General features: G+C 39.4%; 2 protein-coding genes across 2 annotated transcripts; both read left to right on the forward strand.

The window, feature by feature from the left end:
* Positions 1–27,102: 27,102 nt before the first annotated feature.
* TMC3 (transmembrane channel like 3) lies at positions 27,103–48,569 on the forward strand. Its single transcript, XM_053988763.1, has 23 exons — positions 27,103–27,212; positions 28,497–28,640; positions 29,938–30,013; positions 32,606–32,687; positions 33,073–33,179; positions 34,104–34,202; positions 34,295–34,437; positions 35,890–36,037; positions 37,320–37,363; positions 37,519–37,666; positions 38,433–38,542; positions 38,696–38,774; positions 39,294–39,521; positions 40,389–40,517; positions 41,185–41,252; positions 41,529–41,657; positions 42,482–42,592; positions 43,013–43,138; positions 44,473–44,551; positions 44,749–44,791; positions 45,400–45,697; positions 46,425–48,238; positions 48,525–48,569. The coding sequence occupies exons 1-22, from the start codon at positions 27,103–27,105 to the stop codon at positions 47,263–47,265; spliced, it is 3,342 nt and encodes a 1,113-aa protein (XP_053844738.1). The 3' UTR covers positions 47,266–48,238; positions 48,525–48,569.
* STARD5 (StAR related lipid transfer domain containing 5) lies at positions 48,280–53,387 on the forward strand. The gene is made up of 6 exons (XM_053988764.1): positions 48,280–48,411; positions 48,525–48,574; positions 48,676–48,808; positions 50,164–50,281; positions 51,294–51,387; positions 51,918–53,387. The coding sequence occupies exons 1-6, from the start codon at positions 48,322–48,324 to the stop codon at positions 52,063–52,065; spliced, it is 633 nt and encodes a 210-aa protein (XP_053844739.1). The 5' UTR covers positions 48,280–48,321; the 3' UTR covers positions 52,066–53,387.
* Positions 53,388–54,733: the final 1,346 nt, after the last annotated feature.

Below are 54,733 nucleotides of genomic sequence, written 5' to 3' on the forward strand. Positions count from 1 at the left end.
GTAAGGAGATCAATTTCAAAATTTTAAGAACTACAACAGTATAATTTTGACTGCAAGTATTACATATTTCCTTCCTTTAGTATTTTCTCCCTTTTCGTGGCTAGGGGAAATCCTTTGGATATTTCTGACAGTGTATGCCCCCTGGAATGTCTCTGCTAAAATATCCAGACATCCCAAGACGTTGGTGGCAAGATCCTGAATCATAACTGTAGTAAATTTCTGGTGGGTGCTGCTGCCTTTTTAGATCTCCGTGGGAGATCCTACCTTTAATCCATGCAATCAGACTCTGCTGTCCTGACTGTGACTGAGCATGTGAAGAGCCAGTTGTCCAGTAAGACAATTTATTTCAGTGATGTGTTCATATGAGCTGACTAATTCTGAGGTGAGAGCACTGACAACAAGGAGAATCTGGCTAGATATGGGCTCTTATTTTGGTCCTTAGATAAATATGGCAAGTGTGCTGTAAGCATGGGATGGACTAGATGAAAGGAAACACTGTTTGTGTTTCTCTGATAATCTGCATTTTCAGGCTCTTCACTCAACTGTTTGAGTTTGAAAAGCAAAGACAGCCAAAAGGAGATTGTTTTGGAAAGAAGTGATAGCCAATCTGAGACAGCAGTCAAGAAAACCTCAGTGGTGTCACAATTCAATTACAAGGAGGTAAAAAAAAGCTCTGACGAGGTCTTCCATGTGAACCAAATTGATATTTTAGAAATTCTGCACATTATGTTGTTGATTTGTAATTGATATTCAGCATCCACATATGTTTATACCAGGTGAAGAGCAGAGGCTGCCTAGGTCTCCTGGAAAGCCCCTTGCACAGCATGTACAGCACTTTTACCTCCCTGTAATCAGACTTTCCATCCCTTTCCTCTCAGGTCCATGTGGATTCTTCACGTGCTGATATTTGTGCTACAGCTGTGTATCTTTTTCCAAGGTTTGGGAAGAAGAGTGTTAGCACCTTCTCACTGGAACAGGAGAGATACTTGTCTGAGTTGGCAGGGTGATCTCAAAGGTGCAGAATAAGATTTAAAAGTCTTGGTCAAAGGGAGAGGCCAGAGCAATATCAAGTCATCTTAGATTTGACTTTAGTTACAGAGACCTGCTACCCTCAAACACATTGGGAAACCACACTGATAAGCTTTGTCAGGGTCAGTCTGTGGGGAGGTGCTGTAACATAGAAATCCTAATGCTTCAGAAATCCAAATGTTTTGTTCTCTGATTTTTAATTTTTTTTTCTGCGTTCCACCCAAATTAATAATTTCTTTGATAAAGTTGCTCCTGATTTACACACAAATGTGCCAGTCCCCTTCTGTTCCTGTCTATCTTAGAAGAAGCATGAGGAGTTCAGCTTTTCCTCACTCAATTTTTAGTAAAACACAATAATTATTTTTAAATAGAAAATAGACTCAGGCTAGGGATCTTGCATTTTGAAAGGCACCATTTAGAAAACCAAAGACAGATGGTCTCTTGTACCCATAATTTCTTCTTTTAAAATGCAATTTGAATTATTCTCGGTGGATTCAGAATGTCTTTTTTTCTAGGCATGAGCCAAATTTTTTTCCCTCCAGCCTACAGAGGAATAAACACTAGATAATAAATACTTGATGTATAATTTGTTGCTCACTGTGAGATGCCTCTTAAATATTTTGTTTACATTGTTTACATGTGAATATATTGCAAGCTAACAATAACACAAGCTATATTGAAAACTCATGTACATTATTCAGGTATTTCAGTGTATAGAATCCAATAATTCTTTTACAGAATTGACAGAAGAATTTTAAGGAGGCAAATTTCCTAACAAATGAATCCTTCAATATTTCAATATATGCAAGAGTTAAGGCCAGTAGGAAAGATAAAATGCCCTACAGTGGCCCTGTCCTGGTTTTAGGACAGCTGTTGTCTGTGCTCTGAATGCTGCTGCACATCCATATCTGTCCTCCCACTTTTACAAATTGTACAATCCCAATGTTGATGCTGTACTTGACTTTTCAATTTTAATAAGAGGTAAATGTATTTTTAAACAGTGATTGTATTCAAGGTTCTTCCATTTAAAGGTTTTTTTTTTTTCTCTTCTCTGAAAGGACTTTCTGGCCTCTGATTTCTCCAAGTCCTGGAAGCTTAAAGCTAAATGTTCCCACTGGGGTGGTTTAGGTGGATATGGACTTTCAGGAGGCACATTCAGATGTGTTTAATGTTCAGCAGTAAGGAAGGGACACAAAACTCATGTCTCTAAGCCAATAGAGCCAACAGGCTCCTCCTCAGGAGCCTCACATGGGCTGACTTCTGTGTGGGGTAAGGATGAATCCTGGGGCTGGTCTTTTTGGTGACAACAGAAACAAATGTTGGGGAAATTAATTTACTGTATTTCCTCCTGGGTCTTTCTTACGTCTCTAAAGGAAGCTGGAGGAAATCCATACATGAAAAATCTACCAAGGGATATTTAAAAAAGACAACATCTGACTTGAAGTCCCTGAGTCAGAAATTGCTGGGACTTGGGAGAGGACACCTGGGGAAGTGTTGATTACTCTCCTATTACAGTCATCTGTGTTTATCTTTTATCACACGAGATCATTTGTCTTCAACTAGTACAGCTGTCTGTATGTCTTGCAACTCAGGTTTACATGGATTTATTGATACATAGTGGACATTCACCTGTCCATTTTAAGGACTGTGTGGTGCAGTTCTTCCTAAATCCTCTTTAGAGTCAAAGGGGAGAAAAATATTCATGTGCTTCAGAGAACCCTTGGGTTCTCTTTGTCCAGGTAATCCTCTCTGCAATGATAGCAGAGGGAGATAAAACAGCTGAGCTGGCTGATATAAACTGCATGGTGTCGTGTGGTTTCCTCACCACCACTGAATGTACCCCCTTGACACAGGACATGCACAATCTGTGGCGAAGTCCTGTGTAATGAAAATTCATTTTGTGCTGCTTCAAAATACCACATCAGCTTTAACAGCTAGTAACAATCATAATGCAATTACTCTCTTTCATGGCTACCAGGAGAACAAGACAGAAAGGGGCTTTTTGTTGGGGGGTGTGTGGCTTTTTTATCACCGTTAAGCTGCAGTGTAAAATTTGCTGTATGAGGGGCATCTCCTGACCCTCCCTGGTGCTCAGCAGGGTGGATGGGCAGTTCTTTGTCCCTGTGAGCGGCTGCCATCCTGGTGGCTTTGCCTTTGCTGCCTGCACAGAGCCCAGCAGAGGAACAGCAGGCAAAGATTCACCCGAGCAGGGTGGGGTGGGGGAGCGAGGTCCCACAGTTTGGCAGTTCTGCTGTAAATGTTTGTGACAGAAATTGCCCCTTGAGCTGTGCTGGAGCTGCCACAGATCCTGGTCCCATGGGCCTTCAGCCCCGCCTGTTTTCTCACTTTATGAGAGAGAAGCAGTAGAATAACAAAAGAAAATTTCTGACACTTTTCACTGTTTTTTTCCCCCCCTCTCTCTTTGTCTGGGATTATGCAGAATATAACTTAAGCCCTAGTGCCCTCTTCTGATTTTGAAATAGGTGTCAGTTCTCAGCACACCTGTCCCTGCAGCTCCTGCTCAGCAGCCAATTGTTTGAAGTTAGGCAAGCATTTGGGGACACAGATATTTTAATTTGTAATCAGCTTTAAAACTTTAAAGCTTTCAACATTTGCTCTGATCAGAAACAGCAGCTTAAGCATAAATTAGCCTTTTCTAGTTAAAAAAATCTTTTTTTTTTTTTTTTTTTTTGTCTCCTGGCAGGGGCAGTAGGCTTGATGTGAAGTCCACAGAAATGAAGGGATAAACCCTTATCAGCTCTGGCCCAGCCCTTCACACAGCACGCAGAATCACTTAGGCTGAAAGAGGTAAACTGTTAAAAGATCTTCAAGGAACAAAGACTGATTAAGGATAATCTTGTAGGAAATGTTACCTTCTTTTGGATGCATTTAACATGGTAAATTACTGGTACGTGATAATTGTACAGTTCCTTGGCTTTTCAGTGCTAGTAACCCAAATTTAGTTTGTGTCCTTAAATCCAGACATATGTAATGTATATTAGGTATATCTCTGACACTCAGCTGCAGACTGTATGAATTAGTTCATTCATCATTTCCAGGCTGCCACCTCTGGGATGGAAGGCAGCAGCTGGCAGGGAGCACACAGCAGTTCTGCACAGCAGCCTCAAAGCCAAGCCCTGCATCCAGGTTGTGTTGTAGGGTGGTTCCACACACAGGGAACTAGAAACCTCCTTTTTACAAAAACACACGTTTGCTTTCTAAAATCATATTTTTTACTGATAGCCATTGGAAAAAAAATACAATATTTGCCCATAAAGTCATATGATATATCCAAAGTATGCTAAATGTTGCTAAATCTTCTAACACTAAATTTACTGCAAAATAAGGTTATGAATTAATTTTCACAGTCCTGGCTTTCCTAGACTGTGGCTGTTTGCTTATGTTTTAAGCAGATAATATTCTGCAAACTGAGAGCTGTGAAACTGCAAATAAACATTCTCTACTGACCAAACTACTTGTTGATAATTTTAGATGGGAATATCTGAGAGACTGATGGGCAGATTAACACTAAAGGCCTCTCTAGCAAGTGGTTTAATAACACATTAAGCAACAAAAGGGATATTTATAGCTCTTTGCTGGAATATGAGTTTTCCAGCTCTCTATTGCCATCTTGAGTCCCTGACTGCCTTACACAGAAAAAACAAATTGGGGCGTAACACCAACAGAGACAAAGGGAAAATACATTTCCAGTCCTGATGACCAGAGCCCTCTCCAGTTATCAGGTGAAAGTCATCAAGTATCAGAGAAACAACATTATTTACTTCAATTGAGATGATACACACTGTGGCACACACAGGGAGAGCTGAAGGGAAATGCCAGGGCAGTGTGATGTCAGTGCAAATTTGTTCTAAGGGCTTGCAGAATGAGGTTCTTGGAAAGCAGCTGAGCTTAGGACCCGTGGGGAATTCTTGGACATGTGCATCCAGCAGACACCTCTGGCTGTCAGAGGAGCTAGTAAGAGTTTAGAGTGTATTTGCAGGTGGATTGTAAAATTCTGAAAGGACTATTCTTCCTCCTATGCAGAAGTTTTGATACCATTCTCTTTGTCCTATAATTGTCCTTCACAAATTTCTCACCTTCTTCTGAGAATCACTAAGGTGGGAACTGCAGTACCTCATCCATCCTATGATATTTTAGTATGTAGTTACGACATACTAAAACCTATGGATTTCCAAGTTCTTTGGGATAGGTGCCATGAAAAGAAGCCTGAGGCCTTTCCTGTGTGGGCATTTCTCTAACTCCTGCTTTCTACCTCATAATGTTCAGACTCCTTTTTATTGGTTTATAACTTTTAGAAGTCCTTCTTTTTATTGTTATTATTCCCTATTCTCTCCCACTGCCCTATTTCATGTTTGGTAGCAATGTTTTCAGCCAGTGTTCAGAGCTCAGTATTTTATGAGTAATGAGTGTCCCAGGCAGAAGGAGACCATTGTTACTAATTGAATTCTTGGTTGGGGATCTCTTCCCCTCCACTGAGTGCTTGACATAGACTGAAAACAAGTTGCTAAAATTTCATTCTAATAAATCTACTGCCCATAGCCTGTTTTAGAGTCTTAAGTGTATTTGGGCATAATATCAGCAATCACAAGTACTTTCCTCTTCCAAACAAAGGATACTGTTTGAAGGCGCCATTAAAACTCCTTTTTAATAAATCTCAGAGTAGCAGCTGACACTAACACAGTTTGAATTGTACTAGCACAGGGGTAGATTAAACCCTGATGAAAACAGCCTGAGCTGGATTTTCCCCCTGCTTGCTGCTGCTGCTGTACTGCAGCAAATATTGGTCCTCCCTCTTGACTTGTTGTCCTGGGGGTTTCTGCAGTGCCAAGGTGGTCCAAAGGGCTCCTAGACCCCCCTGCCTGGGGCTGGGCTGAGATGCAGGTGCCATTCCTCAATGCCCAAATGCAAGTAAAACTCTGAAGGTGTCAGACCTCTGGGCTGTTACTCCATGGAATAATTGGCACAAGGGAAAACGGAATGTTTTGTGAGTGTTTTGTGCTGGCTGCATCTGAACAGATGGGTGTCTCCCCAGGCCTCTGGGAACCTCAGGTCATGTGGTTTTGTACTCATTTCAGGGCTTTGCCCTCCCAGGATCTGGATGGTGCCTCAGGTATTAAAAATGTATCAACCTTAGCATTTCTTCAAAAGAATGGCCTCATTTATTGGATTGTGCCTTCTGTACTCTGCTGGCAATGGCCTTCCAAAGAGGTACTTTGGCACACCCATCCTGGGCTCCCAGAATTCATAGAGCTGATTATTTTTAATAATGTTCTTGGAATAATCTCTGGATGGTGTATATTTGCATTTGTATTGATGTCATCACGCTGCTGCAGTTCTGTCTTCAATACTCCTTTTTATATATTTCCTGCAAGTGCCACATTAAATGATCATGGGATTCTTGGAAAAGCAACAGGAAATTATATAATGGTGCCCACAAGTCTGTGTATTGACTTTTCCACAGACTTGCTGGTCTCTGAGCCTAAAAATTGTTGGTAAAACAAAGATATTTGATCTTATTTTCTGTTCTTGATTCTTTTTACTGTCTGAGAAGTCCTGGTCTTTTACTGTTCTGTTATGAAAAAACAAAAAAAGATAAAAAGAGCTAATTATAGAGATTATTGTGGGTTTGATTATAGGGATACTTGTTTAATTTAGTTGCTTTATATTCTTAAGTAACTATCAGCAGGAATTCAGACGAACACACTTTGTCATCTGCAAGCAAGCTACAACTGGCACTGAGATGAGCAGAAATGTCTGTAATAGAATCATAGCTCTGGTACAAAACTTGTAGGACATTGAAAGAAATAATTGCTTTTTAAGCCTACTTCAGTACATTCAAAGCATAAAGCATAACCTATAAAAATGGAGAAAGCTACAGGGAAAACTGTTGTCTGTGGCATTGTTTCCCAGTAACTTAACACACATCATAAGCTGTGGAGGACAAGGCAAAGGTTTCTAGGGAAAATTGTAGAAAAACACCTAATGCCAGTGTCACAGAAACAAGAATAGCTGTAAGGCCTGGGCTTTTAGCCATGTCTAAAGTCCTTTGTAGAATATTTTGAATATTTATAGCTGAGAATTCAAAATCCTTCTGTTTGTTGGCCTGAAAATAGCTTTGCTTTTGAAGATACAGTGACTCTTTCTGGTTTGTGGTGATTTTACCAAATAACTTTACCCTCTTATGGGTTTAGTCTTTATCTGAGGGATACTATATCCCCTAGATGCTGGAAATAACCAATATATTACATTGCTTAGAGCCTTCCAGTCTCATTTGATAATTCCTTCAGTAAATTCCCTTCTCATCTGGGATGATTCCTTGATCAATTTCCCAGGCCAAGTTGGGTTTCCAGCAGATTCCTTTGAGTCTCATGCCTGGGTGAGTCCCCATCCATGTGTCAGTGTGGCACTGTGGGGTGGTGGCACTGCCCCCGGAGCTGGCTGTCCCCTGTGCCCTGCTGCTGGCAGTGCCCTGTCAGGAGCCCTCAGTGCTACAAATGAGGTGATAAACTGATAGCCACAAGCCCAAAGAAAGCCAAAGAGAAACCTGCAATGGAGCCTTTCTCTGTGTTGAAATATCTCTGGTACCAGGAACAGCCTAATCTTACCATGGTGAGGTCAAAAAGTGCTGGTTTACCCTGCAGCAGCACACTTGACTCCAGCAGCAGATGAAATTAATCTCTCCTGATCTCTCCATTGGGACTGCTGGATGGCTTCCAAGGCTTGGGCAGGCCTGTGGAGCATCAGCTCGAGTACTTCAGGGCTCCTGGGGTCTGAAGAAAGACACATCCTATAAATGCTGCTTCAGTTCTCCGCTCAGCGCTGGCAGCTCTGCAGAGAGAGAGCACAGGATGCAGGGCAGACATTGGAGATTTGCTTTTCTGAGCCTCCTCACAGGACTCAAACCAAGTGCAGCTGCCCTGGTTAGAGCTCATCAGTCCCATACTTCACCCTCTAGAACAGGCACTGATAGTTGTTCTAAAGCATTAAGCTCTTACATGGTAATTTAAGCAAACAAAACCCAAAGACATTTGGGGCGTGACTGCTGAGAGAATTTTAACTCCACAGCACGAGATTCTCACACCTACTGTAATTCCTGAAATTCCTACTTCACAGTTAATTGAAATTGGATATTAATTTGTATTTTCTGAATGAGAACAGCCTCTCTGGCATTTATTTTGTTAAGATACACAACTTTTGACACAAACTTGAAATAAAACTGACAGTGGATCGATGTAGTAATATACTGAACAGAAAGTTTACTGAAAAATTGTTAATTTTCTCCCCCTCCAGCACAGAACCACTGTTTTACTGTGCTACACAAGCTATTTGCTTCCTACTGCTTGGGAGTTTAGCCTGTTTGGAGAGACTGCAAGTGAAAACAAAAAGTATTGGAAACCTCTAGTGTATTTCCTGAAAAAGTAATCCTCTTTAGTTGTTTACCTAAATCTTTTCCCAAAGTAGATTTTTGTAGCCACATTATACTACTATCAAAAAAATTTGATTCAGCTGAGGAGGCAAATGAGACAAATGTGTTTTGTGATGATTGAGAATGAAGAAAAATTAAGTTTCTTTCCATTGTAAATATTTACATGTTGGGTAGTGTAAAAATTTACTTTGAGGTATTTGCAGTGGGAACACCGACTGTTTTTTAAATAGCCATAATGTTCTGAATGTTGTTGCTAAAGCTTAGTTACTCTTTCTTCTTTGTTTTCTGACAGATTGTATGATGAAATGTCAGGTAATACACTTTCAGAGCACAAACCATCATCCTGTTTTATTGGTTTAATCAGTGTGAAAGGAACGATTTAATTCACTATCTAATTACATTCCTGAGTATGTTCATTTTAATAGGCTCAGTATTTCCCTAATTTATCTGCTAATCATTAGAAATGCATTTGGCCTCAGCACAGACACTGCTGTGTCCTGGGTTTCAGGCTGGGATTAGCACAGTTCTAAGAAATCCAGAGCAAGTCTGAGTGATGGAATTAGAGTATTTTGCACACACTCAGGTGAGAGCAAGCGGGGCTGATGGTTTGTGTGCTGAAGGCTGTGTGTGCTCATCTCCACAGGCACCCACAAAGGTCAGGATTTTCCCTGGCTGATACAACTTCCTTAGCAGGGTTTAATTACCAGGAAAAGTGCATACAGTGACAGAAAATCAGTTTATCATGTAGTTAAACTGGCCTTGCACTTGTATGTTTTTGAGCTGGCTGAGTACTTGTAAGTACTTTGATTGTCGTGGCTGTACTGTAAATGGATCTCTGTGTCTTCTTGGAATAAAAAATGTTTTTCTGAAAATCTACCACCTGGTAGGTTTCAGGAAAGGGTGAGATTTACTTGCAGCACTGTCACAAACTTGTTCAGCACAAATCTGAAAATTGAATTTATAAATCAGGGATTAGTTTTGCTAGGATACTTTCCCCACAGCTAATTAAATGCCTTGAAAACATTGCTCATCCCTCTTAAATAACAGAAAATATCTTTATTATTTATTTATGGAATTATGGATAGTATTGATTTCTACAGTGTTATCTATAGAAATAGATGTTTATTAGAAATAGGCCAAGCCCAAGCAGTAAAATTAAAGAGATTTTTTTAGATGTATAAAATTTGATCATGCTGTTATTTGGACCATATACTGACACCATATACTGCCACCATATACTGCCATAAAAACAGTATCAAGAAGATTTCTAATTAAAGTCTCAGGGTATACTGCTATATATGAACTTCTCTCAAGAGTAACCTTTTTTAATTTATGATTAGGTGATTCCATAAAACCTTGAGTCTTTATTTCCCTACAAAATGCAGTGTTTGGACATGATATAATGTTCTGTTTCCTGTTTCCAGAGCTCTCCGGAAATAGGCTGATTTCCAAAAAGAAAAACTGACAACAAGAGTTATTAATGTCCCCAAAAGCAAACTCCTACTCTGCAAGACAAATAGAAATAGTTCAGTCTTCTGCAATGTGTCAGTAGAGTTAGATAAGTTGTATGAGTCAGATAAGATCTGGGGTCAAGAAAAATAAAGGTAAATAACTAGAAGTCACCCTATAGTCAAAATAATATTTTGTTACAGCTACAATATTTAGCAAAGTCCTTGTAGACACAACACAGTTTTGATACACCTATGAGAGAAATTATATAATTTTAACAGATCTCCTTTAAGTGAAATATCTGTTTTGATCCTCTCTTGGGGAAACACATTTTCATGTTCCAGGATGAAACACTTGTTGCTTTTAGCTTTTTATATTTCTAGTTCTGCAGTGAGAGTTGATTGACAAACAGCAAATGCCATATGCCTCCTCCTCACCCTGCAACCAGAAGGTTGGGGTTAAAACTGAGAGGGAAAAATGGGAAAAGAATAAATGAGAGCACAAGAAATTTGGCAGAATCAGAGATCTGTACGTACAATTGCTGAATGACACATTGAGGCAAGTCAGCTTAATTATAAATTATATGTGGTAAATTTCAGGATAAAAGCATTTAAGAAACTAAATCGCATACTGGTATGTTGCATTATCCTGAAATGACCCTGGGCAGCCAAATGTTCTTGCAGTCTGTCCTTGGCTCCTTTTTGCATTATACAGGTTCCTAAGCCAAATTTGCAAAGTTAAACATCTGAGCTGTAAATAAAGATCCCTAAAGCCTACTGTGCTTTCCTTGTTCTAAGAGTCCCTTCACAGTATGGCCTCAATTCAACTAAGTACTTAATATGTACTTAAATCCCACTTAAATCAATGGGATTTAAACATTTGCTTAAATGCTTTGCTAAATCATGGCCTATTAAACTGTCTGTGTTGGAGATCAGACTGTAATTTATATTGCTGTGATTTCTTCTCCTGGTGTTAAACATGAGACCCCAAACTACATTTCACTGCAGTCTTGCTTGACTGAAGCTGAACTGTTTAATGAGAATGTGTGCAAGACCTGTATTCCTCATGTGCAAGAAACAGGTTTTATTTATTTTGGTCATCAGCTGTTGTAAGCTTTTGCTCCTGATAAAGTGAAGTCAAATAAGCTCCATTAAGCAGCTGAATGTTTCTCACACACCATCATTTTGAAGATGAATGGCATGAAATTTTTCTTTTTCAGTAATGAATGCAACTCCTGGTTAAACATGGGAACATACAGTTATTTGTACAGAATGTAGATACATGAAAATATTTGTAGAGGAAGGGGGAAGATTTTTATTCTTTTGCTGAGTTGTTGGCAATCTCTTTCTGGCTTTTTTTTTTTTCCTGCAAATGTAACTAGGGTTGACAAGAAAAACAGCCTTTTGTAGCTGAGGAGGCAGCAAGAAAAGGAGTTGCCAAAAAAGCCATCAAGACTCTCCAAGTAATTTGATGTGTGGAGAAAATATGTCAAAATTATTTCAACTGCATGTAGTATAAGTTCTTTAGAAGGAAGTCAGATGTTCCACTATGCCTGGGATGCCCATAGAGATTACTCTGGCCTTATCAGTGTTTTTTTGGAAAAGAGTGAAGATGAATGGTGGGAAAGTGAGGACACTTCTTGACTTCTTCTCTTCTCTGCTTGTAGTGGAAATCAGCCAAAAATCCAGCTCATATGCCAAGAAAGCCCAAATGAAGAGATGAGTGGAAAATACCAGATGCTTAAATTTGTCTTGGATTTTCTCAAAACTGCTAAGACTGGTTTTCTCCTTAATTAGCCAAATAAGGGATGGAGTACATTTCTTTTTCATGTACAGATATTTCTTGGATCCTATGAGTTAACCACCTCTAGGACACTGCTGTCCCTGTCAGAGGAGGAGACAGATGTGGCATTCTTAGAAAACATTAACAGGAGATGAGGGCTGTAGAGGACATCCCATACTCCTCACCCATAACACTGCTGCCCTGCCAGGATTCCCCCAAGACTGAGACTCCTGAGACTGCTGTTGTCTGGAAGTCAGTTTGCATTTCTGTCCTGAGAAGGAATTGGTCTCAATGCATCATTTTTTTCAAACTAGACAAGATTTATTTTCAGTCCAAGAGTTGTCTTTTGTTCAGTGCTTAGTTTGTTGTGTCACTTTTAATGACTACAGCAATATCTGGAAAAAGAGATAACTAGAAAAGCCTACAGCACTTGATTAGTCTGCTCAGAATATCTGATACAGCCCTTTCACACAGCAGATATAAGTGGTATGAAAGCATACAATTTCATAGTAATCTTAATATTCCAGTTATTTCCATAATTTTAAATGATATGCAGATATATTAATATTAATGTCACACTTAGAAAAATGAAATATGTGCAGGATAGTTTATGGTTTAGAAGAAATGGATATAAAGGTAATGTTTGTATTCATAATATATTTTAATAATAATATACTACTAATATTGAAAATCCATGTGTCATTATTTGGGAAAGAAATCCTACTTCAGAATCTAAAATATTCCAAAACTTTCAGGGTTCATTGCTGATTTGAAAGTGCTTGTTATGTATTTTCTATATATATGTGTATATATATTGAAATTGTTTCTTAGCAAGTTTTTTTTTTGTTTTTTTTTTTACAGTCAAGCACAACAGAACTTCAGTGAAAGGGAGAAAACAGTAATTTTTTGAGCAGGGGAAGCAACTCTTTTCTTATCCATCATCTGCTGTCACAATGTCTTTATATCTGTCTGTTAATTGATAAATCTTTATTTTCCAGCTTCCTTTGTTCCCAAGCCTGGATAAAAAATTGTAACTACCTTTAAAAACCTTAGAATGTTGCAGTGCATTTTGTTTCACCTCAAAGGCTGATTTTTGAATTGCACATGAAAGTGTTCCATGTTTTCATGTTAGTTTTATAAGATTTAAAGTTTCCACAAATATTTACAACTACCCACTCTTTTCTCACAACTAAGAAGTATAGATATAAAAATCCACCCCCTCTGATTTTCACACTCTTTATCACATTGAATTAAATTAGAAAGGAAAATGGAAAAGAGATTAAATTGCAATTATATTACTTTCTTCAAATGATCTTAATTTGATTTAATTTCAAATAAAATATTAATAAAGTGCTAACTTTTCTTGGTGGGAAATGCCATTAATGGAACAGTTTCCCAGGGAAACAGAAGCAAAGTGATTAACTGTCCTTTCTGCTTCAGTAATGAGATCTTGCTAAAATAAACAGTTTTGCCTGGTTTAGCATTTGTCTCATGTATTCATGCCCAGTTCTAGAACCTCAACATACATGGCATGTTCTGGACCTTGTTTGAGGGTCTCTTAACTCTCTGTCTTAATTGTCACACTTTTTAGAGGTTGTAAATTGCAAACAGCTACAAGAGAATCCTTTTTAGATTCTGTAATTAGAAACAGGAAAAAAAAAATCATATACGTGTCTAATTTCAATGACACAATGACTGAAAGTATTTTTAAAAAATAAATGTGAAAGATGTCCATATGCAAGTTCTCATGAAAAGATTCAGCGGTTCAAAATTAGATAATTTTAATGTACTCTTATTGTTGGTTTTCAGTTAGAAAATTGAACTCCAGAAATGTCCCCGTGGCTAGATGAGGCTTTTGCAATGTTGAAATTAATCAATCAACTCTCCAATAAGAGCCAAGCCTCAAATCCACAAGCATGAAACAACAGCTAGTAATGGCCATGTGAATTGATTGATTTCAGAAGGTTAAATGTGCACATTCAGGGCTTAGAACAAAGTCTTTGTGGCCTTATCCAAAGGGGATATCTGTGGGACTCACAGACATTGCATACACTGTAATAATGAAAATTAAGGGACTGGGTTTAGATGAGGCCATGAAGGTTTATTCATGGTTGAAATTTAGACCAGAGCTTTTTTTTTTCCCTGATGAACAAGGTCCATGGAAGTCTGACACTGAATAATTTTATTCCCTCTTGGGGCAGAAAAAAAAGGATGTAAAAAACCCAAATGTACTAAATATATGTGTGATGGGGGAAGTTTTTGGTTGGTTTTTTTTTTTTTTTTTTTTTTAGATTGGTTAATGGTTGGGCACATTTAAAGGATAACATAGGTTGTTGGCTTCTATGCTGAGGTTGTGGCTGAGGCTGGCATCAATTGTTTGTTTAAACTTTAGAAGAATCAGTCTGAAAAATGGGTTCATGGTAAAAATGGGGATGTAAATCTGTAAGTAATCATGCCTAAAGCTGGGCTGGGTAGGCTTTAGTTTACTGTTTAGCCAAAGTTTGCTCCAATATAGGCATAATTAATGGATTTGAACAAGTGTAGCAATTCTGAACAGCAGAGAAACCTGACAAAGAGCCAGGGTTCAACCAAGAGTGGGATAGAGATGGATTTTGGAGAAATCATATGTAGGTTTTCTCTGTGGGACTTTCCAAACTAAGGCTGTTATTAGATATAGGCTAAGGAAGGGATTCTGGACTGTTTGACATTTAATACCCTTTACAAATGAGGTTTCCGGGCTAAAATCAGCACTGAAAATTACAATTATCATAAGGGCATGTAGCTGTCCCTGGACTAAAGTTTGTGTTACCCATGCTCAAACTGTTTCAGACAGATGAGGCAGAACTTGGATTTCAGCTGTTGACACTCAGAGGGAGTGGGAGTCCTTGGCTGAGGCTGCTGTTTAGGTGCTGTTGATCTTCCTTGTCAGGGCAACGTTTCCAGGGCTAGGTGACCAGCCAAGCTTTTCCTGCTCAAGCTTATGTTTAGAATTATGCATATGTTCCTTGGCTGAATTGGAGCTTAAGACCCACAGCTGGTGTCAAGCTAGGAAATGGCATGGCCAGTTCTCAAAAAATCCAAAATGAAAAGGAATGGGTGGTGTAGTGAACAGGCGCCGTGAGCAGTGAACGGCGTCCAAGCATGGGAAAGATGGAAGGTTTCACAATCAGTGTAATTAACACAAAAAGCCTAATTGCAGAAAACAGAGATGCAGAAGCTTCGAAAGGTCCTCCCAAAAAACGACTGATTTCAAAAAAGCAGAAAGAAAAATAATCTGATGCTGATTATTTGAATTGTGTGGAGTATATAACCAAAAAATGAGCAGAACAAAATGCCAAACAGGAAGGGGAAAAAAATCTTAAAAACAGGAGAATTATTAAATTCTGTTTTGTTTAAAAAATAATTTTTTAATGATGTTTTGACAAATGTCACAAGGATTTGCATTTTTGAAAGAAGGAACTTTGTGCAGTGGCCACATGCATTTGAGGTGCTTTGAGCCCTGGAGCTGAGGGCTCTGCGTGCTTGCTGCGATGCCACAGCCTCTGCAGCCATCTCGTGGGGACACTGTGCCTGGTCACCCAGGAGAGCCAGGCTGGGACACTGAGCTGGGTAGCAGCACAGCCTGCCTGGGAAATGCTCATCTCTAGGCTTTGCTTCCTTGTCACAATGAATTTTTTTTCTGGGGCAGAGTAGGCAGAGTCCTATAGCACATGCCAGTGAGTAGTTACTGCACATACTGGTAGGTGATTTCTCACCTACATTCAAATCCTGGGTGTTTTCCCCCTCTCCATCATCATAGACTTACTACAGGAGTAAGCATGCAGAGCCTGGGGCACTGGCTGCAAAGCAGGAAAGGTCCCTTTCATGCTGAAGCTCCATCTCTTGTGTCCTGGCAGAGCACACGACTTCCCAAAGGAGCCTTGGAAGGACTGGCTGTGTCTGACAGCAGCACCAAAAGGCTGCAAGGCTGAACAATCTATTTCTGTTTCTTCCTCCTGTCAACTCAGATGCATTCTATTATTCTGTTCTCTGTGATTATACCCTTACTGATCCCATCCTGCCAACTCAACCAGCCAAATTCAACTTGGGGACCGTATTTCCTTTTTCATAACTGTTTGACTGTCTTCCTCTCTATGTCTTCTTGGCAGTTTTTTGCTTTGCAAATCAGTGAAAGAAAAGCCGCACATTTCACTGGAAATAGCAACTGTTTTCCTGAGGGTTTTGTTTCTTCAGCTTACAGAAAGGCAGAGACCAAGCAAGCTGATTTGTCCTGACAGGATGAAGTGATGGAGGTACAGGCCATTCACTTCATGGATTCTTCTCTAAGGACTATTAATGCCTTTTGACTATGCTTATCCCACTGCCAGCAGTCAGCCTTTTGCTCCAGCAGGTGCTGTTAAATATTCCAGGAGAAGCTTCCCTTTCTGCTTCCAGTGATTCACCATCAGCTTGGGACACAAAGGTACCACAGGCTGTTCACCCAGCCAGGTAGAAATACATTCCCCACACTGAATACAATTTCTTTGAATCCTTAGGGGAAGTTCCTGCAGATCCCTAACAAGCTGGCCCACCACCACCATTCCCAGGTGAGCTGGCCATGTTTAACCATCCACTTGACAATGGGAGGATTCCAGTCTTCAGGTTTGGTTCTTAATGATCTTGTTTCCTTGGCCTGGTGGGCAGAGTGGAAATGATTTCTTAGTGATAAATGCCTGTGTTCTAAATGTATGGGAGGTCATGGCAAAAGGCTTTGTGAAGAGCAGAAGCTGTAGCCTTTGTTACTTTCTAAATTATCTGCCTTTGGTCCCCCACTGAAGTTTTTCTCTCAACTGTGCTTCAGTAGAAGCACAGAAAAGGATTTTTAAAATCTTTTTCTTGCAGTTTCATCAGGGAATTGCAGTTTATTGTAGCACTCATTTAAATGCTCAGAGACTATTATCCCCAACAGATGCATGAAAATGATTAAACAGTCAAACCACCTCTGTTCGTGTAAAAAGCATCATAAATTGACTAAGCAGCTGTCAACCAGATCTGAGATGTGATGAGATATGAGAGCTAAATAGAAATGTAATTTCCAGAGGTATAGTAATTATTGATGTGACTACCCAGGTTTTCAAAAATGTTTGTTACTACAAAAAAATCTTCAGACATCTCAACATTCCCCCTATAACTTCTTTTCCTAGGAATCTCTCAAGAATTTTTCTAACCTGATAATTTCGCTTTATGTGTCACTCATGTTATTTGCTGAAACACACATGGTCCATGAACAACCAGTGGAACTCATTGCTAAACGATCTTTCACATATTCTGAGATGTGGACATTTAGACAACACCTGTTTATCCCAGCAGAGTCTCAGAAGAACTCCTTTCAGACTGGTTTGGTCATGGTGTGACTCAGAGCATCCTGGGTTCCAGCACTAGGTCTGGTGAAACCTGTTCCCCTCAGTCCTTCCTGTTGCTGGCTGGTTGCTGCCCTGCTACATTTCCCACTTCTGTCAAGTTGTACTTTGCAGACACTTCCCCTCATCAGGGGACAAATGTTTAAGGCTTTGCTTTCATGCCTTGACTTTTCTTTCCACTACAGAATTTCCTGTGAGGTGCTGCACTGGCCACAGAGAGGATGTGACCTTCAGAAATGGGTGCTTGAGAATTTTTACCTTCTAAAACTGAGATGACTTGAACCTTTCCCTTTCAGGTATTCTTGGTTTCTAATTGATCTACAGCAAATCACACTGATGTTAAGTGCTCCAGAAAATCAGTCCATGTCATCTCAAATGCTAGAATCTTGTTTAGCTACATTCATCTCAGATTCCTGTTCTTTTGTTTCTGTGCATGTCTCTGGATTTATTCTGTTGGCTTTTTTTTTCCTCAGAGTACAGGTTCCTAATCTCATTGATTTGGTTTCTTCATTTTAGGTCATGTTACAAATTTCAAATCAGATTACAAGAAAATCAGATTAGTTCCTTGTCCTTAAACAGAACACTTAAATGTCTGGACTTGGTACTTAAAAACTTATGTTTTTCAGAATTTGTACGGTTTGGGTGTGCAGGAGGAGCAGAGCACTCAGTATTGAATGCACCACCCCTTAATTTTATTTCAAGGAGACTTTTCACAATAAGTAAACAGTGGATTATACTAATAGTCTGGGAAAGCAATTTTCAGAAGTATTCTCTAGTAGTTGAAATATCAGTGCTGTTTCAACTGTTTCATTTACCTTCTTCAGAAACCACTATGAATGTGACAAATAACATGTCCTGCACTCCAAGCTTGTTTTATGTTCTGACACTTCCAATATATTGATTTTATTATTCATCATTATAAGAAGAAAGAAATTAGTTTTATGAAAATTAGACAATGACCTCACATTTCTGGGAAACATTACTCATTAGAATCAGATGCCTGCCTCTAGTATCAAAAACACCTAATTACTTATAAGAACTTCACCTTTCAGCAGATGTTATTTCTCTAAATGGGAGCCCAACTACCCCTTCTTGTTGATTGTTTTGTTGATAAATGTTAATAACAATATTTATTTTTCTAGTCACTTGCGGATATTAAGCACTTAATGTTACATGGAATAGTTATGCTATATGGAAGTAGTGCTTAAAAAGTTCACTGAAGAATTAAGCAAAAAGGTTAAAGTAAAAAAACATTCCATTCTTAATGCTTCTTATATTAAAAAGTAAAGGAAAAAACCCTCAACCCTAAGTGAAAAAGTGGTGCAGTTTATATATCTCAGAGAGGAAGAAGGATAATAAAAGCATTTTGCATAATATAAAGGTGGTTTTTTTTTCCTAATTAGTTTCTCACCCCTTATTAACAAATGAAAAGAATGATCTTTGATTTTTAAACTCTGATATGGCCTTCGAGTGGGGATTTAACTGTTTCTAGACTTTTACATAATTTTCCTGTGACTTTAGTGCTCTCGGGTTTATCAATGGCCATCCAATGCTCTGCAATTAAACCAGATACATGTGACTGTATCTGGAGAATTTATTGAGGGCTTTTTTTTTTTTTTTTTTTTTTTTTTTTTAGCTGAAAACACCTTCTTTCCAATGTTTTGCTTCTTTCCCAAGAGTTAATCTAACTTGGAGGTAAAACCCCTTTCCCAAAGGGACCCGTTGACTCTGAGCGCAGCCGTGTACGCAGGAGCAGCTTGGCCACAGGGTGGAGCGTTCGGATCTCTGCAGGGAAAAATCCAAAAGCTGCCTGCCTGCCTGCCTGCCTGCCAGGATCCTCCAGCAGAGAGGGGTGTTGCAAGTCCTCTAAGTTCTCCTGGGAGCACCGATCTTTATGGTGATTTATGTTCATACGTGCAATAAGGGTGGGAATGGCTTTTGCCTCCGCCCAGGTCTGGAAACAGCATCTAATGGTGAAATTAGGCGTTTCATTCAGGGCAGCAATTCCAGTTTGCCTTCTTGTATCCTTCACTCATCTCCTCCTGTCACATGGAGGTGAAGGGGTTCTCATCCTATTGATCACCCCTGGATGCATCAAATTCTTCACACAATGCATTTCTGGTACAGACAGGGGCAGGGTGCTCTCCTCACCCTGCTCCCCCTACACAGCTCATGATGTGCTTTGCCTTCCTCCAGGCTCATCCTGGGCAATGCTTGACTTGGACCACACAGAAGGGAAAGGCTAAGGACCAGCAGCAGATGCAGGAACTTTACTTAATAAATTGCTAATATATCCTCATTAACATAGAAGGCCTTCCAGAGTGGATATTAAGACAAAGAGCTTTTGGCATTTGTGCAAATTTAAGGGAACATCTGTGTTTGTGATGGCAGAAGATTCATTGTGTAATAATAAAAACAGAGCCTCAAAGGAAAATATTTTTACTCATAAAAAGACTTTTTATAAGAACTTTCACTCATGTTCTTTTTGTATTTTTTTTCCCCAGATGTCACCACTTTCATAATGTTTTCTTTCCTATTGATAGATATGTTATCTATTTAAAAACAAGAACACATCCTGAAAGGACTAATTAAACCATAAAGCACTATTTTCAGTAGTTCTGTTTTCTTGTTCACCTTTATGTGCTTTGAAATACAATACAAATCTAAAGGTCTGCACAGGCTGAATTAAATAGCTTCCTACGTTAGGAGTTGGTTTAGTTTAGCTCTTTAAGCATTTAAACCTGTTACCCCATTAAACAAATCAGTATTAGTTACAACTAAGATGATTTACAAGTTGTGAAGAGATTGCACTCATTTAATTAAACCTAAAAATGTATTTAATTATTTTGATATGTTTTCTGCATTTAGGTGTCACCTTAGGAATATTTTTAAATTAAGGATTAAATTTAAGATGTGCACATCTTAAAACCTTGAGAAGAATATATGTTGTTGTTTAAAAGCGTGAAAATTAAATACTGTGATGAGAATTTAATGATTATACCATAAGCAGTAAATACAAGAAAGAGGAATGAAAAAAATGAAATCAGACTTAGTTTGTTGTGTAACAATAATGAAAAGCTAAATATTAATGATAGGTTGTGAGTCATAATTTTCTTCTTAAGATTTAAACTGTTTTGCTTGAGCTGAGCCTTAGAGGTTGCTCACATGCATCTTCATAGCACATCTCAAATCTTAGATGGGTTAATTTAGCAAAGCCCATGCTGGCTATTAAAGAGCTTTCTCAAAACATTCCACCTACAGAGGAAATAAAACGTATCATGAGACCAGTGAACACAACAGATGAACTTACAAAAACCAGCATGTGTTTAATGTGTGCTGGCAGGAAGGAGATCATTACCACAGTAACTAAGAAAGTCTCTTCACTGCTTTATGATTTGAGGCTTTTCTTGTCACTTTTGGCCTCAAACACTTGATGTCCTTAACCTCAGTGATAATTAATTCAGCAGCAGAGAAAGGTATTTGCATGGTGAGATCCTGGGAAGAAAGGACTATTTGAAATACACATATATTTGAAATATATGTATCAAGATTTTGCTAGTGTTTACCTAAGGTTTGTAAACTGCATTTTGTATTGGTTTTTTAATGCTTTTGCCCTGTGGGTAGCACCCATAAAAGCCCCCCAAATGCAAGCAACAAAAAAGTCCAAGATCCTCACTTTTAAAAATGGGTTAAGAAGGGATCCTCCCTTGAAGATGTGAGTGTTCCACGTGGTCTCCTAGGACCTGGGCTATGAGCAGTTAATGCAAAGGCTGTGGGGCTGACTTACCATCCACTGAAGGCAGGGGAAAAAATATGATTTTATTCATCATTGCAGTGTTCCCACTGTTCAGCTGAATCCCATCAATTCAGAGCACTCAGAAGTTCCATAGCTGTATCTTTTCCTTTTGAGACTGAAAAGCTATTATGAGAAAACTTGTTATGTTGAAAAACCGAGGGTGCTAATGGATTATTAAGTGTCTGGGTTAACCTTACTAGAGATGTTTTCATTGGGATAACTCAATTTAATATAGTATAATAGAATTTTCTAGGATATGTGAAAGTCCAAATGGTGATGTGTAAAAGCAAAGATGAAAAGTTCCTTTGAGAAATCTGTTTGAATGCTGATTATTTGAAATCGCTGTAACCTTATAACTGCTTGTCCTAGTGATGAGATAATGATATAATTTAGAAGTGGGAGGCTTAGTGATGTATGTTTCATTTAGATTCTTCCTAATAGGTGACATTTGTTGAAAGCTGACTCTTGAACTGTGCTGCATGCCTTTGCTATCTATCTGCCTTGGAGCTGTTGGAGAATGTAATTGCATTTTGCTTCATTTCCTGTATAATTTATGTGAAAATCCCTCAGTGGTAGGAAAGTACAAAGTCCAGATAATGAGTACGTGATGATGTATAAGATTTAGGATGGTTGTTTAGGCTGCAGCTTGAACTGCCCGTGACTCAGGCACTTTCAAGGTCATTTGATATTTAGTAAGCTCATGCAGCACAGTGCTTCTCAGACTGTATAAAATTAATAACATGTTCCCTGTTTGTAATAAACATCAGTCTGAATATCATTCTTTTTAGCTGTAGAGGTGTGTCATTGGGTAGGGTAAGAAGAAATGACCATTTTTATTGCATTGAGTTATTGCAGTATTTATAGCACACTGTCTTTGTGTGAAGAATATTTAAAGTCATTTTCTGCAAGGGTGTAATATTTTGAAGTTTCCAAAGCTTTCCTTTTTTGTTCTGTTACATTTTCAGAGTTTCTCCTTCATAGTTTCTTGATCTATTTTCTTTAACTAATGTGTTAGATGCTGAATTCAGGTGATCATGTAACCACAGCCTGGTAGCCCCAGCTGTCCCAAGCACAGTGTTGATGCAATAACCTGGAGAGCAAGAGGAATAAGCTCATCTCTTTGCAGACAGTAATTTGAGGAGCTGCATTTGTGGTCTTTTCTTGGACGAATGATGATTACTGTTTGCTAATGAGTTAAGTATTGTGTACCTAAACAACCTCCTAGGTTGTAATAGAATTACTAACATTCCTTATGCAGTGAATTAAGCTCATCTGAATTTCCTTGCCCATTTTTTATGAGCATCTCCTTTGTGAAGATTTTAGTCAATAAATGTAGGTGAACTAATCTTACTATTCCAATGCCAAAGCCTTTAAAATTAAGGGGCATTTCAGCCTGGGAAATTGAATGGATGTTGCAAAACCCAAGGAAACCAGACATAGATTTTTATGAATGTCTGCTCCAGATACATCCCATCTCTTCCAGGCTTTTGACTAGCAAGGTTGTCCCAAATATCATCACTCTGGAAAGTCCTGGCTATTCAGTTACTTCTGCCATTGTCAGTTCCTGGAATTCTTCCTCTCCTTATCTAAAATGAGAAATTTAGTTTTTATTTTTTCTTTTTTTTTTTTAATTAATTTATTAAATAGTCTAAAATTATCTTCTTCATTTTCACTGACTCCTAGGTCTGGCTTGTAACGACTCATGTAAGTCTGGAAAATAATTTGGTTACAGTGCTTTCAGAAAGGTCTCTGGTGAAATGCACACATCTGTGGGATGCACGTCAGACTGCTGGCAAAGAAAATACTGATTTCATCATTAGACACAGAAAATACTGATCTCCTCATAGCAGAAGAAGCTGCAGCTTATGTATTCTTGAAAAGTCAGTTTTCTGATGGTGTCTAATTACTTTTTTGCCACCTGAAAGTAGAGAGCCACAAGTCCCAGGGACAGTGAGTCAGGCAGGCAAGGGGAGGGCTGCAAGCCAGGGCATCAGCTGAACTGGCTGTAAAAGCTTTAATGCCTGTTCTGCCCCTCCATGGGTGTTTGGCTTGGCATGGGCCTGTTTCTGTTTGTCTTCAGCTCCTTTGCTTCCTTTGGTTTTCTTCCTTAGCCTCTGTCTTAGCACTGCTCTCTAAAATACTCCTGAAAATTTCCTGATTTCAATATATTCTCTTTGGAGTTGTACTGTTACAGAAATGTATATTTTAAGAGACATGAAACTCATCCAAGAATAAAGATAGTCATCTCATGATGCTGTAAGATCAGTTAACTGCACAGGAGGAGCTTTTTAAATGGAATTTTTTTTATGTGGGATGTGAATTCACAAAGAAAATTGAACTACAATGGGAGCATTCCCCTTGATCCAAGTGTGATAAATGTCAGCAAGAGTTATGATCATGCTGAAATTGAAGAGCAGAACCTACTGTATGAAATTAGACTGTCCAAACAATCTTAGGAGGAGAGAATGATTTACCAGGGCTCAGTAGATCAATTTTATTCTCAATAAGTGAAAACGATGCCTTTGGCACTGTTACCTGGAAATCCCAAAAGTGCTCTTATGTCCAGCTGCATATCTGTGTTACCTCTGGGGACTAAACAGGTGGACTGAGATTGCAATTTGAGAATTAAATGTCTGTCTTTGAAGTCTAACTGACATGTCTTTTGATCTTAGTTCTTTCAGCTCTACAAGTAAAGATCCTCTAGCTACGAGGAGCTTCAATGTTTTCACACAAACCTGGATGCTCTACAGCATCATTACCTATCACTGGGGTCTGTGAATGCTTTCAGCACTACTGATAGTTAGCCCACTTAATGATACACAAGCTGTCTTGGTCAGTGTCTCCAAATGCTTTTTCCCCCTCTTTGCTTTCTGTACTTAAGGATGTGAGGGATAATATTCTCTTTTTCTTACAAAGACGACTGGAAAACTTGTCCCTTTCTTATTTTTTTACCTTGAAATTGAGATCAGCGATGTTCTGAATCTCCCAAGCAGGGAGATTTTGAAAAGTCCTGAGTTCAACTGCAGTGCTGGAATGATGGGTAAAATTTAAACTCTACTTCTATGGGAATAGAACATATGGGAAAGAATAAAGCCTACTGTTTCCTTGAATTGTCAGTAAGCAGAGTTCACCAGCCCAGCTCTTTCCTGGGTGAGTGTTTGAACATGCAAAATGATCCTGTGGATCAAATGTGAGTCTTCCTATTACACACAGAGAGCTGAAAGTTTTGCAGTAAAAGGCTAATGTCCTGTTTTACATCCAGTTAATAGCAATTGAAATCAAATCTATAACCCCTGTAGTATTCACTCAGAATAAAGCAAACCCAAGCAGGTTTCTGGATTCAATAGAGCATAGTGAAATGGGCAGCTGGGTGTTCTGGTTGCTGAACTGCTGGCTGAGTTGAAAAGCAAAACCAAAACCCTCTTTGTGATCTGAGTTAACACTTGAATTCTTTAGGGGCTGCTGCAGGGATCATGGACAACAGAGAATATTGCCAGCTTCAGGGCTAAGTCCTTGAAGCCTGCTTTCCATTTTCCCTGCATCCTTCTGTCAGATGGGCTCTGAATTCATAAGTCTCTTGCTGCTCATTGTGCTTTTAGTGTTTGGTAGTAACTTCACATGATGTATGTGCCTCCAGCACTGGCACTATTAGAGCTGTATAAATGTCAGCTTTGAATTGTCCCTTTGTTTTTTTTTTTTTAGACTCTCAGCTTTCTTCTAACAAAGGGGAACAAAATTTGTCTGCCTCATTGACACATTAACATACACTAGCAAATTAAATCCATGTAAATCAGTAATCTTAGTGTTTTAATGGGTTTGGTAGTGCTGTAAAACCATGACATTAAAGGATACTGCTTTATTTGTGAAACAGAGTCATCTCTAGGAACTATAGATGATGTTAGATTTTAATCTCTCCACTGTGGTTCCTTCAGCTGAAAAGCAGGACATCTAAAATCTCAAAGAAAACTATGAGGCAGGAATGGTAGTATAGAAGAAGAGATATCTGTGTTTCTATCCTGCAGATTTTGGAGATCTAGCTTATGTCTTCTGGGGAATTCAGACTGTTACTGTGTCAAAACCTGCCTTTTGGGGCATTTGGGTGAGTGTTTATCTGCAACATGAGATTAACGTTTATGCACATAGCTGGAATAAGCAAAGAGCGATGGACTGTGGTAGAGTGGCCTGAGCAGAGGGGCACTTATCCTCATGAGCTCAGGCAGCACAACCTGCCCCCAGTGCTCTGCCACTGGCTGAGATGCAAAGGAAAATAACTACAGCCAAGGAAGGACACTTGAACTAATATATTCCTGCTTTTAAATTATATAATTGAAAATGTATCTTGTGGCGTGTCAAAAAAGTGGTGATGTGGGTGTGTTTGCATTTCTCTGAGCATCAAAGCTCTAAAGAGTGTTCCTGGCATCCAGAATAGTTCTTTTGTTTTTCCAGCTAGGAAGAAGTGATAAGACTTTTAGTGGAGATGTGCTTCTGGGCTGATATCTATTCCTTTTGGCTGTTTGCTTTCACTTGATGAATGGTCTGACAGGGAGAGGAGAGTGGGATGTTTTCTTTGTCATGTGAACTGGAAGCCAAATAGGAAAGCCATTTAGAGGTTTGTGGATTTAGGAATGGTACAGAAAGACTGAGATGTCAGAGCTCTAACAGCCTTTGTTTTACAGACTTCAAACGAAAAAAAATAAAACACAGTACAGAAAAAAGTAAATTTTTCTGTGATCCATCCATGGTAAGCTGAAAACTAGAATCCAAAGGCTTTAGTCTCTACTGGGGCAAAAGGAGGTGGGTGCAAGAGATGCTCAGAGTGAAACTGGGGCTAGAGAGTTGAGTTCACAGGAAAAGCCCCACATAGTTTATCAAGCTTTAATAGTCATGCATATGACACAACCTGTGGTGCAGAATACAGCTGAACTCTGAATAGAGGCATTTCTTTACCATTCTGATTTGTGCTAATGGAACTCCCAGATTTCTAGGGAAACTTCACCCAGCTAGCAAACTCTAGGCTTTCTTGTGAGATGCATTTTGGAAATGCAGACTCATATTTATCTGGTCATCTCAGAAATTCAGTGAATTACACCAAATGGACTTACTCTTCCAATACAGTAACTAAAGATAAAGCTTGTGACCACTTAGCCCTTTAGTTATTTAACTAAATAAGTCTAGGACAATAGACAGTAAAAAAGTGAAAAGTCTCACCAAGTGGCAATATTTCAGATTAAGTCAGGATGGAGAGAAAAAGCAGCCTGTGCTATTCTCTACAGGAAATTTAGAAGCAAGAACTAAATGTTCTTTTTGTGAGACGCTGCAAACAAAAGTTAACTACAACAGACCATTGATTTATGCAATCAAAATTGTTGCTGCACTGTGTGCAGAACTATTAAGGAGAGAAAATACCAAGTTAGGAACAAGTAAAAGCTCTCTGCAAACTCTTCCTTTCACTCCTACTTTTTGAGCATCAAATTATGGTTGCAGGAACTATTAATATCTAGTATTTTTTTCTCTTTTGCTGTGTTTTGATAATGGCACCAGAATATCTGTAGCTTCTATGATGCAGAAAAGCCCTAAAAATTCATTTCCCTGGCCCCAGCAGAACCTGGAGTAGTTTATTCTATCCTGGCAACCAAGCCCAGCATCACAGAGATGCTGACAGAGAGGTTGTGTTGGTGCTGACCATAGAAAGGGTGTCAGGGGACTCTCCACTAATAAAACTGGAAGCCCTGTGGGAGAATGCCATTGCATGTTTCTCTGTTGCTGAAGTCCAAAACACAAACCATCTTGCTTTTCCTGAGCAAGAAGCTTGTGTCAAGCACAGGCAGCAGAAACATCAACAGCACCTACAGAGTGTTTGTTGGTCAGGCCAGTGCAGTGTGCTGGGTGGCACTCAGAGGGACGTCCCTCATCCACAACAAGGCAAATTTGGCTGTGAATTAAGGGTTGAAGCTTTGAAATCTGCTTCCCACCTTGATCTGGCCTTCGAGGGGCAGTGGTGGGGCTGCCATGTGCTGTGGCTTTAAGGCACTGCCAGGCAGCAGCAGTTTCTCCAGGCTGGAGCACCAGGCAATGATCCTCTGCTCCACAGGGCTCGCAGCACTCGCTGCTCTCTGCTTAATAACATTTGGCTGCTGCTGAGACGCCTGACCAGCGAGCTCCAAGCTGCCTCCCAGCCCTGCAGGCTCCCACCTGCCACCATGGCAGCAGCACAGGGCTCCCCTGCGCTCAGAGCTGCCAAGTCCTGCAAGAAGCAGCGCACGGTGAAGCGGCAGACTGGCATCTACACCTACCAGGAGCCTCCCCACAGGTAAGGGATCCACCCTCTGCTCAAGGGTGAGTCTGCTTTGTCTACACAGCAGTGGGATCTTTTTTCACTTTCGTGCACACAGAGTGTGTGTCAGACTGGGGAAGGTAGTCTGGTTTGAGTAACAGTGTGGTAGCATGGAAATGAGCATGAGAAAAATCCTTCTCTGTATTTTAAGATGTGTCTCAAACACCTTTATGGTTTTTTTTTTTATTTTGTCAAAGTCACATTTCATACTGAAACATAAACACTATATAAAGCAAAGTAACTCCAAAGAGTTCAGGGTATAGCACGGTAAGAAGTCTCTTTTTCTTCTCCTGAGTAATTATAAATTTCCCTTGAATATCCCCTGTCACTGAAGGGACAGGACTGCAGACCTACAGATTAGTGGTCTGATGAAGTATGTCCCCCATCTATTCTTCCATGGCATGGTTTAGGTAATGATTTATTTCTATGTGATTAAAAGGCTGCCTTTTCAGCAAAATTGCAGGAAACTTTCCCAGCAAGTACAGAGCAATACAATTGGGAAACTTCCTGGCTGGTGGCTGCTGCAGTACTTCAGATCCCTTCAGTGTCACTCAGGGAGAAACAGTCACCACAGGTTTTTAGATGAAAGCCTCTGTAAGAATGAATATTGCTGCTGTTTCATAGACCAACAGGGAATTGCAAGAGCTGTAGCTTAGCAAATGTGGTGACAGCATCAAAAAATATGATAATCATCTACAGAAATCCGCATCAAAGCACAGGAATCTTTTCACAGGGACAAGTAATTCTTGGTATGTGGGGTCCCACACCCCTGTGCCCCTCAGCAGAGAATAGGATTAGACAGTGACCATGACTGAATCACCTGCTGCCCTCATTCTAACAAAATATTTTATCATTATTGAAATAAAAATAATGGGTATGATTCAAAAATCATCTGCTCTTTCTGGAAATGTTTAGACGGCACATTGTTCCAGAAAAATATACAGACAGTCTTGCTAGCATGATGTACAAGCAGAATGGCTGGAAATGCTTGGATGAGAAAAACTGGGATTCATGGTCAGGAGTGGGGATAATTTATGACTGATCAGCAAGTGGTGGGGAGGGAAAGAGGTATGTCCTGGAGATGGAGAAACCATCCAAATTATTAATCAACTTTAAAACAATAAGGTGTTGTGAGTTCCCTTGCTCCCTGTTCTTACAATGCTCTAAGGGTTGGATCTTGCAAATCAACGCTTTGCTGGGAATCCGACAGGAATAACTTGTCTCCTTTTTGCTCTTGTGGGGTGTGTGCTGGTCTGCCAGCAATTCAGATGATGACACTGGTGAAGAGAAGGCCGAGAGCCATGACCCAGAGCAGATCTTTCAGAACATCCAGTACCAGAAGGAGATTATGTCCAACATCCGCTGCCGGCCGTGGCCAATGAGGCAGAAGCTGAGGGCGCTCAGGTAAAGGTGCCTGCACAGAGGTTTTCAGGCTCACTGACTGTGACAGTGCTTCCAGCCTCGGGAGTGTTTCAGTGTAACATGGGAGGGTTTGAGCACAGGAATGATTTAGAGCTGCTAGGAAAGTGTTCCATGAGGATGCTCTGGGGAGATCTGAGGGCTGGCTGAAGGCAGCAACCTCTGGGTGGACAGTCTGTCAATGAAATTGTCTCTGGTGCGTGCCTGTGGCTCCCTTTAGAAAGTCATAGCACAAACGAGAGCAAGAAATCATGCTTTGGCTATTAACTACTAAAAGAGACTGTCAGCTATTCATTGGTCTCAAGGAAGGCTGTTGGTAATGCTCCATAATATGCTTTTAAGTTAAATTGTTTCACTGTGTCCCAAAAAGAGCCAGCCTGCCTTTTTAAGGTAATTACATGGTATGATGACAGAAGCTGGTCATAGCTTCAGGCAGCATATTATAAATGCAGTAAATACTGGACACTTGTAAGTTTAAAAAGTATGGTCAGTGTAGTAAAAATGTGTTTCACGGTCTAGGATTTCAATTATAATTCCAGATTTCCAATGAAAGTGCATGTGACTAACTCTTCAGGCCACCTGTCCAAACTGTGTCAGATCTTTCACCTCATGATCTGTGTGATGCTTGGGGTTTTTTTGCCCTTTTCATCTGGCATTTTCTCTCAAAACCCTGTATGGTGCTCAGATGGCAATGCAGCCACAAGGAATCCCTACCCTACCAAGAGCCCTTGTGTCATCTGGGAAGCAAAGAGAGGTTTTTTTCTCCTAGGCAGAGTCTGTGACTTCCTGCTCTCCTGTTCCTTTTGATCAGATCTTGGTTACAATCCACCTTCTGCTGAGGTCAAGGACTGTGTATGACCAGATGAACATGCACCTCTTTGCATCTCACAAGATAGCTACTCCATACCTGCAGAAGAGATGTTACTATCCATAGAAAATTACCAGACTGTAAAGGGAATCTTGCTATTTTACTCATTTGGGTTCTACCATTTTAAAAGAAAGACTTTGAAACAAAAGGACAGAGAAATAAATTAGAGGAACAGAAAAATCTCCCTGCAGTCAAACTCTTGAATGCCGAGACAAACGTCTGAGTGGTTTTAAAGTATCAGTAAAAAGCTCAATACTCAGGGAAAAAATGCATTGCCTGGGTTAGGGGCTGATGGTGGGACAGCCCAAGGCTGTATTCCAGAGCATCTGACCCGTTTGGTGGATGCTGCTTGTGCAGAATAGGAGATGTGAGCAACGGGATCCTGTAGAGACTGAACCTCCCCCTGTTGCGCAGGCAGGCGAAGGAGATCGTGCTGAAGTACGAGGGGAGGCTCACGAGAACCAGAGGTTACCAGGCTGCTGGGGCAGAGGTATGGCTGCTTTCTCTCAAATCTCTGAAATTTCTTGTTCCCACCAGTAGCCACTTGCAGTTCTGATTCAGAGAACTGTGTGTTTGCTTTGCACTCCTAATATTGCAGCTTGGGCCTGTAGAGAGAGAAAAAAGCAGTTAAAAGCTTCTTTATTATTTTTTTTCTTCATTTTTTTTTTCATTGTAATTTTAGTAATTACATTTTTGCAGACTAATTTCATGTGTTGAGGGATGAATATCCTTCTGTTAATGCAGTATAAGCTTTCTTTTCAGACAGCCTACAAATATTGATGCCTGTTGGAGGGGGTGATGAGAATGGGATAACAACAAACATGATGTAATATCCTCTGAAGAGCCATTTCAACAAACTGGGGCCACAGTTCAATAGATTAGTATGAAAAATGTGTCTAGCTTTTAGTTTGGAAGACAATTCTACAATAGCTTATGTTAAATACATTATTAAAGAAGGGGTTTTGCTTGCATTATACTCAGAGAATCTGAATCAAATCTTAGCAAATCTACACCACTGAAAATAGGCCTGAGTTCCTGGAAATTTATAATATGCAGAAAATTGTATTTAATAAGCAACCAAGAGAAGACTTTACTCATCTAAGCAGTCAAGAATATTTTTGTTGTCATGGCAAGTAGACTTTTAATTACTAATTTATCTTAATTCAAAAAGGCAGGGTTAGGCCAATAGAACACCATGCATTTTATTCATGAGAACAAGTGAAGAGCTGCACGTGTATCTGGTGCTCTGAGATGCTGGCCCCAGAAGCACTTTCCAATGTAGAAAGAGTAAGTTTGCCTTGTTCTGCCATTGCATGTGTGGCAAATGCAGTGGAAGTAAAAGTGCTGTTAAAATAAACACTATTTTTTGCCTTTGATATGAGTAGAACTAGGACTTTAGCTAGAAAGAGAAGTGCTAAATCAGAATGTCAGTAAATCAGAGACTGGGCTCAGTGCTTGTTCATATAATTCTTCCTATACAAACCCAAAAGCTTTTATCTTAGCGTTCACACTGAATAAAAGTTTGTGTCTATTCTAATTGCCTCTGTTGTATTTGCTTGAAGACATTCAGCACAGGGGTGTAATTCAGCAGTTAATTAGTACCACTCATTATGTGTAGGGGATCTGTATTCTTTTATCCTAGCACAAATTAGGGGCTATAGCCTTTACATTTGGGCTAAATTCAGCAACAGCAACAAAATAAGCTGCCTTTTTTTGGTGTGGGTTTTTTTTTTGTTTGTTTTTTTTTGTTTGTTTGTTTTTTTTTTTTGTTTTTGTTTTTGTTTTTGTTTTAACTGGAAGAGATTTTTTTCCCCCACATATTTTCTTATAAAATAGCAAGGAGACAAAAATTTTAGCACAAGAAAACAAGCACTACATCATCAAAATTAAGAACTCAGTGGTTGAACATGTGCTAAGAACAAAATGCTGCCACTAGGTGTATATGTATTTACATAAGTTTTTCAAATTTGCAAAATATATAGTGTTCATGATTGGACAGTCCACTCATGGTATTATTTACGAAAATTGAAGTTAATATACATTTTTACTATCTTGACACTGAAAGCAATTTTATTTCTTCAAGTCAATCATTTTGCACTTTCTTTGTTGCTGTTTTTTGGGGTTTTTTCCCCAGTTAAAGCCAGATGCCCATAAAATGTGGCATAAAAAATGGCTTCTAAGAGTGTAAATTACCCATTCAACTACATAGTAGAGAGGAGAAGAGATGATAGCTATCAAATGATAATTTTAGTAAATTCTGCTTCCCTGTGGACAGCTTGTTATTCTTTATAAATTGGTAATGCAGCTGGCACAAGGTGCTTGAGTAATTTCTCAGCCCTGTGAACCCTGTACTGAAAGTTGCAATCCCAGAAATTCCCATGCAGTTCCCAGCATCTAAATTTCTTTCATTAAAATACTTCCCATTCATGCAATGAAATGTCCATATAATCATAAATATTAATTAACTTTAGCCAAAGAGACTGATTATATTTTCAGTAATTAAAATTTTATTTACTCTTCTTTAATTTTAGGAGATTAAATTATGTGATAGAATATTGACACTGCTATTAAAAATGCCTAAAATATAGGAGGGATTTTAATATCTAACTGTACTAAAAATACTTTAATGCCTGGAATACATTTTTTTTCCTGTTGATACTGTGAAGTTATAGTTCTAACTCAACAACTCAAAAATTGCTCTCACTTTTGCACAGGTGGATTTTACTTTTTCTCCCACATGTGTACAGTGTGTGCAGGAAGAGCCTCTGATCCTCTGACTTTGTAAAAATGCAGGTTGAATAAAGACTCTACTAAATATAACCACAGGACTTCTGCAGGTGTTTGTTACAATACATAGAGATGAGACTATAGCAGTCAAATTTGCTGCTGTTGAATAAAAAAGTATATTTTTCCTCTAAGAGAATTTCCTTTGAGGTTTTATGTCCCTAGTAAGACCTTAGTCACCAATGTTTATAACAATTCTTGTGATAAAAGATAAGACATGACCAAAATACTCAGCACTTCATTTTTAAATTTTTTTTTCATGTGAAGAAGTGTCATATTTTTCTGCTTTTTTTCTCAGCTCTGGAAGAAGTTTATTCGACTTGCATACAATTTTGTGGTAATCTTTATTCCTTGGGAAATGAGAATAAAGAAAATTGAGAGTAAGTATAAAGATGTAATGGTATTAGTAAAACACTTGTTAAAATACTGAGTCTTATGGTATATTTTTTTTAATGTACTGAATTAAATAATATTTGAGAAGGAGTTAAATGCATATTTTCAGCAGTGAATTCTTTATTTAAAAATTTGCTTTTTCATCTTTTCCTGGTGCCTCAGTTCTCATTGATAGTCTTAGTTGGGGGGTAACTTTTAAAAAAGTCAATTTTGTCCCTTTGGGATTCTGAAAATGAGAAAATTCTCTAGTTTGCTGAATGCCCTCCATAAGAGAGGCTTTTCTTTTTGGCCTGTTATTCGAACTCTTCATGGGTAAATGATGCAATCTTTTATAGACTGTGCAGGTCACATAAAGGGTTTTTGTGGTTTAAGGTCATTTTGGGTCTGGAGTTGCCTCTTACTTCATCTTCCTGAGATGGCTGTTTGGAATCAATATCGTCCTTACCATAATGACAGGAGCATTTGTAGTCCTACCAGAGGTAAGAACACACTGTTAATATTTACAAAGAAACACTTACTGTTGAACTTTCCTTTCTCAATGGAATAAATACCACACTTTAAGTCATGCATCAGTTTGAAATGTACACTGTACAATGAATTATTTAAAATAAGTTCCCCTATTAAGAGGTTTTTCTCTGCCAAAGGATAACAGATTTTTTCTATTAGTGTTTGAGATAGTATTTTGTCAACATGGTACTAATATTTTTGGAGAATATGTTTTTATCTGATTACTAAAATAAAGAACCCATTCTTAAAAGATGCAGTGGGTGGTGAGTACACTTAGTCCTATTAGTGTCATTTACACTAATGAGAAGTGTAAATGACATTAAGAAAAACAAAACATCCAGACTCTGGATTATTGTCCATTAGAAAGCATTTCCTACAAGTTCTGAACAGCCACAGCTTTGTTTAGTTCTTGCATATGAGTAAGGCAATTTGTAAACTTTGTTAAATTATTCACACATTTTGCCTCGCCTACCCTGTGCTTTAATAGTGTTATCAGAAAACATGGAATACCTGATTTTATTCTCACTGCACAATATAAAAAAGTAAATATACCTCAAACAAATAAAAATAAACGGGAAAAAATAGATATTCACATTCACTTTTTAATTTTTAAGGAAAAATAAATTTAATCCTGAACTATCATTTTGAGATCAAACACTGCCCCATTTAATTTAAAAATGCTCACATTGAAAGCATGGCTTTTAAAGCTGGCACAGTGCTGACACAGTACTTGCTGCCCTGAGAGTACCACACATGTGGGCAGCTCTTGATGGGCTCTACTGTGCAGCCCTGGCTCAGATGGGCTCATAAAGCTCCTGAGACCTTCTCTCTCTTCCCCATCTCCTGAGACCTCCTCTCTTTTCCCCATCTTCTGAGACCTCCTCTCTCTCCCACAGCTCCTGGCCGGGGCCCCGTTTGGCAGCACAGTCAGCAAGACCATTCCCAAGGAGCACATTGCATCTGCTCAAGACCTGGACACCATCTGGTCCCTAGGGGCAAGACTCAAACCACTCCTTGTTATTTTGCTGTCTCTGTTCTGTTGTAATTGTTGGTTACTGCTCTTACTGACTGGCTCTGGTCTTTGCAGGGCTACCTCCAGTACTCTGTTCTGTTTTATGGCTATTATGGTCGGGACAGGAAAATAGGGAAAGCTGGATACCGGCTGCCTCTTGCCTACTTCCTTGTTGGAATGGCTGTGTTTGCTTACAGCTTCATCATTCTTCTAAAAAAGTAAGACTGCTCATTTACTGCTGTTCTTAAACTTGTGTGTTCAGGCAATCAGCAATGGTTTTTACTCCTCTTCCTCCGTATTAATTCTGTGTAGTTCTATTAACATGCTCACCTCTGCCAGTATCATGGAGGCAGACTGAGTTCAATTCTAGATTGCCCTTTATCTTGCTGAAATCCTCACTCTCTGTTCCATTGCCCAGCCTTTAAAAGGAGGGCAGCACAGATCATCTGCATGCTTTGTCTTGGTGCAGTTTAAGGCCCGACACCCGCGGAAGTCCTTTCCCCTCTTTTCCGTAATACATATTGCTATGACAGAAAATTATATTTGAAGTGTAATGCTTTCAGCATTATTAATATTCCCCTCTATTGAAATACAAATATAAAAGTGCCATCCTAGGTGTAATATCATTTGCATTGCTTTAGTGGGTACGTGGCATCCCATTGGAATGTAAGCTTCATTTCTTTGCTGTGGAAGGGAAGGAGTAGGAGTTACTTAGCAGAGAGAGCAAGACTGCCTGAGCTGACCATAAATCCAGGGATGTGCAATGCTTGGAGAAGGGGCAAGGTCACTCTATCCCCTCCTGATTTGCTTTCTCTTCCCTTCTGGATACTATTCTTCTGGCACAGTGCAGTCCAGGGATGTTTTCAGTGCTGTCTGTAATAGCTCTCAGTTTTGAGGTCAAACCTTCCCTTTTCATTTATTTTTAATCTACCTACTGGTTTGTGCCAAGGGTCACTGGTATATTTGACATTGATCTACACATCTGCAATTTCTAGACATGATCAGCTTTTCTTCTGACTTAGCTCAGTGATCCTTTGCTTAGCTGTGTACAGCTCCCCTTTTAACATTGTCCTTTCAGATGCCCTTTCTTTCACAAGCTATTAATCTTCATTTCATTTCCTATGTTTTGCAATATTCTGCCACCTTGCTCATCTGGCATGAGTAGGAGGGGTTTTCTTTCTTTTTCCCAAGGTCTCTAAAATGGCCCTGGGTTTCTATTTGACAATAATTTATATTTTGAGGTTTAAAACAGTACAGCAAACAAACAGACCTTGTGCACAATCACTAGTTATGCCAGACTAATTCCTGTAATAGTGATCTTAGTGATTATATATTTCAGCTGGATCCTACCTAGAGGTTGTAAAACTGAAATAGGTGTAAGCCCACAGTTAGTGAAATTTATTTGCTTTATTTGTCAGTTATAAAGACTGTAAATATTGAAATGCCCTTCCACAGTGAGTAATTTCTCTTTAGATGTAAAGTCAAGTTCATGAGCTGCACCTCACCCTGTTTTATGTTCTTCAGAAAGCTGCCAACAGTGATACTAATTTCTGCAACCTTTGGTAGCTCTAAATGTATAAATATCTGAAAACCATGAACCAAACCAGTGACTTCCTTCATTACCATCTTCACACATCAGAAGCAGTTAAATACCTGTTATTTTTTTACAGAATGGCAAAGAACTCAAGAATGAGTTTAGCAAGTGCCTCTGATGAAAATTACACTTTCTGCTGGAGACTGTTCTGTGCTTGGGACTATTTGATAGGAAACCCTGAGGCTGCAGAGAGCAAAGCTGCTGCCATAGTCAACAGCATCAGGGTGAGCAACTGACCTTTGAATTATTTCAAGTTGATTTACTTGTTAAACTGTAATTCATGTAAGTTTTTCCACTCATGCCCTTGCACTTCCTATTGTTTTTTTGTATTTATTTCCATATCTATTTGCCTAGGGGAGGGCTAGTATCACATCTATCTGGTATTAAAGGCACATCATATTTGCTGCCATCCCAGCAAGGCCATTGTGTCCTTCCTTGGAAGAGTTTTATTTAATGTGCCTGTATGTGTGACAAGAAGTCAGATAACCAGAAACAAATCTGCTAGTGATGAAATTTCATTGAATGTTGGAATCAAATCCATGTTAACAATTGATTTGGCAGGCAAATAAACAAATTTACAGAATGTATAATTGTTTTTATGCAAAGGAAGAGTTTTATGCCTCAGGGCATCCATGTAGAACAGCTCATATTTTACAAGATGCTTTTTTACATAATAATAAGTTTTATATCTCTTTCTTTGGTATATAACTTTCTGCACACAATTTATTGTTCTTTCTTCTTTATTTTATCAGCTATTAATCAGGCTCCCCAGGGAAGTGGCCATGGCATCAAGCCTGTTGGAGTCCAAGGAGCATCTGGATGATGCTTTTAGTGAAATGGTTTATTTTTAAGTATTCCTCTAAGTATCAGGAAGTTGGACTCAATGGTCTTTATGGGTCTTCTCCAACTTGAGATATTCTATGATTCTATAGTTTATTTCATCTCTCCATAACAAATGGAGGGACATTTTACAAGTCTCTCAATATTAGAAAACTATTAAAGATATAGATGTTTTGCATCTAGAATTTAAAAGCATATGTGGTTTTATCAAAAGTAATTTATTAACCAAATTTGGTGCATTCTCATTATCATTACACAAAAATTACTTCAAATTGTGCCAAGGGCAAATTAATAAGCTATGTTATTTGGTTATTTCAATGACTGAGGATAACCTTTGACAGTACTGTATTATATTAGTGACTCACAGATTTTAAAGGCACATTCTGCCAAAAAATCTGGAAGCGAAACCCTCTTGTTGTATCTCCTTGAACATGCATGGCTGAAAGTGCCCGAGTATCTGATTACTGTGTATTTGTTTCTCAGAAATCTCCATCACTTTTTAATATCACGTATCAGTGCTACAAATCAATGAGGACAGTGATATTTATCTGCTTGCACCTCCAGGATGTGATGGTTTTCTTATTAGTATACTTTAAATTCTGGGAAAGATATGTGCATTATTTTTGCTGAACATTATTAAAATGGTAATGCTGTGTTTCTTTCAAGGAAGCTATATTGGAAGAACAGGAAAAGAAGAAAAGCAAAAACTTGTATGTATCTGAGATAAGAGATACTTTGCAAAGCACTGTTTCAATGCAGATATCAGTGCTAATCTGCTTGTCTTGTACTTCCAAACCCTGTTAGAAATGACCCTGGTGCCATAAGACAACCTGCTGTATTGGTTGTATCTTCTTTTTTTCCCTAGGGCAGTGACCATAAGCTTAAGAATTATTGCAAACATCCTTGTGCTTCTGTCCCTTGCGGGAAGTATTTACATCATCTACTTTGTTGTGGATCGATCCCAAAGGTTAGAGCGCACCAAAAAGGAATTGACTCTTTGGGAAAAAAATGAGGTACTGTCTTTATGCCACCTCCGTGTTAGAAGCAGGATTGTTTTCTGAGGGCTTTCTGTAGCAATATTGTGCACAGAGGTGTAAATAGCAAGAGATGGGCCAGGAGAAATGAGGAGTTAGTGGGTAGACCTGAATCTGCCTTGGTGCACCTGCTCCCTGAGCTCTGCAGCCAGGTGTTAGTGCAGCTGAACTGGGCAGAGTGGGGTGCAGGTGCTCATTTCACAGACACTGCAGCTCTAGCAGGTCCCTATTTTGTGAGCACAAAGCTTAATCTCTCCTGTCACTTATAAATCTACTTTTATGCCCAGGTCTGAGCTCAGCAAACACTGGGCTGATGGACTAGAAAGGAATTGACTTTGATAACAGTGACTGATTCAGTATCAGGGGATACTGAAAGTTCTGTGACTATTTCATTCTGTGTCTGTTTCATTCAGAGGAATGAGCAAGAGTAGAAAGTGAATAGTCATGAAGAAGCCACTCACCCATTCCAGAGGAAGATGGTAGCACCATATTTCCTATATGAGAACTTTTAATTTCAATTAATAAAGTAGAACTTTGAAGCTACAATATCTGGAGTAAGGATTCCTGAGTGGGATTCCAAATCTATAATTTTTGATCATAACTACTATTACTAATGTCAATAATAACTTTTAAAGCATCTCCTCCAAGAAAAGCAATCACCAAAGCATGTGCCTCAGCAGTATTTCAATGAGCCCAGGATTCCACAGAAGACCTTCATCAAACACTGCATGTTTCTGTTCCACAGGTCAGTGTAGTTGTGTCACTGATCACAATGATTGCACCCTCTGCTTTTGAACTTGTGGCAGCTCTGGAGATGTATCATCCAAGGACCACTCTTCGCTTCCAGCTTGCCAGGTATGGGCATTATTCAGTGTAAAAAATATGTGGAGAGAAAAGGAGGAAAGGAGAAGTGTGATCTGGTTCATGTTTTAATACAGCCAAACCAGAGAACATATGAGAAGTCAATGGTTACCAGTGCTGGTAATCCATATTTTATTCTCTTTTCAGGGTTCTTGTCCTATACCTGGGAAACCTCTACAGTTTAATCATTGCCCTCCTGGATAAAGTGGACAGTATGAGTGTCACTGTAAGTTTAACTTGATGTTTTCTGATGTGTAAAGCTAATAGACTTCGTAGAAGAATTCTGTTTATTGTGAAGCATATGAAGTTAGATTAAAATTGTTTGAAATTGATTTTGTTTGAAATTGATTAAAATGTTATGGGTTGATAGGATTGTAAAGTTAAGTTTGGATAGTAATGTTTATTTACAACTACTTATAGAGTCTTTTAAATTAGTTTTTAAGGATAACTGGATCCATTTGATTGCTGATATAATGAGATAAATAGATTCCTGTGCATTGCTGAACTATTAAAAAAAATCCTCATCACTGTAGGTCAAATATTTCCACCTACCTGAATTAGCTTTAAGCCCTGCCCTTTGGTGTTCCATCTGGCCCTGTCCATTGACAGCTGTTTAACAGTTGCCTAACTGCTGCTTGGAAATGTATGAAAAATGTCTCTCCGTGTGTGTGCATGCTGTAAAAGGTGCAGACATCTGCACCTATGTACAGTTAAAAAGTAGCTTTTGGGACATTTATTATTTCAGGACTCTGATGTGAACACCAATGCAAGTAATTCCACCATCTCCTTAGCAAGCAACACTCTTTCTAAGGATGACAATTTAACCATCCCTAATGTACAAATTAAGAGAAATGGCTTTGTCACATTGGAAGAGCATCGCACCCAAGGCCTGACAGACTCACTGGTTAACCAAACAATTTCCTTTAACACCCAGAACCCACAGGATCAGTGCTGGGAGACATATGTTGGTCAAGTACGTAATTGTTTTATTGTCATCAACGTACTCTACTTTTCACATTTGACAAAAAATTAAAATCATGTTGTGCTGTGTTTAGAACTTTTCTTTGTATAAATTCCAGAATTTAGCTAAGAATGATGCAGGAAGAGTAAAGACTGTGCAAAGTGCTATGGCTACAGATACAAGCTTTGGGTTTTGTTCAGTATCTACCCTCTGAGGTTTATTAGCCTGATTTCTATTCTTGTATATCCCTTCTGCACAATCTCATAAAAAATAGAGGATTTGAATGTTTGCTTTTTTCCCCAGAATGCCTAGAGATATATAGAACTAAATTCTCCCTATTTTAATTGTATATTTTTAAAGCTCAATTAAATATAGGATAACCACATCCTTTTGTAAGCAATAAACAACTATTTTTTATGGCTCAATGATCCTATGCCATTAGATTGTGGGTTTGTCTGAATAATAAGATTTTCTCATTGTGAAACGCTTTGCAAATGCATATTACAAGAGTCAGTTTAATGAAAGAATGGGTGCAATAGAAAAAACAACCCATTTCACTTTAGCTAGATACATTTTTAGAACATTAAAAAGAAAGTCATTAAAAAGAAATTCTGATACCATCATGACCAGAATTTTACTGCTGCAAGCAATAAAAGGTGCCCTGGAAGCTTGATTATATTTATTCTCTTTAACAGAACAAAGACAAGTAAGGGAAAAGTCAAACAGGAAATTTTTTAAAGGAAATTATTCATATATTCAATTCATATTTTATCAGAATACTGAACTTGAGCCAAAAATACAATTACAAATGCAAAAGAGCCATATGCAGTCCATTTGCTTTCAGAATGACTCAGTATGTGTGAACAATGTGTATTTCAGGAGATGCTCAAGCTTTCAATTATCGACATGATTTTCACAGTTGCAAGCATCCTGCTAATTGATTTTTTCCGTGGACTGTGTGTCCGGTATTTGAGTGATTGCTGGTGCTGGGATCTAGAAAGCAAGTTTGTAAGTACAATCCTTATTTTATCAAGCTAAGATGTTGAAGATGGGTAGGTTCCTTCCCTCAGTACTAAATGTCCTTAAAGTCTTTCCACAGAGGAATAATTTCTTGGTAGCACACATCTAGAAAGGCACAGCTCACACTGAGCTTAAATTGGAGGGTACAGGATAAATGTTGAGATTAATGTTTTTCTCAGCCTACTCACATGGCTCTGATGCAAAAATTTTTGGTTTTCACAAAATAATATCATGGAGCAGTTCTCACAGTTTAACATGACACAGAGGGCATGTATTTGTTCCCTACATCCTCTTTTCTGCAGCTGTAACATCTTTATCTAATGTAGACAGTGGTCCAAGAAACGGTAACCAACAGCACACAGCCGTTTAAGAAAATTACAGTGCGTAATACTTGGTTAGCAAGAAGCTGTTGGCGTGAAATGCTGTGGACTGTTTGTTCTTAAAGATGAGAAGTAAACTAAAGAGGAAAAAGTTTGGCTCCCTGGCTGCAGAGTAGGTTCTGCTGTGTTCCCACTGCCTGCCAGCAGCTGGTATTTTGATCTGGATGTTTCAGACCATGTACTGTCTGCAAACTGATTCAGTCAAATGCACCTAATAAACGGCCTGAAAACAAGATTAAGACAAAGGTATTCTTCTTACTCTGTGTTTCTTGTAGCCAGAATACGGAGAATTCAAAATTGCAGAGAATGTATTGCATTTGGTCTACAACCAAGGAATGATCTGGTATGTAGTCCTTATGTGTTTCTTCTTGTCCTTTCCTGGCTGATTGCTAAGTCAATCTGATTATTTAAATGAAACCTATTTAATTAGGATATTGTCAGTGTAGTCTTTTATATTAAGAGATCATCTGTAAATAGTGAGCTATTATTCTGTTTACCTGGTGTGAGGTTTGAGGTTTTTTAGTCTATTCTATTGCTACCAAAATGGCTTCTGGCAACACTGAGCACTGACATGATATGATATGATATGATATGATATGATATGATATGATTTTTCCAGGATGGGAGCTTTCTTTTCACCTTGCTTACCAGCATTCAATGTACTCAAGTTGATTGGACTCATGTACCTGAGGAGCTGGGCTGTGCTGACGTGCAATGTACCACACCAGCAGGTTTTCAGAGCATCTCGGTGAGTCAAAATGAGAACAAAAGATAAGGAAAAAATCAAATGCAGGCAATGGAAATATCTTTCATCAATATGAAATTACGGGAGATTTTAGCTCTAAAAGTTGACAATGAAATTTCACACTAACACTGATAGCAAAGGTCTTAGGAAAAAAGATATAGTTACTGAGAAACTGGAGGGTTTATGAAGGATGGTAGTTGAAGATGTGCAAGAACTAAAAAATATGTCAGAGAATATTCCTAGATAGTTATTATGGCCTCACATAAATGCTTTAATTCCATACAAATCTGACAGAGCACAATAGCCTATGTGTGTTAACTGCTGCAAGTCCTTATTTCTTGATGTTTCTCTCTTTAAAAGCTATGCAATATCTGCTTTTGTCCATTGCATTGCACAACACATTTCCTCATTTTCTTTATCATAATGAATATTTAAATTGTTTTTTCAAAATGGAAATAATTCTTGGCATCTTTAATTCTTAATAAGCAATCATTTCTAACATTTTCTTAAGATTAATTGACTTCTGATGATGTTCTTTTTCTCCACCAACACAATGGGGCAGTAAGGGCGGCTTTTGTCAAAGGGTGCAGTAAGCAGTTCTCTGTCTGCAACAGTGGTATCTGGAAAGGAGTGCAAATAGAATTTTGATCATTAAGAGTCTGTTTAAAACATCTCTGTTCAGACTTTCTAATTATAGCAGAATGATTTTAATCTTTCAGACATGTTGATCTTGAACTGGATAGGTAGATTCAGACTTGCACCTTTTATGTTGCCTCTGGTTTTCTCTCTGATAAGTGTAGTCTGAAACATGTTACACCTTCTTGCAGATCCAATAATTTCTACTTGGCCATGTTGCTGTTTATGCTGTTCTTGTGCATGTTACCAACAATTTTTGCTATTGCCCGATATAAGCCATCCTTAAGCTGCGGCCCCTTCAGGTAAGGTGTAATGGACCAATGAAAATAGCAAAGATTTTACTTCCCCCTCTTACAATAAACTCATCATGTTTCATAATACACAAATTATAAATTTTGAATTTTTTGAATTTACAAATTAGATGTAAATTCAAAACAAGTTGAGAGGACAATGCTTTTCTGCTACCAGTATTTTATTGTTTATGGTTCAATAAGGTGAACAGGTCAAAGTTCTGAGTTGATTTGCTTTATATACATAATTTAGTTAGTTTATATTTACATAATGTTATGTGCCACTGAGAAATCTCCCAAACATCACTGTCTTGTGTCTTCATTCAAACACCCTCCAAGCTAGTTTATTATTCAGTGCAACACTGCTTAACAAATATACTCAGGATTCCTTACAACTTAATTTTACTTTTTTTCCTCCCACACCTCCTATAGTGGTCAAGAAAAAATATATGATATTGTTTCTGAAACGATTCAAAATGATTTTCCCACATGGTTCAACACAGTGATTACTTACATCAGCAGTCCTGTGGTTGTCCTCCCTGCACTACTACTGTTATTGTAAGTACTTGGGTTTTTGTAGGCAGGTTGAATTGATTGCATTAATACTGGCTGTATCTCTGGAGAGTCAAATGTAGATACTGAGGAACAAACATTGTGCTGTTGTAGTTTCATTAAGCATGACTGAAAAAAAAAATTCCAGCACCTCACTGAACGTTTGGTATATGGACCAGACAGGAATCAAAGTATGTTAAAAAGACTGTCAAAAGGAATTTCTCCTTCTGGGATACTTTGTTAGAGCATGTTTACTGCATTGTGTCAAGCTTGCAGTGCTGATGGTTCCAGGAAGTTTAAGAACCTCTTCTCTCTTAAGAGCGCCTCAGAAATAAATTTTCCATTTCTTCATGGTCATTAGTTCAGTTTCTGACAGTGAACAGGGCTCAGTCTGTCGTTTAAAGAAGCTACTTAGTCACCCTGATTTATGACAAGATAAATCAATTATGAAGGTCTGCTCTTAAGTGTTAATGTAATATAACTTGCTGCAGACTCTCCAGTGGAAGTCTTTTCTTATTTGGTTTATAAATAATTGTTCACAGTTGGGAAATAATATTGATTTTGAGCTGTTTGAAATTCACTTTGCTTCTCTGAAAAGTTCTATTTTGTTTTGCTTGTATCTGTACCATTTTCTTCCTGTGTAAACTGCAGACAAAGGCAGAGTTTGTCCCAGCAATGGCTTTTCAAATCAGAAAGACCAAAGCAACACTTCTTATTTGTAACTTTTTCCTCTAAGGTCCCAGCCATGTAATATTTACAAATTTAAGCATTCCTTTTGACTGCTTCAAACTGACAGCTAAGCACATATGTAATTGTCTGTAGTATGAAATCCAGCTGTAAGACTTTGTCTGAAAGCCAGTGCAATCCATTATGTCAGGCCATAATCTACCAGGATCTGATCTCATCTGTGCCAGCGTAAACAAGGTGTTATTTCAGCCAGCCAGCAAAATTGCATTGGTATGGTTGTGCAAACTCAGCTGTAACTATGGTGTCTCTGTTCTATAAGCTTGAACTGGGAAAAAAGACAAAACAATATCTGTCAAAATTATTTGTCTAGAATTAAAAAAATCAAGACAAATAAAACCAATTGGAAATGTGTCCCAGGTTACACACACCTGCAAAAAACACAGGTGAAATTAGAACTGCTGTTAAATCTGTTTTCAGTGTCATTTCTTTCATCTATGTTTGCTTGAAAGAAGGGTGTAATCCATTTTTACAATATAAGTAAATGCTACAGAGCAGTAGCTGAACTTGTACATCATTTTGATCAACAAACCCTCAAAAAGAAGCTGTCTGTCAAGAATGTCTGAAGTGACTCATATCACCCCTTTCACTTCTAGCATGCTAATCTACTACCTACAAAGTATTGCAAGGTCATTAAAATTCACCAACAATCAACTGAGAATGAAGATACAAACAGTAAGTATGGTGAAAAGCACTTTTACATGTAATTTGAGGGGTCTTCAGTAAAGCATGACTCTAATTAAATCTCTAAAGTAATTTCTAGTGTTTTACAACATAAAACAAATCTTGTCCTTTTCATCCTTACAGAGCAGAGGATTTATTCTCTAATCCATAATAATTTACAAATTCTCATTCTTCTGAATGTATTTTAGGAAAGAACTGAAGATAAGAAAAAGGTGGTTCAGATGGCAGTAGGTAAGTTGGTGACCTTTAGAAATGCCACTATTAATAAAGCATTTGGACCTAAACTCATTTTGATCTGTCATACCTATAGGGAAGTACAATTACATTTTAAAAACTGTATATCCTGTAGAATCCTCCTTTTAGATGGTTTCTGAGCTCAGTTTGACTTAATCTTGGCAACACTGAAAGACATTGTGCATAGTTTAAACCTGAATCCACCTAAAATCTTTGGACTGGATATTTTCCTGCTTTTATCACCAACAGAGAAGAACCTGGGATGCATCTTTGATAATTCAAATCATCTCAGACTTTGCATGCGATTCAGAGGCTGGTAGGCAGAAGAAAAATTGGTTTGTTGCCCCTTTTGGAATCCTACAGTGCAACATTCGGTGTTTTTTCTGTGTCCCCAATACTCCATCTGCTTTGTACTGTAGTATGAAGATCTACCCCTTTATCACCAAGTCTCCCAGTGTGACACCAGTTTCTCTTTTCTGAACATAGGGGATTCTGTTGGCCTTGGATCCCTGACTGAAGGGGGAATTCAAGCCACTGAATTGGCACAGCAGTTTCTAAATGTAGAGACCTGGAAAGTTCCTATAACAATTTTTTTTTTTTCCTAGCCAGAATCCAAAATCTGGATGCTAATGACAAAAGACCAGAGCAAGAAACAGATATTATCAGCCAGGAGTCTTCTGCTCGGTCCTCAACACCCCGAAAAAATGGCAGTGTCTTGAACTTTGAATCTCCCGTGAGCAAAGGCACCAGAATACAAACCATTTCCCAGTCTGTGCCCCAAGCTGTGCCAACAACTGATGTTGTGAGACCTGCCAATACAACTCCCACAACTTTGACCTCTTTAACACCAGCTCCCTCTGTGTCAAGTGTACAGAAACCAAGAAATGATCATATCACAAACAGGTAAGACTGCTTTGGTTTTGAAATGGTCTTTATTCCAGCAGATCCATGCCATACCTGTTTATTTACAAAACAGCTGTTCATTCAGACTGTCTGGAGCTGTAAGACAGCAGAGGAATTTTTTAAAAACAGAAAAGCAGATTTATTCACGGGTACTACTGATATCGCTGGTGACACCACATCCTTAATTCTCCCTTAACAGAGATGGGATTATAAACCTTTTGAAATGTTGTAGCTGATGGAGTTTACACACAGCTCAAGCAAAGGTAAATACTAGACTTGCCCTCAGGCACATAACTAAAATATCTTGTGCAGGATACCATCTCCATGAACAAAACAAATACCGAGTGAAGGAACTCTCTGCAAAATGTCTGTGCAGCTTTAGTTGTAAAACAACCAGTCTGGCATATCAGTAGATGGATGCTTTAAACTGGGTTGGGTTTTTTCCCAAGTGGATAAAGAACAGTTCTCAGAACAATAAGAAAACAGAAAGGCAATATAACTTGAGACGACAATTGTGTTACCTTTTCCTAGAGAAGAACAAATATATCTCCTGATTTCTAGGATATGTTTCTCAAAATGGTTCTAAAAGTTTGGAGCAGTGGAGATATGATAATCTCCACTTTTTCAACCTACTCTTTGACTTCCAGAGCAGTGAATTCTTTCATGTTTCAATTCCATTAATTGATAAGTGTGTATATCAATATTTCCTCTCTCTTCCTTCCTAAAGATACCCAAGTGTTGTTCATAGGAGTGCAAGTGAGCTGTGCAAAACAAAGCCCTACACACCAGTGACTTTCAAAAAGCACACTGAAGATGTTCATTCTGACCCTCTCTTCAGAAAAGCCATTCGGCAGGTAAATTCGGATGCCCTTGGGGCACGGGCTCCTGTATTTTTGGGATGTAGACCATATGCCACCAGGTATTTTTTGGTTAATGAAAACGAGTCCCGCAAAAAATCGCTCCGTTCTACCTCCCGACTCCAAAGGCATTTCAGAAAGGAGGAATCACGAGACATTATTGAGTTGTATCCACGCCACGTCAGAAGATACGTGGTCCGAACACCACACCAGATGTATTCCCCTCATCCCAGTGAAGATGAGGAGGACGAAGAAGAACTTGAGAAAGAATTCATGAACGGATCCCATCGCCCTCGCTCACTGTCTGACCTTCGCCCAGGATCACGGTTTTACATTGGGGATCATGCTGATGGCCACATTCTAATGAGCAAAGATCTAGGCAGAGTGCATTACAAATCCTGGGATGATGGTTTTGAGCTGGACCTGGACAGGCCTCCATATGCTTACAAGAAAGTACACCTGAACTATCCTGAGCCACGTGCGAAACCAAAATCAAAGCAAAAGCTGGAGCAATCTCTAACAGAGTCTGATTCCATTTCCATTGAATCCAGCAGTGATCCGCAGAACAGCAGCAATGACCAGTACATCCAGGTCATTCATACCAAGGACAAGTACCCAAAAACTGGGGCAAAACTCACCAAAAAGAAATCTAAAACCAGTGTGGATCTAAGTATGTCTGAGCCTAGTGAACTGGTGTGCTCAAATGTCTGAGAAAGTGCCCCAGCCTCGTTGTGTTTTGAGCCGGTGTATGTGCAGTTGTACTTTACTTGCTGTTGGAAGTCTGTCAGAGTAACTGCGACGTAGTTTTTGTAAGAACGGTGTATGCAGCCACTCGAGGTGGGGAAATTCTTGTGTTTTACTCTTTATTGTACCTTGCTTTAATATCACAACTGATGTGTCGTGAATTTTAGAAAAGAAAGTTATTCCAATTTATTCCCTACTGTTACGCTGTCAAAAACCCCAAATCTCTGCCTACTGGAAAATCAAAATCCATGTACTTGGGACACTTCAATAAAAACAGTACAGAAATACATCAGATGAGGCTCTTTTTATCTGATGCAGCCAGAGCTGAAGATGCTTCCTGAATAAATTCAGCAGGGAATCAGCCTCCTGTAAACGGAGTTGCTACTTAGAGTAGGTCTTGATGTGCCTTTTTTGAATATGCTGTGGCCCAAACAAATCAGGAAAAAAAGTTAACTAGAGAGAATAGTAAATTTCTTTAGAATGTATCACATGGGCAGCGGAGTTATTTGACAACGTGAGTCAGACTTCTAGACTAAATCCTAGATCCTTTTATTAATTTTCTGGTGAACCTCAGACCAGCCTGGTAAACTTCAGAGTGGTAAACTTTCGATCCGTTGCCTTTAAAAGACTCACTTCATTACGCGTAGTTTCCAAATTCTATCCCGTCTTTCATACACCACTGCAATTTCGCACTTCCTTTAGATACGGAAGATTGCTTGGTTGGTTTTTCGCTTGTTTCTCTCCGCGTCGCTGGGGCTGGGGTTACACCAGTGACGAGCGCGGGGCGGGCCCATCTCTGAGGAAGCACAGCTCCGCCTCAGAGCCCACACGCGTTACCACATCCCGCTGTGCCTTCCCCGCAGCCCGGGCTCTGCCGCTCCCCGGCCCCGCGCTCGCTGTCCCGTGAGGCGCGGCCGGGCCGGGCCGGCGTCACCCTCAGGTGAGGGGCGGTGCCGCCATCGGCCCAGGGGCGGCGCGGCGCGGGCGCTCAAAGCGGCGCCGCAGCGGCTCCGCCCGCCCGCCATGGACTGCGCGGGGCGCGCTGAGGCGGCGGCCGAGCAGCTGCGGCTCTACCGCCGGGACCCCGACGGCTGGCGGGGCTGCCGCAGCACGGTGGGTCAGGGGTCGGCGGGGCTGCCGCAGCACGCTGGGTCGGGCGGCTGCGGCGAGGAGGGGCGGGAGCCGGCCCGACCCGGCCCGGGGACTGAACGCTTCCCGTCCCGCAGGGTGAGGTCGCGGTGTCCTGGAGACCCTCGGCGGAGTTCGCTGGCAATCTGTGAGTACGGCTCGTTCCCGGGGCGCGGGGTCCTGCCCGCGGTGCTGCCGGGGCCGGGCAGGGTAGAGCAGCGCCGTTCGGTTTCGTTTCGTCCCCCGCAGGTACAAGGGAGAGGGCATCCTGCCCGCCAGCCCGCAGAATGTCTGGGAGTGCATAAAGCCGGTGGCCGGCGGGCTCAGGACCAAGTGGGACCAAAACGTGAAGGATTTCGAGGTCATCGAAGCCATCAGTGATGTAAGTTCTTTAAAAACTGTTCTGGCGAGATTTATGCAGCATTGGGCCTTACGAGACAGCCGATGTTATGTGCAGGGAGGTTGCAAGTCTTAAGTTGTACTGTTTCTGGGTGGATCAGCTGAACGATGCTGGGTTAAGAAACCTTTTTTCCTTTCGTTTTATTTTTTTTTTCTTTATCCTTTTCCATACATTTTATTAACATATATATGTGCATATACAATAGCTTATCATACTGAAAGGAAAAGAAGATCATTCTTGGCTAAATGCTGTGTACTTAAAATATGCAAATGTATAACATATATATATATATATGTATAACCTGAAATATATAATATTAAAGATTCCTGCACTACATTGTTGTTAATGCTATAAATGAAGCTAAGCATGATTGTTTTTAGCAAGCTCAGTGTGAGGGAAGAGGAGGTTTAGGGAGTACACTGACTTAGCTAGGCAGTGAAGCATTCACGTCATCAGCCATCAATTCAGGCCCCATCTTTCACCATGGCAGCAGTGACGCTCTGCCCTGCGCATCACACCCTGCCTTTAGCTGGCCTCAGCTGCCAGTGCTTTGCATCTGTCATTAAAATGGAGATGCTGCACTCTGAGCAGACAGATGAGCAGGGCTGTGTATGAGCAGCAGCTTCTGCTGCCACGCTTGGACTAATTCCTTGTTTTTTAAAGCACGTGGGAAAATTAAAAGGGCATTAGATTTAGATCCCTAGTCTGAAGTGGTTATATGTGCTCAGAGGCAGCCAGGTGCAAACACAACCAGTCCCAGAAATGTTTGTGGAAGTTCCAAGAAGTTTATTTTTCTTGGGGGAATCCTGTAGGCATTTAGTATTCGCTATAGACAATTTCAGGAATGCTGCAGCCTGCCACTTGAAATTCAGAGACTTGCCAGCACTTACCAGTGTGGTAGAAACTTCTGTTTGGGAGCCAATCAGGGAAGTAGATGGTAGCATGAATGTTTGTGCAGTGTAACAAACTGGGTGTTCAAGCTGTATTCTGTGTATACTACACAAAGAAGTTACCTCTGCTACCATCCTAGTGAGGACAAGGATTTTAACTGTCCTAGGAGCACAGATGTGCCAGATTTGCATTTCAGCATCCCTTGTGGCATCTGTCCCCTCTGAACATGGAAGCAAGGCTTCATCACTGTGGTTTTTTCCTGCCCTTGACTGATCATGGTAGTGCCTTTTGACTGTGCTGATTTACGTTTTGTTCAACAAAGGATGGAGAACAACACCTTGGTGAAGTTTAGAAAGTACAACTAAAAGAGTGCCAGAAAGTACAGGGATTTTTCTGCTGTACTTTTGAAAACATCAACTGACATAACTCTGTTCTGTGCTTTCCAGACTGTCTCTATTTGCAGAACCACAACCCCTTCAGCTTGCATGAGGATTATTTCACCGAGGGAATTTGTGGATGTAGTAGTGATGAAGCAATATGAAGATGGGACAATGCTGTCTGCTGGTGAGGCACTTGTGTTCTGAACAGGTTCATGTTACATGTGGAGATAACCAACAGCTACTGGAAACAACTTTAAAATAAACCTACCAGAAATAAACATAAAATTAAAATCAAGTAACAAGCTGTTCAGTTGCCGTTGACCTGATCTTGATCAGAAGATAAAATGGTAACCTCTCTACATTGTTGTTCCTAGAATATATAAATCATCTTAACACCCAGATAATCATAAGACTGGCCTATGGTTTGTTCCCTTGCTATGCTTTTGAGATTGAATAAGTATTTAATGTACTGTTAAATTCTGGGATATTTTGTGTGTGGTTTTTTTTGTTGTTTTAAGACTTTACAGAACTTTCAAAAAGGAGTCTCATTTAGGCTAAATCCTGTTTTAACATTTTCTGCACAGGTTTCAGTGAAGCCATTGAATAAAGGTACCACTCCTGTATGTGAAAATAATTGGTTTTATGAAAAAAAAAATAGTGCTGATTTTTAAGGGGCTGCCACTGTATAGAAGGATGTTTCTTTGGTTTGTCACTTTCATTCTGTTGTTTAACTGTTACAAGATTGAGCTTTTATTGCCCAACTGTTCAGGTGTACCATTTTTCTTTCCTGTTCAGAAAAGCCTTATCAGGAATTTATATACTTGCTAGAGTGCAGCTTTTCAGCAGCCAAGTGATGTGTCTGTGTGATGTGGATTTGTTGGAAGCAGCCCAAATGACCTCACACAACATGGGCTCGATGAAACTGTGTCAAATGTCAATGCTTCCTCCTTCAGAGCTCAGTAACAACTGCTTCTAAATTCAGCACTTCTTTGATTTTCCCATTCTAAGGCCAGAGTGGTTCCTTCTAATGGTCTTTTCTGACCACTTGTCAGCCCCACACTGAAGAGGCTGTACTGCAGTTCTTTTTAAACACATTTTGAATAGTGAGCTTGCTTCCCATCTGGAGCTTTGCCTACCAAGGACTCTTTCCTGTGTTCTGGAAGAATGACACTTTCCTTCAATGTTTTTTCTTTCAGCCACCAATGTGGAACACCCGCTGTGTCCTCCTCAACCAAATTTTGTGAGAGGTTTTAATTATCCTTGTGGCTGTTTCTGCATACCTGTTCCAGGGTAAGAAACAACCTGCTTGAATGTTATAAATTCTAAAGCCCTCCTTATCCATTGTGTGGTGTATTTATGTGTATGTGGCCACCTGTGACCTGCAACCATTTGGCAATGGTAAGTGTCTGCCTTCCCAGTAATCGTTATGACTGAGTACCCTTCTTGTTCTCATTTTTGTGCAACAAATTAGTTTATCTTCATTACTTAGATGATGTCTTCAATGTTACAGAAACTGTTATCATGGTGCAATTCTCCCTGACCTCTTGAAATTCAGAAATTCAGCAAAACATATAAGTATGGTTTTAATTTTTGGTAAATGGTTATCTGGTTGATTTGCCATCATTTATAGACAGAGTCATGAAGGTTATTAGGGCCTAGATAAACTTTAATTTTGTAGCTACATTCACTGAAATTTGTCTGTTTTGCTTAAAAAAAGAAAAGCTTTTGGAAGTATCTATTCTAATACAAGTAAGAGTCACTGAAAAGTTCTTAATGCTCTTAAACCACTGTCTATAAAACCACTTTCATTGTCTTTGCAGGGAGCCAGACAGGACCGAGCTCCTCACTTTCTTTCAGACGGATCTTGGTGGCTATCTTCCCCAGACAGTGGTGGATTCCTTTTTTCCATCTAGCATATCTGGATTTTACAGCAACCTGACCAAAGCTGTTAAGGCATTAAAAGCATGACAAGGCGAGCTGCTGACATCACCAGCTGAGGGTAGGAAACAGCCTGTCAGCTCAACAAAACACAAAGTTGGTCTCAGGGCTTTTCTATCTGCTAAGACAGAAAAAAAGATGACGTGAAACAATGAACTGACAACAATACATTTTTAAAACAGCATTTTCTGTCTGACTCCATGCAGAACAATGCATTCTTATGTAATATGAAAATCTTCACTTTAATGATTAGAAAAATACCACACCCAAGGCTGGAAGAATCCTGGAGCCAGCAGTGGTCACTACAGGGAGAAGACAGATAGATCTGTTCTTGCCCACTCTTTGTCAGTTTCTGTGAGGTGAAGCATTGCTAAAATCCACTTAGCACCACAGCCAGGTGCAGGTCAGCTCTGTTTGGTCTCTGAATCTCCCTGTAGATTCCTGTGGAAAAATGTTTCTCCCCCAAAAGAAGATGTATCCCTCCTGCTGCCAGCACTCTTAGAGCTGCTAAGATGCCTCAGTGGGTCCAGCCAGCACATTGTGAAAGCCAGAACAAATGGGATTATGTAGAAGATTTTACTTGTTTGTTCCAGCAGACATCAATATTGATGGTAAATATGCCGTAAGTGCTTTCTTTCAAGTCGAGGTCCAGCAGTGCTAATCAATGCACAGGTGTGTGGGCTGGCAGACACTCGCCCTTTCCCCTCTCTGGTACCAAAACCAGTGGTTTCATAGTGTCATGACACAAACTGAACCAACATAGAGGCAATAAAATAAGAGGATTAAGCACTTTACTTGCCATTCTTTAAAAGGCATATGAAATGACCATTTTGAACTGTATTTGAATGGTTTTTGGTTTCCTGTGGGGAGAGGTTTTAACGGGTAACTAATCTTTTCATTAGCTTTGCCTTGACAGGGATAAGGACGATGCTTTTTTCTAAGACTGCTTTGCCTCCCAACATAAATTGGGAAATCAGCACCTGATTTTGTGTGCCAAAGTGTGTCCATTTTAAGAGATGTCTGTGGTGCTGGTTGCTGCAGGAACGTCAGATATTACTATGGATTACATATAATTACAAAAGTAAAAATAATTGGTGAGTGAGGAAGTTAAATCCAGGTTGTGATTTTACTGTGGTGACTCAATTATTTAACAAGGTTAATATGCTCTGCTTTCTGCCCCTGTATTTTTTTATATTTGGTATAGGGCACGGACTTGCACAATAAGTTTCCCACTGTAAACCTCACCCTATGGACTAGTTTTTCAAGGAAACAGTTTTTAGTCCAGTCTCCTTTGTATACAAAGATGTAAAAACCTCTGTGAGTGTGGTGAAATAAATACTTTTTGTGCTACATCTTACTGGTTTTCCTGAATCATCCTTTGAAATGGTTCCTCATACACCTGTTCTGCCATCAGGGAAGCCAAACAGCTTTAGACCTCCAGCAACTCTCTGAATTTACAGCAAAGAGAGGGGAAAAGGGGACATCCCTGATGATGTCCCCTATCTAGGGAAGAGGTACCACTTACCCTCAAGGCTCTCTGTCCTTGGTTGGTCTTTATTTCCAATTGCTGCTTTCTATACTTAGGAGGAATAACACATTCACTGAGAAATGATGTGGGCCTTGGTACTACAGAAGCTTATACATATTTTTGTAAGTGTACTGAAGTTTTTAGGCATGAATTAAAATATCTTGGCAAGTCTTGCCAGGATTATCATGAATTTAATTAGCAGAAAGTTCAAGAAGTGCAGCTGAGGTCACCACTCAGTATTTCTGCAAGTAATGCAAATTATTTTTGCTGATAATGTGGCTTCTTATTAGCTATTTATATTTTTTTTATTGCTTTGAGCAATAAAGGTGGTGAGACACTTCATGGAATAATTTAAGATCCCCTTTTCTAAGTGCCCATCACCTTCTATCCAGAAATTAGGAGCCCTTCATATTCAGACTTCTGCTCTGCCAAATTGGAGTTGGAAATGTTTTGGCGGAGACTTTTATGTAGGTACCAGTTCAAAAAAGTTCAAAAAAGTATAAGATTTGCTCTCACATTTTTCTCTTATTTTGGTTGCTACCCAACTAATAAAATTTTTGGTGTGAGATAGAGGTTATTTGGGAAAGAGAGCTCAGCTGAGTTAGTGTTTGGAAGTGTGGGGACAGATGGCTTGTCAAGAATGTTCTTTCAAGGATTAATTTACAGTTGCCTGGTGAGAAAAGGCCACAGCAAGTTCAATGCCTGGATTTAATTAATAACTTCTCCTGCCTATCCTCCTTCCCTTTCTCTTAATATTTTTGAGGCATTTTGAGGCTGCTTTTGAGACATTGTGTTAAGTATATGGAAAACAGTCCTGAGCTCCTTAACTTCTTCCTGGTGAAATTAGGTAACTGAAGAAGGGTACACAAAATTCCCATCTCCAGGAAAGTGAGCAGCCAAGGACAATAATCAGATCAGCCATCTGGCTCTCAGGGAGTCACCACTTCCATCCTGCCCTTGCATCTCTCTCTCCCTTTAATGAAGCAGGTCAGAGAAGACCAAGTGGGTGCATGAGACACCATCTTGCTGTAGGTACCTGTGCTGCTGGTAGAATTCCATGCAGTGCATACAGGAAGCAGTGTTTGAAGCATAGATTTGTCTCCAAGTTATTTAGCCTTTCCAGAATAAACATTTCAGTTCAGAAGTACTTGGATTCACAATTACTCCTGC

Source organism: Vidua macroura, chromosome 12, assembly GCF_024509145.1.
Source record: "Vidua macroura isolate BioBank_ID:100142 chromosome 12, ASM2450914v1, whole genome shotgun sequence".
NCBI lineage: Eukaryota > Metazoa > Chordata > Aves > Passeriformes > Viduidae > Vidua > Vidua macroura.

What these genes read in the sequence shown, in the direction of transcription:
- TMC3 (XM_053988763.1), top strand. Translation starts at nt 27,103, where the DNA reads ATGGCAGCAGCACAGGGCTCCCCTGCGCTCAGAGCTGCCAAGTCCTGC. An exon ending in CCATAGTCAACAGCATCAGG is followed by an intron (nt 36,038 to 37,319) that starts GTGAGCAACTGA and finishes GTTTCTTTCAAG; the next exon opens with GAAGCTATATTGGAAGAACA. An exon ending in GGTGGTTCAGATGGCAGTAG is followed by an intron (nt 44,792 to 45,399) that starts GTAAGTTGGTGA and finishes TTTTTTTCCTAG; the next exon opens with CCAGAATCCAAAATCTGGAT.
- STARD5 (XM_053988764.1), top strand. Translation starts at nt 48,322, where the DNA reads ATGGACTGCGCGGGGCGCGCTGAGGCGGCGGCCGAGCAGCTGCGGCTC. An exon ending in GCGGAGTTCGCTGGCAATCT is followed by an intron (nt 48,575 to 48,675) that starts GTGAGTACGGCT and finishes CGTCCCCCGCAG; the next exon opens with GTACAAGGGAGAGGGCATCC. An exon ending in TGGGACAATGCTGTCTGCTG is followed by an intron (nt 50,282 to 51,293) that starts GTGAGGCACTTG and finishes TTTTTCTTTCAG; the next exon opens with CCACCAATGTGGAACACCCG.